This window comes from Thermobia domestica, chromosome 2, assembly GCF_964235325.1.
Source record: "Thermobia domestica chromosome 2, izTheDome1.hap1.1, whole genome shotgun sequence".
Lineage (NCBI taxonomy): Eukaryota > Metazoa > Arthropoda > Insecta > Zygentoma > Lepismatidae > Thermobia > Thermobia domestica.
In genome coordinates, this window is record NC_137455.1 from 304143642 (window position 1) to 304215730 (window position 72089).

Sequence of the window (72089 nt, forward strand, 5' to 3'; positions counted from 1 at the left end):
GGCTAGTTGGTACAATCTGGTGCTTACAACCCTCTACAGTCCTACATAACTGCAAAGCCTTCATGCGAAGTACCTTAACATATGGCCACACGGCTTGGGTCGCTGCATCTGATAAATATTATCAAAAATTGTGTATCATCGAAAGATATGCCTTACGGTAGTGTATAGAATCAGGCTACCAAGTCCAAGTAGGCTCATATACGATCTTATCGATTTAAAGTCCTTACTCCAACACTTGGAGCAGCTTCGAACCCAATACATCACTACTCGGGTTGAGTTACACTATGTAATGCTACAGGATATTATACGCTACGATACAGATAACGATGCACCACCACGATACATCGACTCTCCGCTGTAACACTGTATGACACTATATCACCTCCAACTGGACCCTGCCACTAGAGACCCAGAGATCTTTGCCATATATCATCCACGTAATCTATCACCTCATGTTTATCCATCATACGCACAGCGATTGCCAACTAATATGGGCCTCTCCTGTCTTCATCAGTTCCTGAGTGGCACCAGGAAAAGAAGATAACTGCATCTTTACATTAACAAAACCTCGTGTTGTGGCGTCTAGTGCAATTCATTCATTATCATTTCATCATGTCGTCCTTTCAGTTATATATTATGTTTTCTACTTGGTCACCGCTTTTTCCCTTTATTAGCCTATATGCATATATATAATATTGTTCTACTTTTCACTTATTTACTCATTGTGAACCTATCACCTTATATATTCGTTTTGTGCACCTATTACCATTTGTTATTATTGTTATTGTTTAGTTATCGTTCCCTTCATTAATCATTATCAGAATTGAATGTATGTATAAAGTATGTCATTATTAATGAATAAAGAAAAATCCCATAGACCACCTATAATATTATGGAGTCCAATATCTATGTGAATCACTTCCCCGAAGAAAGGGCAACACCCTTTAACCGGGTAAACAGCAAAAAAGCTTGGTGTTTCCATTTTTGTTGCACCATCTCGAACAGCTTCGTACTCCGTATGTTTGCAAGCGAATTGATCAGCAGTATCCCATGTTACATCCTACGGTATCCTACGGTATGATCGGGATCACGACGCAGTATCAACTTACGTTGATACTCCCCTACAGTACTTCATAACTCTTTATCATTTGCAACTGAATGATGCTGTAGTGGATCCAGAAATCTTTGATCTCTAAGAACCACGTGACATTTCATCATTCATATATCCAACATACGCACCGTAACTACCTATTAACATGGGCTTCCTCTGTCTTCATCAGTTCCTGAATCGCCCCAGGAACAGAAGATAACTTGTATTCGCAGGACTAACAAATACCTTGTGATGTGGCATTCAGAGCACTGCATTTCATCTTCATCTCCTTCTCTCCATACTGCCTCTTGTACAATATTCATTCCAGTTTTGCATTCGTCTTACCTCAGCACTACATGGTAATAAATGTATTATTTCATTTAAGCAAAGGATTAAAAAAATACAGTTTGTGGAAAATTAAGAATGGAACTGCCACAAAATTCTATATCTCAAAGAATACCATGCAATACGCATATACTGTATCTGTACGAAACATGCACGATCTTGAATGTACCTAACTGGTATCTTCATCGTAAATGTATGGGACTGTATGAACAAGATGAACCATGATTTTTCCCTCTTGTTCTCCCCCCCCATTATACGTGTACAGACATATGTATACATAGTGTCGTTATTCTGCATTGATCAACTACTATAGTCCATGAGTGTGTGCATGAACTATGGCTGGTAAGAAAGAGTTATTATTAAATGTTGAATGTGGTCTTAATTGAATGAAAACCAAATTATTTTTATTGGACTGGATAGTGATACATTTGAGCCAGTGATACGTATTAGTGAAGGAATTATTTTTGGGTGAATTTAAATTTTAGGAATTTACATTGGACACATTTTGTTTCGGACTACTTTAATTCTCAGGTGAAAATTACAGTTACAAATTCTCTTGGACGAAATAACGAACAGGTTGTGTGAAAACCAATGGATGAAATATTAGTGATGTTATAGAAGAAAGGAAAACTTAATGCTTATCGAAACACTGCGTACTTAAATTCAACTAATTGACTTCATGTCTCGGAGAGTTGACGTTCCATTGAACACGCTCCGAAAAACAGTAAAACTTGCAGTGTTGTTCTACGTGATTATTTTGACTTGTGTACAGATACTATTCGCATTCAATTACAATCGCAAGTCTTACATGTAGAGGACTTGCAGAAATTCACACATGTGTGGATGAACATATTATAAAGAATTCAATGAGCATCAGTTTTCCAAGTATGTCTCTTGATAATAATAAGAACGTTGTGAATATTGATGTTGAAAACTTAAAATTAGAAACGAAAGTATTTTGGAAACAAAAACTCATAGATTCCATTATGGTAGAATTATTTGGCAGTGTGAAAACACAGCCTTTTGTGGGAAAACCGATACTCAACCTTTGGAGGGTACCGATGAGTTGGAGTTTTGTTCATAAAGAAGAAGAAGAAAATTATACTTTTTCATTTATATTGAGGAGTGTAGTAATAAATTTAGTGTATTTTATAGTAAAAAAATATAGTGAAATTGAAATGTTTTATTTACAAATAAAAGTGTGGTTTTTGTTCATTTAATACACTTAAATATCATAGCATTAATTTTATTGTACTAATGTTGGTATCATTCCGATATTTGTTCTGTAGAAATGAGGACAATTCATTCAGAATGATTGAACTGAAAAGAAAGAAAGCTTTGTGAAATAAATCGTACGGACGTCTTTTCTTTCTCACTAAGGAGACGCTGTGGGCTCATCTCTGTTGCGGTGGTCCTTAGTTCAATCACATTGCAAATTACGTTTGTAGTAAACAATATTGTGTTCCTAGGTTTTCTCGGATAATTTTGTTTCCTTCCATATACTAATTTCATCAATTCTTCCAATATTATTATTATAAGAGTAGATGAGGATGGAGAACCTGTGCCTTTACTACTATTGGGAAGGTGTTTAGTTCGTAGTTTATCGTCCTATGATTGTGCCTTTTAGATAACGAATGATTAATTTAGTATTTAGGTTTGAGATTTCTTCGTTTTCGAGATATACGGTTAATTAGTTCGGCACATATTATTAATTAAGATATAAAAGAAATCGTGGTTTGTTTAATAGGTGGTGTAGGGGTCTCGACTAGTCTCGAAATTAATTCCTCGTCTCGATTTAGTTCGCAGATTCGTAATCAAAAATAAATTAGGGAGAAACTCGTGGATTCTTATCCAAGAAAGAAAGTTATAATTTCGTTTAATAAGTTTTGCAGAAATCACATGTCGATTTAATTTGTGAATTTTCCATCTTAGCTAAATTCATATTAAAAGTGAAGGAATACCTTGATAGTTTATTTCTCAACATTGGAACTTAAACGTAACACGGGAATTCGAATTTTCATTTTAAACTGTTTCAACATTTTGTTCGAAATTTTTGTTTCAAATTTTTTGGGAAATTTTTTGCGTATTTTTTTAATTTTTTCTTCGAAATTTTGATTTTGATTTTTTTTATTTTGAAATTATTGTTTGGAAAAGGTTTTGTTTTGAAAATTTTGCTATTTTTTTCTTAAATTTTTGCACTAATTGGTAAAGAACCGGAAATGTTAAATACAAAAACGTCTGGCAAAACCCTTTATCATGATGCAATAGTATACGTCAGAACAATGTAATGCAACGTCATCAATATTGCTTCATATATAAGTGTCGATCGAGATAATATTTATGATAATGTCATCATGGAACTTGTCTCCAATTTCTAAACACACATAATGTGATGAAATCGTTTGCCAAGATTCTCGATTTACAACAGAATATACTGCATAGAATCGTATCTAGGCAAATTATCCCTACAAAATTTCGATTAAGAATCGTAGTGAAGCTTGAAATTGATAAGAATATAATTTTGCCATTAAGAAATTTGCCCTTGGAAACGTGAAAACGAGAAGACCTGTTACGTTTGTTAAACACTTTATGTCTATCTTTATGCTACAAAGTATTCTAGGATCGAAGTCATCAATTTGAATATAGTACAAAGCATGATCTGTGATTTTTTTTTTGTTGTTGTTGTTAAATTTCGTGTCAGCAATTGTGAGGAAATCGTGAATTCAAACGTCAACGCTTTCCTTTTCAATGACGTGAGCAATAGGTTTGTGACTTGTTTTGAAATCATCAATTTCAACATCAGCCAATTCTGTGTCAGCCAGTAAGCTATAACCCTTGATATCATTCGAGGAAGTGAGTTTTAGGAGGAAAGAGGTGTACTTGTAACGATAGGAAATTTCTCCTCGCATGTTGTTATCCGATAAATATATTTAAAACAAAACATTCCATTCTTGTCTCAGTGATTCAGCGTTGAACGTGTTATTCGATTCAGTAACCAAAAACAATTTGCTGTATAACCTTTCGTTGAAGAATGGCAAATATTATATACACGTATCGACCAAATGAATGATTATTTTCATGATGAGTTAAATACGACCATAGTCAAATAATTCTTCTCAAATCATGACGTAGTTCTAGGTACGGTCCACGAGAAGGAGATAGAGCTGTTAACTAAAAAAGCGTAAGTTCCATATCCTCCCAACATGGTGTATCTAACGCAGACGAAATTGGACCAAATTCATCAGTGTATTTCAGTGTGTAAAACATTCAGGGGAGGTAGGCAACAAAACAAGTATATTTCACAAAAAGTACGTTTTTGAAAAATGTGTTATGCCTATCGTACAACATGTGTATAGATGATGCGATGGTTTCACCATCGTTCATCAGTACATACCGGTAATAATAGACAGTTCATATGTGATCATATTCACATTCAGTTTCCATCTATCGGTATTGCAGTAGACCTTCAAAGACTCCAATTGGATATAAAATTATATGTTAAAAAAACTAGTGCAAGAGAAAGTACAAAAGACATTGTATCGACAATATCCAGATCCTTAATCTTTTATGAATGTATGTGACTAAATAGTGCAGTGTAATAAAATAATCAATTTCATTGATTTCTGTTTTTCATTTCAAGTACAACCCCATCTTCTAACATGTACTATTGTATCATGATGAAAAGTGTTGACAGATGTTTTTGTTCTACACAGGTACCGTTCTTTCACCAACGAGTGCACAAAATTGAAAAAAAGATTCAAACCAAAATTTTGAAACGAAAATGTATGAAACAAAAAATATTCTAAATAAAAGTCCCAAAATAAAAATTTTCGAACAGAATTTTCAAAAACATTTATGAAATTTCAAGCAAAAAATTTCAAACAAATTCTGAAACAAAAATTTTACAAAATTTTGAAAGAAATTATTTTCAATTATCAAACAAATGTTAAAAACAAAGTTTTGAAAAATATTAAAACAGACAAATTTTAAACAAGATTTTGAAACGAAAATAAAATTCAAACTAGAAAATTCATTTTTAAAAAAATTCAAATGATACTTTGAAACGAAAAAGTATTTCGTTTTTCAAATAAAAAATTATCAAAAAGAAATTGAAATGGAAATAATTCCAAAACGAAAATTTCAACAAAAAATAATTTCACGTTTCACGGTTAACAGTCAAACTTTATCCGGTAGTTAACTATTTGATTAACACACAAAGAGTTTGATAATTTCAGTCAATCAGTGCAAAATGTTGAAAGAAAATGTTAAAACCAAGACTTTAGAACAGTAATCAATAAATGTTGAAAAAACTGAATGAGGCAAAGATTTGTAAAACATCAACCAATCAGATTGCATGAAAGATAGTGATCAGCAATCAAACTGCATCAAAAATAACTTTGCCAGTGAGCAGATTACAACACCTTAGAGAGTGAGTAGTGACTAAATTTCAAAGTGTTGTAGCATATCAAGTATCATGTATTGCCTTTAGACTACGAATCATTACAACTCTAAGACTCAATATGGTTACCTATCAGATTTCTAAAACTCAAGGTAAAAAATCAACCACCACCAGTGATTTCATACTATGATGTGTCACTAAAGTTCAAAGTATTATTTTATAATAATGAGGTATGGAACATTCAAACTGCACTACTCGTACTCAAATTTTATTGATCAGAATTCTCAAATTTAAAGAATGGTTCTGCGTACCTCTCTCGATTTACCTAATCCTTAGAATTAACCACATAATTTTATCTTTTGTAAACTCTGAATTAGGTGAATAAACTCCGTAAATTCTTTACCTTAGAAAGAAATAAGCAGGACCAACTGTTGTCTAGAAGTGTGTTATTTGATAACTATCAAACTTAAGAAGTAACACAACATATTTTGAACACAAAGTAAGACCTTACACTACTTCAAGGGCTATCATGGGGTAAAACGTATTGATTACCTTTATATTTTGGTCGATAAGCGGGAACAATCAAGACTAATGGTGTAATTTCATTTTGACAATTCTCAAATTATCCTACAAAGTTTAAGAGAAATATATCAATGTATCAATGTCCTGGAACCATAATTTTATCATAGGTTAATAAGCGACCATGTGATCATACTAATATTTGACAATGATTTACCCAAAGATTGGAATACCAACCAATTTAAGAACAGTTACCAATAATTAGTTGATTTTACAAAAGGAAATGTACCCCTCAAAAAATTTCAGATTGGTGCAAAAATACGCATGTGGCTGTTTTAACCTCCTGACACCCCGCGTAGAGCAGGCTCTAAAAAAAACGACGAAATTTTCACGTTCGTTTCTGCTGATATCTCGAGTTGAAACCTTTTGTAGGGTAATTTCTACTCTTCAGATTTTGCTTCAGCAGACAATCAAAAGCAGAAGCGCCTTATGTTGTGCAATTGGACAGCACTTAAGATTCCTCCTGCTTCATGTAGGCGATTTCCTCTGGGCGTCAGGAGGTTAAAAAAAGGAATAATCTTTTACTAATTCAATAATAAAGCTGCTTTAATAAGAGAAAATATGTCAATAACCTTCGGAATTTGAAAATTTTCCCATGAGACTTACACCAGCCATTCAAAAGTGTTCTAGAGAACGCTTACCGATTTTGTTATTTGATAATTCTCAAATTTAACTAATTGTCATATGTACCAAACATATTTGAAACACTGAACATCAAAGTATAATGGAAATGAATCCCTGTACATATCCATCATTATTAAAGTGGAAAATGTACAATTATTTGGAGAATGTACATTTTTCACATTTTTTGATCAATGAAAGGGAGCGTAATTTATAATGATATTTGTTAGGAGCAGGTAGAATTACGCCAAATTTGCCTATTTCTAAACTTTAAAAAGTTGAACCAATCTGCATCTGTCGACTATTAAAGTCAAAGCATCACTGTGTTCAATCGGTATAAAAGAAAATGGGCACATAAACACACTGATTGGTTCATATAAAATAATAAATATGTCATTAAAGAGAAAAACTTGGGTCAATAACCTCCTAAATTGAACTTTTTTCAATGATTTACCCATTTAAGGAAAAGAATGAACCACCCGCATTTATGCTGAAACATATTAGGGTTATATAGTACTATATTAAATGTTTAAATAGGGCAATATATAAACTATAATTTAATAAAACCTCATGACAGGCGGTAAATAACCTCGGAAGTTTATTTTTTGTAATTTTTACCCATGAAAAAGAATAAGGTGGAATAATATACTATTATAACAAATGTTTAAATTAGACAAATTTCAAAATTTCAGAGGTGGGCCAAGGTACCACTCCCAAATTTTACAAAGGGTGCATCAATGTACATATGTCTTATGTAAGAGAATGAACGTTTATACATGACCATACAACCATATAAGGTACTAGGACCTCATCACAGGGAATAAACTGGGCCTAAATCCGAATACCTGGCACAACGTATAAGTTAAATTTATATTTTGGAAACTTTTTTCCTATCGAACGGAAGGCGGTGGGCCACCTAAATTAATAGTGATACATATCAGGGTCCTATAATATTATACCAAATCTTTTAATTCTGCAATTTTCAAAATTTAGGTTAGGGGCCAATGTACCAATCTCCAATTTTTAAAGAGGAGCACCATCGTAACCATATCTTATGTAAGATAAGTGACTCATATACACGCCCATATAATTATATAAGCTAATATGACCTCATCAAAGGGGATAAATTGGACGTAAACCAAACACGTATTACAAAGTATTGCTTCAGTTTATATTTTGATCATATTTTACTCATGAAAGGGAACGAGGTGGACCACCGTAATTTGTAGTGATATATATTAGCGTCATATACTACTATACTAAATGTTTAAATTGTGCAATTTCCAAAACTTAAAGGGTTGGCCAAGGTACGCCGACCAACTTATTAAAATGGTGCATATAAGAAAAGCCGCCCCTGAATGTTGTGCTTGGAAGAATATCTTCAGGACGGCATTTATTATAAATCTAGAAGCAGAAAGATGGTTATAAAATCAACTTATATTGTTTAATATCGGAAAAGAAAAGTTAAATGTTCTTTTATTGTTTAAAAAAGAAATAAAAGTTAAAATCATTGCGATTAAAAAGAATTGTAAGAAAAGGGTAAAATGTGAATAGTATTTCCAGACGGCAACACTTTCCTTCCTGCTTGAAGCGAAGCGGATTCCCAGCCGGTGTGTTACGTACGGCTTGCCTTGGTGAGAGGATGTCTGCTTGGGACTTGTGACCATGAGGAAGCGTTTATTCGCTGCACGATCACAAGTTTTTTTCTTGTGGTGGGTTTAGTATCTCATTTAATATTTTCTTTAGTGCGTATAAAGGAGAAACATTATTAATATTTATCTGCTACAAATATAACGAGAAAAAATATGAAGTGAGAATTGGTAGATTCTTGCGAGTGTCAGAAACTGGGGCAGGAAAGTGGTTGTTAAATCACAAGATATTTACTTGAATACTAACACGAATAATCGATTCTAGTGAAAAAACGGCTTAAAAAAGTGAATGATTTTTGATTATCACACCAATTATCGGATCGTTTTTTTGTGAATCGATTGATGAAAATCGATCACTCCAATTTATTTCGACTTTCCTGATTACGTTGCTACTTCTTAGAAAGGATATCGTCTTGTCTTTCTAATTCTATTGTCATTTGTAGTTAATGGAATGGTTTAGTAGGAGTTAAACGAAGGTCACTATTGCGCCCAAAGCAGAGAGACGACTTGATACAATTTGGTAAAGGAATGTATTTGACCACCATTCTAAGGTAACAATCAATTTAATTTTTGTGTATTCTTGTGTCCTTTGTCAGTGTTAGGGAAAATAATTCTTAAATGTGTGGTCTTCTTGTAGTTCGCTTCCTATAATAAGGTATTGATTTCCGTGGTTCGTTAATTAAGACAACTATCTAGATCGCATTCAAATTATTCAGCTGTTTTTGACTAAATCTCAGGTCAACCCTTAAGAACGATTTTTGCAGCAGTCAAATGAAGCGGAGATCGTTTTTTGCCTGGAAATATATATATATATATATATATATATATATATATATATATATATATATATATATATATATATATATATATGCATGAGAATTGAAAAGACTGAAATTAATGTTTAAACTTTGACGGGATTAACACTAGAATGCCCAACGGAACATTTTTGTTCCACCATCATCTTCATTGCAGTCCTTATCTATTAATTACCGCACGATTTTTATTACATTCTGTGACTTTTAATCTTTTGAAAAGAGGATGTTATTGTGAGAAAATTACCTTCGTAGGAATTATAGATTTCTAGATATTACCACATACCCCTAGAATGCTCGCGGAACAATTTTGTTCCACCATGCTTAGGTATATGAGAGATACACTATAATGCACACTTTATTCTCCCTTTTTTACACTGAGGTTCATTATCCCTCTTCTGTTTGCATCTTTATCTCTCCCCTCAATGCGTTCTCCCCTCCCTCAACACTACCTATCCCTCGTTTACTTCCTCTCATCCGCCTACCATGGAAAACAAAGGCTTTATAGTGTTTCAAATTTTGCACTAGAGGCGCTGTGTGATTAGCTTCGTTTCACGGACCATAGTTGTGCAGCTAGTTATGACTTCTATTTGACTAAGTCGATGGGAATTACGCGTTGATTTTTGTTTGAAAATATCACGAAAGAAAGGACTAAGCACGGAAGAGATGCTTCAAGTATTTCGTGAGCTATCGGGGGGAGATTCGGGAGGTTTGTGAGACAGCAGCCTCAGCGGCGACGAGGACTTCATTCCTGTGTCGTCAAGTGATAGCAGTTTATCTAATGAATCATGCTGTTGCCACATCTCTCACTCCTGTTTCTCACATAAACGGGCCTGTGATGTACAAGGTGAGTTGCAACATAACAAAAAAGTAGCAAAAGTGAGTAAGGGAAAGTGAGTAAGGGAGTGTTCTGATGAGACACAAATGTCAGATTCTGTGGCAGGTGATGGGAGCGAATCCATGTCAGAAACTGTGCTTCAGATTCTGCTTGCGTGTAATGGAGGGAAACAGTCCATTTTACAAATTCGTACGATAATTATTGCTCCAAATGGTACCCATTGGGAGGTAGTACGTCCAGCTAATCCTGCAAGTGATAGGATTGCTAAGCAAAATGTACTGAAAGAAAAACAAGGTCCGACATCACACGCGATACGCCACATTGCTGATGACAGTGTTGCCAGTTCTTGGCGCCTAATAATTGATGATCCTATGTTGAATAGAATACGGACATACACAGAAGAGGAAGCACGCAGAAAAACTGGAGAGGAAAGTTGGTCGATGACACTTGATGAGTTAGAAGCATTTATTGCAATAATGTTCGTTCGTGGTGCTACAGGGACAAAAGGTTTCAAGGTACATTCCTTATGGTCCCAGAAATGGGGTGTACCCTTCTGCCAAAAGGCGATATCTAGGAGATACGATTCGACGACAAGTCTAGGAGACGCGGAAGATTGGAAACAAACAAATTTTGTCATATTTCAGAAATATGGTATAAGTTCGTGGAGAATTCACACATGTGCTATGTACCAGGCCAAGACATATCTGTGGATGAACAGTTTTTCCCGTCGAAAGCGCGATGTTCTTTCACGCATTATATGCCGTCCAAGCCCGATAAATATGAACAAAAGTTTTGGGTAGCTGTGGACAATGATACAAAATATGTCATAAACGCCTTCCCCTACCTGGGCAAGGATGAGTTTCGTCCGGCAGGGGAAAACTTTCAGAATATGTTGCGATGAAACTATTTCAGCCCTTCTTGAAGAAAAGAAGAAATGTCACATGTGACAATTACTTTACTTCAGTAGCACTTGCTAACAGACTACGTTCTGCTTCTGCTAGTCTAGTAGGAACTATGCATCGTTCACGCAGGGATATTCCAGTTTCTGTGAAAAAATCAAAGGCTCCTTTGCATTACACATAGGAGTTGCAACATGGACAAACTACCCTCGCGGCTTACAAGGCAAAAGCGAACAAAAGTGTCATGATACTGAGCACAATGCATCCACAAGTGGATCTGCAAGCAGATGGCAAGAAGAAACCTGAAACTGTTAAATCTTACAAAACAAAGAGTGGTGTACATACAGTCGACATGATGGCTCGCAAATATTCTGTGAAGCCTGCCAGCTGACGAGGTCTCTACACATTTTTTGTAAGTTACTGGGTGCTTTGATTTTTTCACAGAAACTGGAATATCCCTGCGTGAACGATGCATAGTTCCTACTAGTATTAATTCCTGGATGCATTGTGCTCAGTATCATGACACTTTTGTTCGCTTTTGCCTTGTAAGCCGCGAGGGTAGTTTGTCCATGTTGCAACTCCTATGTGTAATGCAAAGGAGCCTTTGATTTTTTCACAGAAACTGGAATATCCCTGCGTGAACGATGCATAGTTCCTACTAGTATTAATTCCTGGGTGCTGTTCAAAATAGTCACCGAAAAGGTCATTGAACGTCGCAAATTTATTTTGCAACTTGCAGAGGAACTGGCAGAAAGGTACATAATAGGAAGGAATAGAAAGGAGAGTCAGGCACCGGGAACATCAACATTTTCGAGCTCTACGGAAACTGCACGAAGGCGTTGTCAGGTACGCAAGAAGTATAAAGTGGGTTGTGGACGATCGTGCAATGTGTGTACGTCTTGCAGCAAGGTTGTGTGCAAACAGTGTACTGCGAAAGAAATGAAAACATTTGTATGTGTAACATATTATGAAAAATGATAATACTGTTTGCACCTTGAGGGCGGTGGTGTAGAAATTCAAATGAACACTTCCACAAAACATTTTTTTTTCAATTTCTGTTAGGTTTTCTTCGCATTTATTAGTTCAAAAATTATCATTCATAGCAAACACTTTTTGTAATATGAGCAGAAAACAAATAAATGCGCTGAAGCATATACTTCATATGTAACGTAAAAGTTTCATACAAAATAAAAGCACTTGAACTTAATTCCATATATTCTTCACTCTAGCCTGCTTCCCCCTCCCCCACCTCCCCTGCCTAACAACAATGCTAGAAAAATGTGATACGTCTCTGTTGAAGTTATTAGTGGATTAAGGTATATAATATTAAGATTTTGAAAAAATATATTTTATTTGCAATAGAATCGAAAGAAGTGGAACATTTCTGTTCCACTGGGCATTCTAGGTATGTGGGAAGTGCGGGCATTCTACTGTTAATCCCAGTGTGACATTAGTGTGAGTACGTGGCTTGACCACTTGTAACGTTTGAATTATATTGGCACTAATAAACGCTAGAATAAATTTTTAAATCTTAAAGAAAGAAAAAGAGGAAAAATTGCCTTAAGATTAAGGTTAGGAGGATATACCCTCCAGATTTCTTATATCAGTAAAATTTGAAGATTGTATACATAATTGTTACCTTAGATAGCATTGAAACTACAGAATGTTCGATAATAATTAGGGGATTATATACTTTAATTATTTGAGCTGAGGAGAGAGCTGAGATATCTTACACAAGAATTTTCACATTTCCCGCACCCAAAGCACCTCATTGATGAAGGCTGGTTCATTACTTTTTTTAACTGACCGGATTCTTCACGGGCGCGTTATAAGTTTGTGCCGTACGTAACTCCACTTCCTTCATTGAGTTATTCCACCGATTTATTCAGTGAATAAGAATACGGGTTAATTTAGAAATAGCATGAAATATTTTTTTAGTCCAATATGCAAAAATTCCTTTGTACACTCCCTTGCATTTTTGTTTAACCCTTTATAAGATTCAGTTTGCCTGTGGACTCTAATGTTATTTGAATATTATTCTTGGTTAATAGTCACTTTGTTTACAGTTTTGAATTACCAGAAGCCTAAAGTAGTATTTTAATAGTAATTATTATTACATAAATTACATGATATTTATATATAAGAATTCGAATCTATTTTGCCCCGTTGTTTATTATAAGAATTTTTTGGTTATGAAGGAAAAATTTTTGAGCTCTGTCGTGGTTGTTTTTTTAGCAGTTGATATTGAGTTGTGCTGTGGTGTAGTGGTATTATCCCAGTAGTGTTACCGTACCCTTAGTATTTTTAATTATTATATTATTTATTTATATTAGCATTTATGTATTAGTTATCTGTATTGTTAATTAAGTGTTGTTCACAGTTAAATGATTGTGTAATCGAAACTCCTGGAGAATTTTCCAAATAAGTAACGTTGATCGTACTGGCTTTTCAGATAATAGTAATTTTGGAGAAATTTCGATGTCTTACACCTCCAACAAAATATAAGGGGAATCGATAATTAGTCCAGGTTAGGAAGTGTTAGTTTAAATCTTAGTGATCATAACACAGGGAGTTCTAATTTGTAAAGAGCAAGTCGAGATGTTAATGCTTCCTCTGTAAGTAATGTTAATCCGTATTCTAGACAAGTTGAATTTGAAATGCCAAAGCAGAATAATACGGGAAGTCAGGTTGAAGATCATAGATATTTGAATATACGTAATTGTTATCAAAGAGTGACTCAAATTAGGAATTCGACGCCCAAAGGTATTGCTATTAACCCTGCATACTTTAACCCTTTAAAATCCAGATTTCCCGAGAGTAATAATGATCAGTTTTCACAAGTTAATAAATTAGTCAAATGAAGCGGGAGCTTCTAGACCGGATTCATATCAAGGTATTGAAGGAAACTTGATGTCAAAATATACGTTTAATAAAACTAGTCAATATCTTGGGGAAAGGTTCCGGGATATTAAAAATTTTAATGGTGAAGAAAGTTTGCAGACCTTTTAGGTTTAGTATAGAATTGAAGAATTGTTGAATTCCACGAGTTATTCAATACAAATGATTCTGACTATCCTCATATCGAAATGGCATGGAGCTTCTTTGAGAGAAATACAGTATGTCCTACAAAATCATTTAAATTTGGATCAAAGTTGTAGTAGATTTGCCACATTATTTATGACTCCTGTTTATCGGATTAATACTTTAATATCGGAAAAAGTATTTCGTAGGCAAACTTTTTCGGAATTAGTGGACCATTATGTTAGGTCAATTATACATTAAATTAAGGTCTTAGGATTTGTTGGATCTGAATTCGAAATAGTTGATTTAATATTAAACGACATGAGTCCTGTAATACGTTTTAGGATGTTAGACTATTATATTCCTAAGAGCAGATCAAAATTAATTAAAATCTGTGAAAAGTTTGTGTTAAGACAACGTAGTCAACTAGACTTTAAAAGAAGAATGACATCTGGTAAAAGTCAACCAAATAATATTCCTAGGTCATCTCGGAATTTTGATAATAGAAAGTTTTCAGGATAGAATATATTCTTCATAGTGATATTTAAGTTCAGGTAAACAAATTGTGAAACCTTAGAGACAAATATTCGAGTCTTATGTACCGGTTTTTCCAAGTCAAGAGATTATTCCTTCCGAGAGAAATGATACCATAGCTTCCTTTATTGACGGAATTATAAACGGACGAAGAGTTGACTTTGCTTTGATAACGGATCGTCTTTCAATTCAACAATATATACGTTGGTGAAAAGGTATTTTGCACAGCAGTACATTAGAAAAGATCCTTAACGATTTGTAGATGCAGAATCTGCTTTAAAATTGTCGACGAACGCTGGAATTACTTTCTTACTAATTTAGCCGCATATTTCAAAAAATAAATTTAAAGTGGTGAATGTTTTGCCGTGCGATTGTATATTGAAACACCATCCTTACCTGGAACTCAGTTGACCATAGACTATACATGGAATTGCTTATTGCCTAGGAATGGCAGTAACGACTTCAATTAGATTTTAAAGGATTTAATCGTGTGAATGGTCATAATATAGGATTCAGATCTGGACATAGGGTAGACCAGTTAAAGCCAAATTATTCAAATTGTAATTCCGGCAACTTCAAGGTCTGACAAAGACAATCTTCATCGGAGGCTAAATCTAGCAATCGGATCATCAGGAATTATTAGGAATCATCAGGATTTAAATTACGAGATGTGATAGGCCACTTTCGTGAAGATAAACACATCTTATGGAAGTTATGCAAACCTAAATCGAAAAAGGGAAATGCTTCAAGATTACCACCGAGTGATCGTGGTGGCCAGTGCTCTGATGAACGAGACTCACTAATAATAGATAATGGAGATTGTCAAAATGATTATGGACATTTATCGACGAGTGGAGTGATGGCCATTTATACCCACATCCAAGTGTATATTATAGTAGTGAAGATCATATGTTTTCTTTATATCTTCGTTCGGAGAGGAACCTCATTCGTTTCCAAAATATTGGGGTGCAATGCGAAATAGGCTTAGAAGACGTTGAAAGGAAATGATTGCATATTAGTGAACCAAGTGCTTCCAGTTTGAATGAATTGAGAGATCTGGTTAATAATATGGAAGAGAACTCTGTACGGGATCGAAGTTCATGCTAATTATGGGATTGAAGCAGATGTTTGTAATATTTCAACGAACACGTTGCATTATGAATTAGCTTAAGTAGTCCCAGATAGGATGTAAGATCAAGTTGAAACCAAGGTGTGTAGTGAATGTCAATGAAGGTGTTGGGAACCAGGCACTCCTAAATGATTTATCACCTGTTGAAAATATAACTATTCAAGACTAAAATGACTCTTATGTGGATAAGAAGAAAACGAAAAGAAAGAAAAGGAAATTAAAAGAGAGCGAGGATTTCACCTGTAACCATATGGTATCTAAAGAGAATCATTTAATGCAGATAGACGTTTCTTCGGTTGTCAATCATGATAATATAGAGAGTGACTCACAAGTTTGGAGCATTGACCAAGAACAAACTAGTAAATTTTATAAATGTTTACGTTCGAAATTAAAAAAAGTTTTTTGATCCGGAATTAACTAACAAGGGGAGGACCCAATCTGAATTAACCACACCGGTGAATAAACCCACTGAAGATGAGGATAAACTTAAGACTTGGGAATATTCAGGTTCGGATATTAAGGAATTTGCGTCTGAGGTTAAAGCATCCTATAATGATATAATAAATAAAATAGTAGGGTGTATTAAATACTTCGTTGGTCAATTATCTTCACAAGAACAAAAATCTTTTAAAGAAACACCATTTGCAATACCTCGACATGAGGAACAAATATTTGATTCTCAAATTTTGGAATCGATAGACCAAGGAATTTTAGTTGAAATCAATCACTCAATTTATGCCAGTGCTTGCTTTTTTGGAAAAATAAAGATGGTACACATCATGTTGTCGGGGAATTCTGTAAGGCTAACTCATTGATTGTTAATGACGTACATCCTTCGCCTAATCTCGGGGAGTGTTTGACTGCCTTGCCGGGTAATACAGTGTATTCCAGATTAGATCTCAAGAAACCTTATTTACAAATATACCTCCAGCAAAAAACTAGAAAAATATCTACATAGTAACACAGAAAGTTAGTTATCAGTTTACTCGAATTCCGGTTCGAATTAAAACAGAAGGAAACATAACACGCCAGAGCAATCGAAAAGATTCTCGAAGATTTGGTAAGTGAGGGTGTACGCATATACGTTGGTGATGTCCTTTTAGCTACCAAAACTATATAAGAACACAAGAAATTTTTGATAAAAGTACTTGATCGTTTTCGTAAATATAGCAATTTACCCAGAGCAGATTTTGATCATTTAGAGGAAAATTAAATACCTTGCTTATATTATGGACGGTAACACTATGGAAATAGATCCTTCAAGAGTGTGTTATATAAGAAATCTACCTCCAGACAGGAATAGAACTGGTTTAATGAAGATAATATGACTTTTTTCATACTATTCTAAAATTATTCCTCAATTGCAGGAAAGTACGGGTCCTTTAAGTAAACTTAGGTCTGTTAACAAAATATTACTTGTACAAGTGAATAACAAAAAATTCTGGATAGGTTGAAAGATGTGTTAATTGACAATGCAGTTCTTAAATCTCCAGATTTAAATAAAAGTTTCATAGTCCACGTTGGCGGGGAGAACGTGCGATTGGAGGGGTCCTTTCACAGAAAAACGATGAAGGTATAGCAGTTCCCGCAGCTTTTTATAAAAACAGACTCTCTTCAGGCACATAAACGTTGAAGCATTTATGACATTCAGTTTATCATTCTCGTAAAAACTATTTCAAGATAAAAACATCATCTGGTTCCGGAATTTAACCTATATGCTGATAATAGGGCCTTGAGGTGGATCTTAAACAACTCAATGAGATGTTGAAATATCGCCCTTTAGTAAAAACCTTGAGTCAATTTAATTTTGATTTTAACTATATTCGATCAAGGGATAATATTGTAGCAGATTTTTTTAAAGCGTATGCATGATCCTTTTGAGTTCAATCTTGGTGAAAGTTCTGTTGCTTTGCCTTCATTTGAGAATAATATGAAAATATCAAATACTTCGTTTTTGAAATTAGTTAGAGAACCAATAGATTATTTACAAAAGAAAGATCCGAAATTATCAAAATTAATATAAAGTTTAGAAGCCGGTGAACAAGTAACATGTTTTCTTTGAATAATAAGATTTTGATAAAAAGGATGAACTCCGTTGTAAATCCACTCAAGATAGTTATTCCAAAAGGACTACAACGTATTATCATTGAATATTTTCATGATGATCGACTAACAGACTCTGATTCTTGACCTCATCTTGTTGGACCTTGAGAAAAATCATCAAAAGATTTACGTGGAATAATGTATTGAATGATGTTAAGGGATATGTAAGAACTTGTGATATTTGTCATCGTATAAAAGAATCGAATCAAAAGAATATGGGCCATTTGGAATCAAAAAAGCATAGAGAAAAGCTCTTGTTGGGCTTACGATATTATTGGTTTCTTCCATTCTCACAAGGCTACAAATTTATTTCAATCGGAATCGATTATGCAAAAAGGTTCGTGTGCATTGAGAAAATGAAACAAAATACTTCTATCTTGTTAGGTAAGGTATTTATGGATATTTTAAGTCGTTTGAGTTATCCGGAGATCCTAGCAACTGATAAGTTTTTTTTTTTATATCGGAATGTTGTTCTAAATGTCTCCTTGGATTGGGAATTAAACATATAAGAATTGCCCTAAACCAACTAGAGGCGAATCAAGTGGAAAGATTCATGAAAAATCTGAAATTTTCGATGAGAGCTTATTCGACAAATACGCAAACACAATTGTCAAATCTTATTCCAGAAATCCAACATTAATTTTAACATCTGCGAACATTCATAATTGAAAGGTGTTCCAATGGAACTTTATTCCCGTCGTCCGAGTATTACACATTTAGAAAACCGTTGGCACATTTCAGATCTTGATCTTTTGATTAAATTAGGGACGGAGATATGGCAGAATGCAAGATGGGAAAGGCTTGGAATAAAACTAAAAAACTTATGATTAAACGCAGAAGACCAGTTGTGGTTCAAATTAATGACAGAGTTTTAGTTAGAATTCATGCAAAATCGTCCATAAGAGAAATGATATCTAAGTCACTGAGTGACAATGGGTCGTACCTTTTGTGATCAGGAGATTCCTTACAGATAATACTATTTGACTATTCAATGAAGGAGACCAAGAGTCGTACAGAGGGGCTCATGATTGAGAAGTAAAGAAATATTTTCAAAGACCAAAGCAGAATGATAATAATACATAATAAGGAAACTTTGCTCAATATTAACTGAAAAATAGTGTTTTGCATATTTTTGGCCAAAGATAAACTTTCTAAAAAGAATTTATATAAATAAGTTGATATATATATTTCAATCCAATATTTTAGAAAGTCTTTATAAATAGAACTGTTGTTGATATTTTATAAAAAAGAGATAAGTTAACATGTTATTTATAATTACTAATTGACTAGTAAAAATAATAATCTGAAAATTTGTAAAGATAATACATTTTAGTGTATGTGTCTAGATTTTAAGAGAAATTACTAATATATGTAAATACTAATGATAATTTTATATTCGTAGTTATGACTGTGTATCCTGAATCTATCATGATGCTCCCGGAAATGTCTTTTTCCGCAGAAGGCGAGGCAAAATCTAACAAAAATTGCCCCTGAATCTTGGATTTGGAAGAAGATCGTCAGGACGATTTTTATTACAAATATAGAAGCAGAAAAGAGTTATAAAATCAACTTATATTCTTTAATATCAGAAAAGTAAAGATAAATATAACATTTTTTTTATTTTTTTGAAAAAGAAGTAAAAGGTAAAGTTATAACGATTAAAAGGAATTGCAACAAAAGGGTAAAAATGTGAATAGTATTTCCAGACGACAACAACGTTTCCTTTTTGCTTAGAGCGAAACGGATTCTCAGCCGGAGAGTTACGTACAGCATGCCCCAGTGTAAGGATGTCTACTTGGGACTTGTGGGACCATGAGGAAGCGTGGATTTGCTGCATGATCACGAGTTTTTTTATTGTGGTGTGTATAGTATTTCATTTAATCTTTCGTTAGTGCGTATAAAGGAGAAACATATTAATTGTTATCTGTTACAGGTATAACGGGAAAAAATATAAAGTGTAATTTGGTAAATTCTGACGAGTGTCAGAAATTAGGACAGGAAAGTGCAGTCGTTAAATGGCAAGATATTTAGTTGAATACTAACACGAATAATCGAATCTGGTGAAGAAAAGTGTTAAAAAAGTGAATGTTTTTTATTATCACTCCCATTATCGGATCGTTTGTGAATCGATTAATGAAAAATCTATCACTCCACTTTATTTCGTGTTGTAACCCTCGTCAGCATTACATTGTGATTACTGCGGACGTACTGTAACCCTCGTTTACATTACATTGTAATTCCGAAAGGAACTCCTTGTTAGATAATTTACTTTTATTTCGCTCCTTCGTATCTTTCATCTTCGAAATATTAAATCATTCGGAAGCAAATGTCGCATTTCCCTCTCTCTCCTTCTTTCATTCTAGTACGATAGAGGTTCCCGGTGGACCACTAGTAGAGCGTTCAATTTACGTGCATGGGGTCCTTCACTAATTCCCAGCTCATGAAAAGTGAACTATGTGGAGAATACACATTGTGTGCGTCAGTTTTCTCGACGTTAACATTTTCTTTCCACTTTCTTCATTCCACTAATTCTTCAATAGCAACGACCAATATGTCATGTTTCATCTTGTTTATACAGGTGTAAGGGGAATAGACCCAAGTCTAAATTCCGATGCTGCTGCAGGAGATCTTCAAATAAGAACTTTCACCTTGAAACCAAGACCACTTTAATGCCTATCGGTGGATTTCAGTGTACGAATTCTAATCATATATTTTCAAAAAATCATGAAATGCGAATTCGCAATAGCAACTAAATCAAATTCCATCAAAGGAGACATTTCATACAGTCTGCTATAAAAACCCTGTTCTCATGGACGTTTACGTTCATCTACGGTGGCGTGGAGTACAAGTGTCCCAGCACTTATCAACGCTAGTTTAGACCCCGACTACGGGTCAAAGGTCACACTTTGATCCAGTCAATTTCTTCTTGTTCTATGTGCATCTTAGTAAACTTTCATTTATTCATTCGGGAACAAATATTTAAAACAATAATTTATATGTTTAAAATCCGAGTCTTTAGGGCGGGAGCACCCACTTCGTTTTCCGATCAAAACCCCTGTTGTCTTGGTACCCGCATCGTTCAGATATCCGTGCTGTAGGTTCGCATCTCATATAACCTTGGTGCGGAAAGGGATTCTCAATTCTAGTGCATTGCAATAATATTATATCATGCCACTGTTCAGCTTGTCATCAAAAATCAGAACAAAAACGTCAGATATCGTATCGAAGTATTTTAAATTTATTTAGCGTCTCCAGATAAAATTCAGTCTCATCTTGTAACCCTCTATACAAAAAGCAAGTTGCAGAATCTAAGATTTGATTTCAACGTTTATTACTATTATCAAACACTGTAACGGAAAGCAACCTTCCAATTTGCTTAATTAACTCAGCATCTCAAGAAAAATATCAACTTCACCCGAATCTCTCTAACAAAATACAAATAGTAGAAATTTTGTACGACAGTACTTAAGTCTCAATATTGATTTCATAGATCAAAGGCGCTAAAGAATATCGCCAATTGCTAGTTTTTCGATCCCAACATGTTATCCAATCACTTTGAACTTGAAACCAGAAAAAGTAGAATTTTACCTGTTTAGGTTTATTTTTTGTTGCAGTACAACAAATATAGTATCAAAGAGCGCCATTCGGTTCCCTGTAATCCATTCATCGTATTAAGAAAATATATTATATTAATGTTTACTGAAACTGAAAGTAGTAGAATTTTACTTATATTTCCGGTTTCAATACTTAGTGACGAAAAGCGAAAATGGTGGAGCAGAGCTAGGAATGTTTGTGTTGTGTGGCTTTGGAATTCCAAATTGCATTTCTTCTAAAAGTTCAATTTAACACAATCTCTGTTCTGGGTTGTTAGAGGCTAGAGTCACATTGTATTCCCTCGCTGTATTAATATCCTGAAAAGATATTTGATCCCAGTTATTTTGTTGACATTTCAGGTGACTGTTGAATGACAAATGGTGTAACGTTAGAATTGAAGTCTTCCTTGAGACTACTTTAACTCCAAAATCTCATGTAAATCGCATGAAAGGAATGGGTTCACTATCAAGATTAGAAAAGAAATTCCATAACTATATTTTTAAAGGCAAACATAAAATACTCTCTAATTTTTCACAAGATATTGATCCTCAAAGTTCCTTTCTGAAATATTTCCACTTTGGAGTTATAGCACCTAGCATCCAAGTACATTAACAATTGTAATTTTCGTCCTTCTCTAATGACACAGTATTTTGATCATGCGTCAGTTAAAATAGTACACTTTTTCAATAGTTTTCGGCACATCAAGCTAAATTTCTAAACTTCTCCTTGCTCATTCCTTAAAATCTTCCCCAAAACTTGATTTTTCTGAGTATATTATATCAGTTTAGAACAACGAGTAGAGATCATATTCCTTCCTTCATCATCGTTTATCCAATTCAGTACAACACTGCATGGAGATTCATTCACTACTTTTATTATACAATGATTGAGCTATTATACAATGTTTGAGCCAAGTATTTTCTCAAACAATACGAGACGTGTTACATGATAATGACTATATAACTGCAAATTAGTAACTTAACTGAAACTATTTTATTTTATTTTTTTAACAAAAAACAAGCGTATAATTATTTTACTTACCTCAGTTCCGCTGGGCACAAACGGCGCATAGAGTTTCACCTGTACGTCACTACTTTCGTAGGTCTCCAGTTTTATTTCCTGCTCTGAATTTGATAGATCATCGCTGAAAAGTTTGGATCTTGAGAGATTAATTGTTTCGAAGAGTAAGTTATATTATAGAGTGGTGCTTCTAGTTATTAGTGTTCATTTTTAGCATTTACTGAGGAGTTGCATTTCTATATTATTATTCATCATATAATAATTGCATTTTACAATATTGTATAATTCAATCATTCAGGATAAGAGCTTATCAGTTTATACCAAGCTTTGTTTTTACATAACTTTACGTAGCATATGTTTGCCAAACCTTGAATCTTTAAACTACTGTGTATGAAGTTAAATAAATAATTTATGAGGAGTCGCTGCTGCCTTAAAAGAAAGACAGAGCATCTTCATGGTTTAACCGTTACGGTACGCAAATTTGGCGTAGGATACCCAGGTTTTATTCCCGGCGGAAGCCCATGTAGTTCGAAACCCAAGTTAAACAGTAGGTGTACGTCTAATATAGCCTAATTGCAGGAAGAGACCCTGAACTGAAATCACGTCAAGTTAAGGATCAAGAATTGATCTGTTATATTTAAAGGTTCATTATACACAATTTGAAAGAACATTTATCATTAGAGATACATTTCCATAATCTAACAAAGCATGAAACAAATTTCAGTTAAGTAAAGCCTCATAAATATCCTCTAGAGTCCCGAAAGTCATGAGGCAGCTATCAAATAAGATTGTAATCGTGGAATATTCCATCTTTGTGAGGTACAAGATGTCCATAACGCGTCGGACATGATCACCAAGAAATGGACATAAAAAAGACCACTGGTTACCTGGTTCAAGTGACATATGGTACCCAAAGCATGTCGCAGAAACAAGCATCAAACCATTAAGCAACGATTAACAACTTGAAGAATGTCTAATCGACAATTTTGTCCATTCTCTCATAATGTCTGATTGAGAAACTACCATGCACCTAACAACACTTCACGTTACTAGTCTTCTCAGGTTCAATGTACGTAATTCCGAGCATGAATTGCTGTTGCTGTTAATAATCAGAAGCTAGTACCTACACTCATGTCATAGCTATAATATCCCATGTAGGTCACATTGAGCTGCACTAATTTATGTAAGTTCTGTACAACTGTAATACACGTTGTTATACATCCTGCATTAATCGATGTTGTCAGTTCTTGTAATGCTATTTTTCTTATCTAATCTGTCCAGTCGTCGGTGTCCGTTATTATCAAGCATATGTCAGTGGCTCATGTCTTGTTCCTGTTGGTCTGTAATGTATCCAATGCTTTAGTCGGTTCTAATGTCTCCAAACTTTGAACTGTGGGGAAAGTAAGCTTCAATGACCAGAGGAACTCCCAAATTTTATTTCCGATTGGTATAGCACCAACTACAATTTTTTGCAAAAATGTCGACAATTTCCATCGGTTTACGCGTCCTACGGCACCTGATATCACAGAACCTTATTCACGTCGTTCCACCAGTTTCTGATGTATTGCCGCGACATAAACCAGTAAACACTGCTTTAATTTGATTTCTGGCTGGTTATTCTATATTTATGTCTTTGGCTTATCGTTGTTGTACAAAAGTATATGAATTTTACATTAATCTACATTTGGAGTTTGTATTCTACAGCACTATTATATTCGTTTCATGCAATTGAATTTCAATTATACATCTAGTTAGTGAGAACAACCTTCTCTAATTCAACCAAAGGTTGGATACTAGTCTTTGTACAGGGTAATAAACATTGTATATTGTAAAATTCTCTCTATATAGAGTAGAGTAATTATCGTTCACGGGAAATTGGATGTCCTCATCACCTTTTATTATAAAATATCCTTCTTAATACAGAAATATATTACAATAAGAAGTTTCTTCTGCTATTTTCAGATAAGAAAGAAGGAACACAATGACCAAGCGTCTTAGTGCTTTTGTAGGTGAAGTTACTCTCTTTAACCAGGTGTCGAGAGAGAGAATGAGTTTTTGTGATTAGGAGTCTCTCGGTGACCGGGCGTCGTGAGAGAGGAAGGGGAACCCAATGACCAAGCGCCGTAGGGCAGTTTAGAAAGATATCGCTCAATTGACTAAGCGTTGTGAGAGGGCAAGGTGTTCCCAGTGGCCATGCGACTTAGGTCTTTTGCTGGTTTTGGAAAGATTGATGATTCTTGAGATGTGTTGCTGGCTTTTATCCTAAAATGTCGGTTACATTCGTTGATATTCGTCTTGCCGACTGTTGACGATGGTGGGGAATTCATATTCGGTACTGTGGTCTAAGCTGCATTTATTTACTGCAAACACGTGTAATAAACACATGGCTACAGCCTGGTATGAAGACATGCGGAACCTTACACCTCCGTGGCGTAGAAACATATAAGTCACAGGATTATTTTTGCCATTATTGGGAATCTGCATATTGGTCGCAGTATACACGAGAAATGTACTGAAACACTTGAATACAAATTCAAAGTTAAAAGCAAGGGTTACTTATATAACAGTGTATATAAAATTTTCCTTGTGGCTTGCTCGGGGATTTCCTCTGCGCTGTTGTAATTTTAAACGCTAAGTATGACTTCCTGTTTGGCATGCAGTATTTATTGAGAACGGTCTTGTATATCTTCGAAAAACCAAAATGGGGTACTGATGGTTTTTTGTGAAGAGAATCGAATCATTGTCCTGCCAAACGTTTCGAGATACTCAAAAGTTCTAGATGTTTTTGTGTACGGTAAAGTAGGTTCTCTTTCGGTAACTGGGCGTCATGAGAGAAAGGGAACTCAATGACCAAGAATCGTAGGGCTTTTTAGGAAAGGTATCTCTCAATAGACCAAGCATCCTGAGAGGGCAAGGTGTTTCCAATTGCCAGGTGTTGATAATTTATTGTAAAAATGGACTACACAGTTGGAGTTCCCTGAAACCTTCTGTATATCTAGTCCTAGAAAATAACAACAGTGCATTCGAGCCAAGAGTGTTAAACAAAAGCGCCGTACATTTTTTGAGTGCGTGATATTAACCAATATAGAAGAATGAGCCACATAACTACTCAGCAACACCATGTTCCGGTAAGACTCTTGGGTACGTCGTGCAATCCGACCCGTGGAAATGTTGGTGACTTTCCAGATTTGTTAGCCCGGCACTTTGCACTTGTCGTTATAAGCCTTTGAAAATATGAAAACCTTTACCCTTAGATGCCATATATGTTGGCACTAGTCAAAAAAGGCAGTCGCCCAATATATCCTGTTCCTTGAGTATATGGAACAGCAAGGAAGGGCCCCTTTGTTGCTTGATATGCAACATTTATCTGCCACATTAGTTGTAAAAAAGTGTTTTTAACGTTATAAACATCGAGAATGATTCCCAAAATTACACACTCATCCATAATTGTTGTTTATGATATGACAGTCTATCACATGGATAATCTATCATGTCTTTCTCTGTTGATACAAAGGTGTCACTGGTACTCGCTACATTACTGAATACATAAAATGCATCCAATATTTGTCCGTTAGCATCCAACAGTTGTCACCGTTCATATTGTATTAATATTCCATGAAAAAAATATTCAGGTAGAACAAATAACAGTGCATACTTATCACCTATAAAATAAGGCCCTACTTCACTTATTCTTCTGATTTCACTGATACCACGTACCACCGCTTCTGGCATCACAATCACTTCTAAGTATCTCATGCTGGTTGATCTATAGCAAATTTTAAATTCAAATGTAAGGCTTCTTTGACAATTCAGGTATCGTAGTTTACATTTTTTTCTGTTTAATTGCGATCACAGGATTGCGATCTTATTCTCTCATCAATTTCTCAAAGAATGGCTGTTAAGCAGATGAGTTGTCTAGGCTGTAATTATTCCCCTTGCAAATGCACTTCAAAAATACTGTGTCCTATTGCTCGTGTCATTTCCTTCGAGTAAACTTAAAGCATAGCGTGTGTTGTTGTACAAGAAGTTAAAATTATTCTCTACAAGGATGTATCATGGAAACTGTTTAATCAAAGACGTAAGATATATTACGGAACTGATCCGAATTAAATTGTCACAAGCTTCCCGAAAATGTCTAGTGCGTATGATAGCATGTAAAACATCATTGTTTTTCTTCAAATGTAATTAGCACTGTGTGAAACCATTCCGATAAATTGCGTTCTATAACATGTGGTAATCAGCGAATAGTTTTCTGCTGGTTATATTATTCATAAATATATGTTAACATTTTATTTCAATGATAGCTTATATTACAAGGAAATTTTTTATGACAAGTACGCAACACTTAATCTCTATGATAACTAATTGTTTCTGCTAAATTTCATTCATGAAATATTTTCTGTAAAATGAAAACAACTTCCTTTACATTCTAAAATTCCTACAAGTAATAGATGAACGGTCTGACTCTATCAAAGGGGAAATCGCATAATGTAAGCCTAAAATGCAACATTACATGCATTTGAGGCCTAGAAAGATTTATAGATTGACAACTCACAATTACATTCTTTCATGATTCTTGATTTTCAGTACTATAATGTATAACATAGTATTAGTTCATAAATATATTACCTTTTCAATTCAAATGTTTAAGAGATGAATTTTAATATCTCATTTGAAAGTAATCATATATCCATACAAATGGTACATAATATCTCAATTTGAATTGAAATCACAAGATTTCAAATTTTCTCGACTCAAAGAAGACTATTTAACGTATTGGTGCTATAATTGTTTGGGAAGGTATTCAAGCTTCGGAAATGTAAAGAAAACGACTGCAAAAAGAAAATTACAAACAAACGATAAATACAGCGGATTGACGACTCTTTATTTATTGATCTTTGCTTTCTGATGAGGTGCTCTCCTCGTTGGTTTAAAGACTATAGCATGCAGTTTCCCTTATTGTCCTATGTTGAATTCCAAGTGTGGAGACCTAAAAATATATACATATTCCAATGGTTTGGATCTTAATCTAAACCACAGTTCCACGTATCATATTTCCACGATACTGCCAAGGATAGTAAATTTCAATAAAAAGCAACAAGTGAAGAGAAAAACGTTCATATGAACCGCATTCTCTCAGTGGTAGATGGCTTACCTCTGGCGCATGGAAACTCTGGATAGATCATGGTTCCAACACGTTGGATTTGCAGTGAGGAAATATTGTATTTGTACTGCTTCAGTGTTGTTAAATTTACTCCCGCTTCTGACATGCATCATTTTAAATTAATCTTATCATACTTGCTTGAATTAGCCGAGATACATAATCGTAAGACGTGAAAATTGTATATATATATATATATATATATATATATATATATATATATTACTTGTAGAATTTTCTCGAATTACTTCTTCGCAATAATTTAAGAGTGTTATACGTCAATATTGACGATAACAAGTGCCACTAAGCTCAAGGTTACTCAAAATAACCATTGTGTTCCGAATTGCAATAGACTTACCTTGTCACTGAAGGTAATGCAGAGTTGTAGGTAAGGCATAAACCAAATTCAGTATGTATAAAATGTCCTTCGTATCTGATAGACCGATTTGCACTATGTGTTAGAGACATTTTTGGTGTCAATCGTATCTAGAATAAACAATCCATTATTCAGCACAACATAAATAAAACTTCAGGTTTCACATTTTAACTAAATACTCTAATGATGTCACTTCAACGTACTTTTTACTAGGAAAATCATTAGAGATGTGGACGTTAAACGTAGTATGAGAATGTGATCAATTTTTATGTAACTACTGCAAGGACCATGTAACTACTACGACTTTGCACATTGGTACAATGAAATAAAAACTGTAACGAGTATCTATACATGTATACTGCGCACGGAAATACTGTATAAGGTCTGTATAATTTTGACTTGTGACGTGACAATAGTGAATACAAATAATACTGGAACCTAGTCCCAACGCACTCTCCTCCTATAGTAAATATTTATTTTTTATGCTACGTCATGGAAATTTATGGCAATAACATTGTGTCGGTATCTTTTACTGAATTTCTCTTGTTTCCTTTTGCATTCTCATCTCCGCAGGATCTTTGGTAGTATTTCTCTTTCGTTAATCATCTGTCTCCTTTAGTCTGAATGAGTGTTGAACTGAAATATTTTATTCTTCATTTAGGATTGTTGGATTATGTAAGATTTATTTATTACAGTTTGTGTATGTTAATATTGATTTTATCCATTACTTAGTTTGTATATTTTTTTCACTTTTTTGAAGTTCTATCTTCCTAATTTTTAATGAACAAACTTCATTTAAACCTATATATTTAAACCTCTTACAATCAATTATACCGGTTAAGCAAGATATCCTGCATACCGTTTTACAAAGTTCTATTTTTTTTTAAATTTAGAAATTAATGTTCCCGTTTTAAAACTGGTACTTTAAGAACATGGTGGAATTTCAATTGACACTAATTCGCTTTTCTTTATTATACCTAGGTACATTGCCGTTTTCTATATTAAGCTTCAGTGTGCGTACAGGTTCGTGTATATATAAAACTTTCATGAATGCCATACAATCAATCATGTGTGTAAAAGTGAATGAGAATAACGACAGCAATAATTGCAACCATTCCACTGTGACTCAGTGAGGAGGGATCACATATGTTTGCTGGTGTCTTGATTTCAATTTGAGTTCAGATTAAGTGGGGTTTCGTCTGTGCAGGATAGTAACAAGCCAAACAGCCAAGCGAAAAGTGGCACGAATGAAACAAAACCTTGCAGTAAGTGGGCCAGAATCAAAAGGGCCCGGTGATTTAAAAAATGGTCAAAAAGATCAGGGTCAAAACAGAATTCACGTCAGAAAGTCTGACTCCATATTACAAAAAATCTTAATGTGAAAGAGAACACAGGTTTTATTTGTGTTCAATGAACATGTATCTTGAAATGTATACAGTTAAGTCACAATATTCAGGTAGGCAATTAATATATTTTCATAAATTGTTTGATTATTACTGCACTAGCTTGTAGTGACCTTAAAGAAAAGTATTAAAAGCAGTCTTTATTATTCGAAAACGTGAACTACTAATTTCACTCCGCAGAATGAATTTTCCTTATCTCCGAACTAAAAGAAAACACTATTGAAACTAAGAACATCGTACATTCATCTATACAGAACATACAAAACAATATCTACCGAGTGTAATTTGAGCAATTTCCTCTTCCATCACTTTCGGCTACCCAGGTAAGAGAGTGATACATAATGCTTAAATTTTGTTAAATTATATCGGGCACCAGACCACTATAGCGACTTTAAATACGCGTTTGCTGTATTTGGGACCTTAATAATTTAACGTCAAATAATTGTATGTACATGTATAGAACAAATTGATTATGGATGTGTTGATATCATATTTTTGTCACTTTTAAATAAGACTTGTAACAGTCTCTATATACCTATATTTGGATGGGGCGTCATTTAGGGAATAAGAGTTTAATTGACTCACATTAATGAACTGCTGGAGTAAGGAGGAGAATTTGGAACTGTTTTGTGCTCATAAGAGCATAGATCTGAATTCTCAGTCCTTAGACTGAAGACCATCGCTTTAAATTTCGAAAATGTGTAGGGTAGATAACCCCCAAAAATTTCTGAAGATGTGTGTTGATTCATCCTGAAATTTTCGAAATTTTCAAATTTAAAAAATGGTATGGTAATGTAGCACTATGGATTATAGAAAAGGTTGCTTCATTTATATATGTTCAATCTTTACGCATCACCTACTTTTCAGAAAATCATGGGATCACAACCAGTTGCTCTCGATACAAGTTTCCAATATATTGCTAATAACCCTGTCCGCAACTTTCATATAGAAGGTTCCGTTACTTTACAGGAATGGAAATCTGGAGCCAGTCCTTTTGATAGGATTTCCAGAGGCCACTTGCAGTAATGAGAGGACAAAATGCAAGTGTTTCTTAGCTAAAACATCAATAAAATGAAGTACTTCACAACGTTTGTGAAATTTTTCGCTTTTGGCATCACTAAAATGTGTTTTATAAGAACGAAACAACTCTCATGATCGGAAGATTTAGTATTTTTGTAAAGAAAAATTAATTTCGAAATGTTCCTTAAAAAACAAAACCAGTGATATTTTAATTAATTTTCTAAACTTGAATTTCTTTTGACAAGTTTTTGTTACACGCCTTTTGTTGAACATTGTCAATTGTAAAACTTTTCTCTAAAAGCCCATCTTTTGCGAACGAAGTTGTATTTTCCGAAATTTTTGTTTCTGAAAGTGCTCACGTTATAAGCAAACACATTCATCCTGTAATTTACAATGAAAACCTATATGTACTAATGTCATATAATAAAGAAAAGATCCATCCAAAGAATAAAAGCTGATAGAGAAACCTCACAAATTTATTTGTTTATTATATCTTTTACCCCTAGAAGATAGCAAGACGGACCTACCAAAGCTACAAAGAGACAATCATATACTACTATAGCAAATTTTAAATTTGGTAGTTGACAAATTCAAAAGTGAATCAAAACTTCCTTCCTTTCTTTCTACAGCTTAAACTAACTTACCCTTTGCCAAATTTATCCCGAGACCAAGGTTACCAGAACCAGAAATCTAGAAGCACAATGCTTTTAACTGACCCACTTAATACTACAACCATATAGTATGTAATAAAAAACTCGTAGTTTCAATGAATGTTTTGATAGAATATATATTCTAAAGAAACAAGATCACACTTAAAGGTTTGGGTACTGAGGGACTCAAGGATTAGGTTTTGAGCAAGTATGTATTATTTTGAATGAATAAACCAATCCGATGGGGTTGTCTGTTATGAAGCTCTAAATAGTACTGTGGGAAAAGGTCTATATTGTGAGGATCGGACTTCAAATCCTCGAACTATAAAGAAGTATGATCATGGCCTTGGTTGGAAGTGAATGTTAACCATAGGAACACCAAGCGGGTGTCAATTTTTCCCCCGAGTTCTTTATGTACTTTATATTAATTAACATGTATTCAGGAGTCATGTTTGTTATTGCTCCTTTTGATGAAAGGTTCGTTTTCACTTATTTCAATTGGAATATTGTTTCATGTTTTTTTTCTTGTTTGAGTTAAAATTAACTCATGTTGTGCGGGCATATTGTTCCCCTTGCTTATAGGAGATACTAATCTTTGTTCTTTGCTCATCTTTTATTTGTCTTTTTTATTTCTAAAACTTGTATTAGATCCTGAAAAGTTACTTTTCTTCTTTCTGTAAGCACTTTGCTTTCATAGAACTTATCGAGTGTTAGTTATACTACCAGTTTTCTGTATAGTGTTATAAAAAAATGGTATAATATATGAAGTGGTATGCACTGTATTTAGCACGTTTTTACACATAAAAAGCATAACTCCTTGAAAATTTTCTTTTTTTTAAATCTAGGTGAACATGCGTTTTGAAATTTAGTTGAGCACGTTAACTCAAATGAACAAATATACTTGAAAGTTACTTAAAAGCAGCGCGGGCATTTTTTTTGCCTTTGTTCCTTTATGTAGCAGATGCAAGCACAGACGTTTTATTGTTAATAGTAGTCCCATCCATCATAATCTCGTTGTAGGATAAGGTGCTAGAAACTAAAACTCAAAACTCACTTAGCAAAGCACGGTAAACCTAGCCAGTGAAATTTGAAGCTTGACAGGAGAAGATTTTTTTCAGAACTGTTACTTTATTTATTGCTTGTGCACTTATGAAGGATGGATAAATGTTCAGATAATTGCACAATATACTTCTCTACAAACAATTTGTAAAAAAATGAAAATGAATTGAATTTACAGTGAATCATGGTAAGTTAAAGATAAAAATTTTGAGATTTTTAAAGCTTGATTTAAGATATTTCACTAAAATGGAATGAAGTATTTAATTTAACTTTCCCTATAATAAAATATAATTGAATTAATGTTAATGATTCTGAAGTAAACCGAAAAAGAATGTGAGTGAAAACCGCAGATGTGAAATGTATTTCAAAGCTGCTTATTGAAATATAACACTACAATGTAAACAATTAAAGATATATATCAACGATTGTACAACCATTGGGAACCGGTCTAAACCCACACAGCCAAAACCCCAGACTCAAGACATGTCAAAACGCCCACAAAAACGGTCATAACCCCCACACAAATGGACAAGTCTCCCAAATACACGAACGGTCATAACCCCACAGCCAAAACCCCCACAATAAAGAAATGTCAAAACGCCCACACGATCGGTCATAACCCCCACACAAATGGACAAATCTCCCAAATACACGAACGGTCATAACCCCCACAGCCAAAACCAACACACTGGTAGTCGGTCATAAACTCCAACGGTCATAACTCGCAGACAAATGGACAAAACAGAAACACATAGCAGCGGTCACAATCCCCATATAAATGGACAAAACTCCCACATAAATGGACAAAACTCCTACATGTAGAAATTGTCACAACTGTCACACAAATGGACAAAACCCCCACACAATCGGACAAATCTCCCACACTCTAAAATGATCCTGGTTGCATGTCTTGCCCTTGTACTTTTTAATAACATTTTTTATTCCACTTAAACTGATGTTGCAACTATTCTTCTTGGGCGTCATAAAGAGCCGCAACAAAGACGTGAAATGACGATCATTTCAGAGTATGGGGGATTTGTCCGATTTTGTGGGGTTTTGTCCATTTGTGTGGCAGTTGTGACAATTTCGCTTGTGGGAGTTTTGACCATTTGTGTGGGAGTTTTACCATTTATGTGGGGATTATGACCGTTGCTATGTGTAGCTGTTTTGTCCACTTGTGTGGGAGTTATGACCGATTGTGTGGTCGTTTTGATATTTCTTGAGTGTGGGGTTTTGGCTGTGGGGGTTTGACCGTTCGTGCGTTTGGGAGATTTGTCCATTTGTGTGGGGGTTATGACCGATCGTGTGGGCGTTTTGACATTTCTTGAGTATGGGGGGTTTTGGCTGTGGGTGTCTTGACGGTTCGTGCGTTTGGGAGATTTGTCCATTTGTGTGGGGAATATGACCGTTTGTGTGGGCGTTTTGACATTTCTTGAGTGTGGGGGGTTCTGGCTGTGGGGATTTTGACCTAGACCCCAATCATTCCTCAAAGTAGTGCCGTTGTGATAAATTAACATAGTTAATCGATGTCTGAACAAAACGAGAAGAATGCTTATTATAGTACATGTTGCTCCCACGTCGTGAACATTTACGGGGATTGTGACATTTACAACCTGACTCAGAAATAATTTCCTTCCTTCTTCCCATAAAGAAGGCACTCATACTATTATGTAGTAGTTACATAAATAGAAATATTTGCTAGCAGCAGCAATATTTACACAAACATTTCCAAATTATACAAAGCCCAAATACATGAAGCGCTGAATGGGTTACTTTTTTGAAACTTTGAATTCTGGCGGTTCTTGCACGTGTTATATGTTAATCATGTTACGTAACACATTGTTTAGGGAGTCCTCGTTTGAGTGCAGATATTTAGAAACGATGAAGCCGGTATGTTAAAGGACAAAGTTGTGAAAGTTAAATTTCATGTTCCAGTTTTCCATAACACCTTTATCCTTTAAGCGTTTCAATTGTAAACACAGCTGTCGTTCGAGTTTTACTCGTTAGAGAAAGCATCGGATAAATGTCACCTCGGCCTAAAAATAAATACTAATAAAACTTTAATTGAAGCCGAGACTTCCATAACCACAAAAGTTCAGGTGAAAATATATTGAGAAACTCAATAAAAACTTAATATTTGTTGAAAAGGTGAACTTGGAAATCAGATTTTTTCATACTTACGGATATTTGTTATTCAGCAAAGTGTAAGTACGGAAAGGTCTGATTTCCTAGCTCATATTTCCAGCAAGTATTCAGGTTTTATTGTGTTTCTCAATGTCTCTTCAGCTGGATTGTGCGTGACGGAAGTCACGGCTTGAATTGCTAGTGAAACTATGTTTTCTGTACTTACTACGCTTACTAATCTCTAAAATTTTTCATTGTTGTATTATATATAAAAATAGGTATATACTAGTATTTATCAGATGCCTTTTACACTTAGTGAAATATTTAGATTACACTGTTAGTGAAAAAAATAATTTTTACATATTATCGTTTGTCTTGCATATGCAAGTCATTCTTGTAATGGCTCTAAGTTATATGAAGGTTATCGGTTTAAATATTAAACAATTTCTAGTCATACAAACCTTACTCTGCAAGTCATTCACATTTAGAGAAGAAAGTCTTTCATCTTCTTCATACTGGATCATATCCTTAATATTCGTGGAATTTAAATGAACAACTGAACTCAGAAAATTCTTGTAATATGTCTGTTCCTTTTTGTTAACGACTCCAAACGTCCTTCAAATAAGCAAGGAAATTATGTTTTAATTTTGTTTTGATAATATTTGTATAGTGCTAACTTTATCGACGAGGAAAACAAAAATGAATAAGTAAAATAATTTATATCTTTTCCAAATACATATCCAGTTTTTTTCAGATTTGCTATTCAAATATAGCTTCTAATTTTCTATGGAGCTTACTAAGATCTTAAGAGAAGACAATAAAATAATACGCTCACTCGATATAGATTTGTTCATATCATCTTCAAGTACCTTTCTTTCTTCAAGTTAATATTGAAATGTTTTCAAGGACGTTAACGTTATAATTCATACCAAGGCATTTCATTCAGACGTAATTATACTATATTCTGGAAACCAATATCCCTCCAGATTATTATGTTACCAAAACATGCTCTAAATTTTTCGTCAAGATACATTTTGAGATAACGCATTTTCGATAATGATATTTCGTGTTTCCAAAAACGTTATTGGAAACATCCAAGCGAAACTGCTAAACGTTTCAGAGGACTATATATTGCGTTGGTGTTAATAGTAATATAACTCATGTAAAACAATTTATCAAAATACCAGAATTGATAGTGTATGGTAGTATTATGATCGAATAACTAATTTTGAATTGAATTTGCTACTTTGAAAACCATTAAGAGCCCTCACTACTTCTCGAGCATGTCAGATTTCAGTGTTCTGGGAGCGGGGAGAAGGGTAGTGTAGGTGTGGCCATTCGTCTGTCAGTCGAACTCGTCCTGTAGTGTTTCCACTTTGCATTAAATATCGTTATCGGTACTTAAACATTTTCCTCTTGTTTTGTCATTTGTTAGGAAAATTCTACCACATTCTCATAGGTGACGTATTCACACAAAAGATACTACAAATTTCTTACTGTTCTTCTTGCAGATTTCGTACAGAACGTTAACTTTCTTGTCGAATTATTTTTTTCCTTTAGACAATTCTTTCACATCAGATATGGTAACCTTGAAATTCCGCCCAAAATAGTTCTCATCAATAAAACGTGTAAATTTCGGTTATAAGTTTTCTTTAAAACTTTTCACTGTCTTTAAAACTTTTCACTGCTTGAAAACAATCATAGTGAACCTTCCTGACATCCCTACAGACACTGATCTCAGCATAAACGATGAATCCTATACTTCTGGGACAGTTTACTGCAATACTTCCGCGATGCTTGAATGACAATGAAGTTGCATTGTAGTCGACTTCGAAACTACCCTGTACTCTGCAACAGCGCTAGAGATATGAATAAGCGACATACCACACACACACAAATACACACACACACTCACAACGTATGAACACAGGTTCTTCTTAGAAACGCGCGCGCAGACTTTTGATACCTGCCGGACAGATAGTAAAATTATTCCCGCACTCCACAGTCCATTGACACGGCTTCCAGCTGTGGAGGAGACCTTTCAGTTTGTCAAAAAGATGAAGGGACTTCATAATGAGAACTGCTATGTTGCGTTTCCTGAAGATTTGTTTTTTAGTCTCCCATTGTAAGAAAGCATATGCCCTATGCAATTTCAGAAACGTATATCACAATACTTCACACGCAAAAAATGCTAATACAGTGGCGTCACTAAAATATTTTGTTTGGGGGGCTGAAGATCTTTTGAGGGGCATACTCCCCAACAACCCAAAAACTCTGTTTAGTATTTTAGAATCATCTTCAATCAAGGACACAATGAAATTCGCTTTTGGGCGAGGGAAGGGGGGAGGAGAATATTGTTGCTGCTCTACGCTTTCATATTTTTGTTATCATAGTCATGTTTATTTGTTTCACTTTTATCGTTGCGGAAATGCACATTCTTGTACTTCATCGATTCATTCAGATAAGAGGGTCACTACGAAAGGTTTGAGATACGCATTGTTGTGGCACAGTATTTGAATTCCAACAATTGCGTTCGGTAGTGGTATCCAGAGCGAAGAAGCGAAGCAAGTTTCAACTCGCCTCGCTTATCGGCATGGCCGTATCGCCTTCACTTGTTTGTTGATGTGAGCAGTATTCGGCTGTCTAGAATGGAGCTCGAAAGGGATTATTTTCGGGCAATGATCCTTTACGATTTTAAAAGTGGTTTGAACGAGACACAAAGCCTTGCCCGTTTGCAGGGGAAATTTGGGTACCTTGCTCCTTCCCGTGCTACAATTTTTCGGTGGTTTGGTGAAATCAGAAGAGGCCGGACATCGTTTAAAGATGAAGAGAGAGCTGGATGTCCGGCAACAGCTGTGTCAGATGAAAACATTGCCGGTGGGAACAAATGATTCGAGAAAATCCTCGAACAACTTTCAAGAATATTGAATCTACAGTGAACACTGGATCGCCAGCAGTAACAAAAATTCTTCATGATCATCTTCGGCTCAGGAAGGTTTCATCTCGTTGGGTGCCTCACACTTTGACTGAACACAAGAAGCGCATGCGTGTGGAATGGTGTGAAGAAATGCTTGCAAGATTTGATGGAGGCAATTCTCGACGCGTCTCTGACATTGTTATTGGTGATGAGACTTGGATCTATCAATTGACCCTGAAAATAAACGCCAGTCTACAGTTTGGATCTTTCCAGACAAAAATTCACCCACAAAAGTGAAGCGACCGCGAAGTGTGGGAAAGAAGATGGTTGCAACTTTCTTTTCCAAATCTGGCCATGTTGCAACTGTTCCACTTGAAGAACAAATGACCGTTAATGCTCAGTGGTACACCACTGTTTGCCTAACAAAAGTGTTCCAGAAGCTTCGGGAACGGCGTCCAAGAACTGGATTTCGTGGGATTCTGCTTCATCATGACAACGCGTCCGCACACACGGCCAACATCACAATTCAGTTTTTAGAATCTACGGAGGTCAAACTTATGACTCATCCACCGTATAGCCCTGACTTGGCCCCGTGTGATTTTTTTCTATTCCCCAGGATCAAAGATCGCATGCGTGGGAAGAGATTTTGCAGCCCTGAAGAAGCTGTAGTGGCTTACGGGAATGAACTTTCAACATTTGAAGAAAAAGACTGGCAACACTGCTTCCAAAAGTGGTTTTCGAGAATGCAAAAGTGTGTACAGTGTAATGGTGAATACTTCGAGAAAATGTAAGTGTTAAATTGATTTTAAGTATGTAAGTTATTTCACATCTCAAAACTTTCGTAGTGACCCTCGTATAATCACGCAATTTTTTTCTTTCTTCATTTCCTTCTTTCCTTGATAGTTATTTTTCTTAAAAATACTTCATGAAAAACTTCTTTCTCAGCAATCTTATTTTTATATTCGACTTCTGACCTGCCTGAAATAGTAATACAATAAGATAAAAATAGGCAATAATAAATAACATATAAAATTTCTTAAAAGTTATCCATCTAAAATTTGCCGCATGAGATAGTTTATAGTTGAGACCTCACCTTGCGGAAACTAAGAAGTAAAGGAATGAGAAGTTCAGTTCACATAGTATTTCCAAGTGAGAAATACGATAGAAAAGCATAATTACGTCCAGTGGCGTATTTACGATTTTGTTTCGGAAGGGGCTTTCCTAACTTTCGGGTGGGGGAGCTTTGCCTGGAAATGTGAAAATTCTGCAAGATATTTCAGTTAATTTATTATAGTAATATTTCAGGGGGGGAGGTTAAGCCCAGAAATCCCCCTAAATACGCCACTGATTACGTCATAATCATAATAGCTATCGCTTTTCTCAGCTAAATCTAACACATCAACAAGTATCTGTAGTCGCTCGCCGAAGTCTGAACTTCGCATTGAGAACTCTATACAGAACGCGTTGCTGTTTGTTGAAGCAAAAATAAGACAACCCAATATATCATGAGTCTACTGATGGCGTGTTAGAATCTTACTTTTGAAATAAATTTCTCAGTATATAACGTATTTTCAGTGTGAGATTTGGGAGGGGAGCTTGGAAGAAATTTCCGGGCTTTAACCCCCCAAATAAGGCCTAGTGACGCCACTGTACATATAGTCGTCTTCTGAAAATCAAAACGAAATTGGGTAAGTAAATATGTATATTTTTAAATAAAGTGCTTACATACTGAACTTGCATATAATAAAAAGTCTCATATCACAGAAACAGACACTTTGTATTGGGTCCACTACATAGTAAACAACAAGATGAAAAAAAAGACACATGCTCAAATTGGTTATATTTACATATTATTCATACACTGAATAACTTACGTTTCGATTCTGTTCCTTTTCCCATCCCCTCTCTCTTTTGCAGGTACCGTAAGACACGGTTACTTTGCACACGATTTAAGGAATTTTAAAGAAAATCGCATGCAACTTAGAAACGTAATGATTTAGAACACTGTATTTTAAACATATTATAGCTAGATATGTGTGGAAAACATTCGTATAAGTTCATTAGTAAACATTCAGTATGACCATAGTTACTGAAATATAAACTTTAGTGAAAAGTAACCCCATAGTTGGGGTCACTTTGCACAACATACAAAAAAAAAAAGTATGTTAACATACGAATATAACGTTTCTGTGCAATGTTTTCCCTTTAGTATTTATACATTTTACTTTCTACACAAAAGTGCATACAGTTTACAACTATTGATATTAGAACGAGGGTACTGGTATCGATACTAAGTATGAATTACCAATATTTGTGAAGAAAATTATGTATTTGGTCTAGGAATTAATTCGTGCGGTTGGTACGCACACATTGAAGCTGTAGTACAAACACAAAATACATAAATACCTTAAGAAAAATATTGTCCATCGCTAGCCACCACTTTCGCCCATCTGTCAGGCAATGTACGGATTCCGTGGCGAAAGAAGTCCTCATCCTTGGAAGCGATCCAGTCAGAGACCCATGTTTCGATATCTTCTGAAGAAGTAAACCGCTGTCCAATCAAATCGTTGTTCATGCAATCGAACAAGTAGTAGTCCGAAGGAGCAACGTCTGGTGAATACGGCGGGTGGGGTAAAACTTCCCATCCGACATTTTCTAAATAGGTTTTGACCGGTTTTGCGACATGTGGGCGAGCGTTATCATGTTGAACAATAAGTTTGTCATGTCTGTTCTCCCATTTTGGTCGTGTTCTGGCCAGAGCTTGCTTCAAACGCATTAATTGTCGTCGATAACGTTCTCCATTCATAGTTTCACCCGGTTGCAGCAGCTCATAGTACACCACACCTTTCATATCCCACTATATGCACAGCATAACCTTTGCACAGTGAATATCTCGTTTTGGTTGTGATGGACCTGGTTCACCTGGTTTCACCCAGGCCTTTTTTCGTTTAGGATTCTCGTAATGGATCCACTTCTCTTGACCCGTAATAATTCGATGCAGAAACCCCTTTCTGCTCTGTCGTTGAAGCAGCAATTCGCAAATGGTTTTTCGTCTTTCAACGTCTCTGTCTTTCAATTCATGTGGAACCCAATGTGACATCTTTTGAATCATTCCCATGGCTTTCAAGCGTTTGGAGACTGTTGTTTGATCAACGCCTAATGCTGCTGCAAGTTGTTCCTGCGTTTGACACGAATCCTGCTCGAGCAATGCTGTCAATTCTTCGTCTTGAAATTTTTTTGGCTGTCCAGCTCGCTCTTGGTCTGCCAAGCCGAAATCACCACTTCTAAACCATGCAAACCACTTCTGACACGTTCGCTCAGCTAGAGCATGGTCACCATACACTTCCACCAAAATACGATGACTTTCAGTTGCACTTTTCTGCATGTTAAAGTAATGCAGCAGGACACCCCGCAAAAACACTTTATCAGGCACAAATTGCGCCATGTTCACTTAACTACAAACTGGTGTTGTTGACGCTTTAATCCACTGCCCTATACTACGAACGATACGCGATGACAGGGGTTTGCAACACATGTGTGGATACACGGAACTGTGGGACGCTCCGTTCGTTGCGCCATCTCTTGTCCACCCGCACGAATTAATTCCTAGACCAAATATTTTCTGGTAGCGGCACAGGGACTACATTCTAATAGTTCAGCATATGTCCCACATAAATGCCAACTCAGGAACAGAAAAAAATCCCCGTGAACTGATTTGCCTGGGTTATTCCTTATACCCAAGAATATCATCCCAACCGTAATTAGTGGAAGATTTACGGAGTTTGAGACTTTCAGGCTGAAGTCCACCCAAATTGCATGATTTCTTTTTCAAAAAATCTAATGCTAATCATCGAGCCGTTGACAACCCTAAACTCGGGCCGATCAGCTATGAACATGTTTGGCCGACGTTCTATGAGTTTTAACAACTTTTGGCTCAAGCCCGGAACTCAAACCCAGAACCTCGTAACCGATGTCCTTCCCTCCTGAAGACTCCTCGAAGACCGAGATCGACAGTCAACTAGTTTTAAGTATTTCAGTCCAAACCGCCGACCTTTCATGGTTATACACAATGTTATAATAATAATAATAATAATAATAATAATAATAATAATAATAATAATAATAATAATAATAATAATAATAATAATAATAATAATAATAATTAGTAGTAGTAGTTGTAGTAGTATAATCATCATCATCATCATTGATAATTATACTGTCTATGTAGGATATTTGAAGAGAGTACTTGGAACTACACAGGGTTTAGCTCAAATTGGCTCGTTTTGGCTCGACTCGACTCGAAACTTGACCCAAATTCGAGTCGAGTTGGAAGAAATTTTTCGAGCCGAGTTTTCGAGTTGACCTCAAAGATATCTGTTTCAAGTTGAGTCGAGTTTCAAAGAAAACTCGCTCGTGCCCATCCCTGAGTATTACAGTCTTCATTGATAAATCAGTGGCCACCCCTAGAAACCTGGAACGGTGAAACGGATGTCAAATCAGGGAGTTTCTGGGGCAAACTTCTAATCTCCATACGTTGTTATTTATCATTATACCCATTATTACAATTTTGGCCTATTATGATTTGAAGCTAATTGAACTTTCATTCTCATTTGTGAAAATTGTATTATATGGAATATGATTACTTATCATCATTAACAGGAGATGGGCAAATATGGTTTTTCAGAGAGAAATGGAAAGTTTCGCCAGTAGGGACTGTTGCTGCCCTGATATTTCTGCTTTACTCTAGCAGAATTATAATCATTGATAATATTACCTCTGTCTTATATTAGCATGTTTCATAGTAAAATATATAATACTAAAAATATGCAAAATACAAGTCAATTACATATTATCTAAGAAGGAGCTCTTGCGACATCTTAATATTCAGACTCCTGAAGTACGCAGAATTATCTCTGACCTGAAATATCTACATAAAATAGTTAATGGAACCTTAAGATCGGAAATATTACTTCAGGAACTATCCTTACGTGTCCCTTCCCGCATCACTCGGAATACCCACCTATTCCATCTTGCCCGTCCTAGGTTGGCTGTTATACAGAGGTCTCTTTTTTATAGAATACCAAACTGTTATAATCAAGTAACAACTGATGTGGACATTTTTTCGAGCTACCCAGTGTTTGAAAGAGCAATTAAACGAGCTTTGAAGGAATAGTTTTACTTTTACACTCTTTTTTTTCTATGTTGTTGTTATTGTTGTCTTGTTTTTTTTTTCTTTTGTTAGCATGTCCCTGTGTAAAATGGCAAAGTTATGCTGTATCTGGGAAATTGTTCAATAAATAAATAAATAAATAAATACTATACAGTGACCCTGGTGGAATGAGTGGTTACGCTCGTCACATTCTAATCAGTGCTTGGGTTCAATTCCCTGTGGGACACAAGTGGCTCGTGTCTCACGTTAAACTATAGATCCCGTCCTTTGGACGTCATCATAATCCCATAGAAGATAATGGCAAACCACCATGGGCTTACCTTGCCAAGAGATATTCGGGTTAAAGATCTACTTTCGGGTTAAAGAACACTCATCATCACATAATGTACATCGTTAGTTGTCTTCATTTTTTAAGTTCCGTTTTCTTTCTACATCACTTTATGTGCAAGACTTTTTTTTTTTTGCGCTAGTAACCTCACCTTACGATACGTACAAGTAAAGTGAGACATTCATGAAAAACAAACAAACAAAAAGAAGAAAGAAAGAAAAGAAAAGAAATAAATAGTTGCAGGCACGTGTAATGTTAGATGCGTGGTATTCGCAAAAAAAAAAAAAAAGTTTTTAGTATTTGTTGCCAGGGTAACTCTATTATCACTGGCATGGTACTGTAACTTATCATTTAATATTAGCAATGTCCGTTGACTAAATACTAGCTCGGTTTCTGAAATGATGTTCGGGAAGAGAAACCGAAGTCAAATAGCAGTAATAGGTGAGACAATACCAAGAATGTATCTGCAGCACACCAACAAAATGAACTCAAAATTATAGCCTATTTGTGAGGTCCTAGAAAGGATAATGACTCCAGCTTTCTGAATTTCTCGTAACCTTCATTAGACCACCTGATTTTCTAGTCAGTAAAGTGTTTTTCCTTTGATTTTCCCTCAGTGATTTCGGTTGCTACTTTGCCACAGAACCGAGAATATTCAGGGCCGGCGAGAGGGGAGGGCAGGAGGGTCCAGAGCCCTGAGACCCGAGGCCCCAAAGGGGGCTCGGCGGCCGAGGATAAAGAATTACTAAATGTTGTATATTTTTACTCAGTTCGCTTCCAATCAGTGCGCTCTTTGTGTAACAATTTTTGTGTACTGTGGTCTTGCAAAGAAATGACAGGTGACCAGATCCAAGAACAAGCAGCTGCACTAGTCCAGCGATACCCAAAAGATTTAGGAGATGATCTTTCTGATGAACTACCTAGCCTGAAATTGATATATTCGGCCAATTTTGGTGAGAAAACGCTTTCACCATGGGATCTCCTAAATAACATCAGAACTTTGAATCTAGAAACTTTATTTCCAAATCTGACAGTGGCCCTTCGTAAATTCGCCACAATCCTTGCTACCGTTGCTAGTGCAGAGCGCTCTTTCTCTTCGTTAAATAGAGTAAAAAATGTTTTACTCCCTACAATGTGTCAAGACAGATTATCAAGCTAAGGCTTGTTGGCATTGGAGACAGAACTTATCAAGTGTACCAAACTGGATGCTCTCATTGATGAATTCGCCATGAAAAAGGCCAAAAAGGGAATTTTGTTGTAACTATACGTAGAAAAGGATAAATTGTAACTGTAACAGTTGTCTAGTAGTAATACATATAATAAATTTCTCATACAGACAATTACTATTAATATCACATTATTAATCACACTATAGTTAATTTGAGCAATATTTCATTGAAGTAACTAAATTAGGCCTAATGCCTCATATCTCTAGTTAAGGAAGACTAACTGCATAGCTTACTTCTATATAATTATTTATAGCAACAATTTGTGCAAAGATATACATAGTACAGGGTAGGTTGGATGGTTGAGAACATTTACTTTCTCAACTTTTATTAACTATTTAATACTTTTTTTTTTTTTTTGTATTTCCTTCACAAATTAGTTTGTTTTGAGCATTTGATTGAGCATTAGGGAGAACTTTTGCTATTACAAATAGATAAGTTACTTTTTTTCTATATTTTGGTACCATTGTATTTAAATATATAATTTTTTTATTCATTTTAGTTTTCAAGCCTTCAAAAATCTTAGAACCAACAAGTATAGGGTCTAACCAAAATCATAAATAGTGAATTAATTAGTTTTTTTTTTTTTTTTTTTTTTTATTAACGAACAGTGAACATAGGCTAGGTTCAGAGTTCTTATTATTCACTTATTTGGAGATATAGCAATCCTGTTTAACATGTAAATTAAACGCATTAATGGTCTAATAAAGAGTTCAAAATAAGTCTTAATGTTCATTTTAGTTTACCTCCGTCCAAAGTGGTAAGTACGTAAAAAGTCATTTAAGGGGCCCGGGATTACTCAGCCTCGGGGCCCGCGACCGCTCTCGCCGGCCCTGAGAATATTTATAAAACAAGAATGCCCTTCTGATAAGGATTGTGAACAGGGACGTACTCAGGGGGTGGGTCCTGGGGGTCCGGATCCCCCTGAAATTTCGACTTTTGTATAAATTTAGCCTAAGTTTAGGGGCAATTTTAGGAATTTTGATATAAAATACCCTCCTTTTGAGTTTGGACCTCCCCCCCCCGAAATAAATTCCTACGTACGGTACGCTACTGATTGTGAATTATGCCACCACCCCCGCCTACTTTACAATTTGCTTTCAAGCTCTTTACTTCTTCTTTCGCATAGGCAAAGTATCAAAATACTTATAGTCTTTACTGATGAGTGATAAACATAACAGTGATATACTTGATAAAAGAAAGACAGAATTTTTATGCTGAAGACGTCCAGTTGATAGAAAAGCCATCAACATTTAGGGTATTCGGTGCACTAAATTACAAATCAAAATCTTAAACTAACAACTTATCTAAAAATTTACTTAAAAATCTACCCAAGTAATGAATGAAAAATTAAGAAGAAAATTTTGTCAATAGTTTCAAAATTTACAAATGACATTTAACTTTGTTCGTTCCCTACAGGCAGCTAAATTTTCGCCTCGATTTTTCTTCCTTCTTGCAGAAAGATAAAGGCCGCTCTTCTTCCTTTTCTGAGATGGCATTTTCCTAACGATTACTTTCTTCAAAGCTGCACACAGTGCGGAAGCAAAACAAAAACACACTATGCGTTCGCCCTGGAATTCGGAGATTACAAACCTACCAACAGAGGAAAGGATTCCCGAACGTGACATAAGCAAGCAGCCGATTTCGAACGAACTGAACTCGTATTTCGCGCCTCCAAGAAGTTGAGTGAGGCAGACTGCAAGGAATAGTATCACTCCGCGCTGACGTCAGAAAGTGGGTGGGTCTATGCTTGCAGCAAACGCCGCCTATGCTGGCTAGATTTTTTTTTACGTACCATTTTCTTTTTTACGTAATAGTTTTGCTAATATGCATTCAAAATAGATTTTGATTTTAGGAACGTTTAGCAAAAGGTACAATCTACAAATCCCTGTTTTTACTTTTTCTTTTACGCAACAATTTGTTTCTCTGTTGAAGAGTAATTGATAGACAAGCTGTCAATTCGATATTTTATTAATACTTTTATTAATTAAAATTATTTTACCATGCTTATTGGAGGAAAGAACTACAGACAACTGTTACATACAATTTAATCTATCTAACAAAAAAAAGAGCACAACGATATCTCACATGATAAGAGAATTAGAGCGAAAATAGATTACCATGGATTTAAATGGCAATAGCGAACTTGGACAGAATGCAATAACTCCTCTTAAAAGAAAATTATGTAGAAATTAAACTAAGGGTAATAAAAAAAACAGAATCCATGCTACAAATACAAGCTGGCCCAGTGAAATGGGACTATTTCAATTGACTTAGAATGAACTAATGACAGCAAATAAGATACATGTGATAATACAAAAGCATGTAGAAATTATAGCATTAACAATGGCACACACATGTTACTTCATCTATTGAAGAAATATGAGAAAAAAATGTTCAAACTCCCGTACTCTAATTCCTGGTATCCTCAGTGTCAAAACTGCCATGACCAGTCCTAACCCCATAGTGAGAAAGGGGAATGGCCCCCTGCTTTGTTCTCTGGTCGCATGAATTGTGGTGCCTGGGCAACGTGAAGGAGGAGATCGGGATGTCTCTTTATGCCGCATGTCTTTTATTATTGTGACATGTATAACAGGGAGACAACATACCGGCGGACGTGAGCCATCGTATATCCTCCGAAATGGGCGACTAACTCGTGCCATTGGATCTGGGAGAGTACGTGTGATCTCGTCAGGTCATCAGCGAGGTAGGTGATGTTTGGCTGCCGCCCCTACCGGCTGTGGTGATCCCTTGGGTATACCCCGAAATCGGCAACTAAGCCGTGTCCTTGGGTTCGGGAGATAAAGCTGCGTGGTACCACAACACGCTAGAAAGAGTGGGTAGCTGGCGTGTCCAAGATTTTGGGTGAATCCAGCGCACTATCGGGTATTTTCCTCAAAGAGAGTGTAATGCGTTATCTTGGGTCCGGGATGGGATACCTAGTATCCAAAGGAGCGCTGAGGAAGTGGGTTCCTTCTTCGTCCCAGTTTTGCATCTTGGCTAGTTGCAAGAGACACGGCTCTACCAGGGGAGCCGCTGCTCCCAAATGGCCATTGTCTTTAAAGGTAGACAGTCTACATCAGTCATTCGGACTGTTAATATACGGTTAAAATCTCACGTAAGAAGAGGTAGTTCCGTATTGTTTGAACTACCCTACCGAAGGAAGTGTGTGGGTGTCCCGTCTAATGGTGGTTTACACAGACCATTGGTATTCGGACAAGTAGCTTAGCTACAACGTGTACGTTAAAGATAGGTAGCTCCGTATTGTTTGGGCGGGCCTACAAGGGGAATCACGACTCCCAAAAGACAATGTCTGCCTTGTGCAAACGATCTACATCAGTCATTCGCTCTGGTAATGTACGGTGTACCTCTACAGAAATTACAGGTAGTTCCGTATTGCTACCGGGAGGGGTGTCGGATTCCTGCCTGCTGGGGACCAAACGGAGGTCGGGGAAGTTCCAATTCCGGAAATTTGGGGAACGGTTCTCATCCCGATGAAGGAAGGAACCTCTGTAGAATTTTGCGCCGGCACCAAATTGTGAATTAACACATAGCATTGGGTCCGGGATGAGATATGGGAGTATCTCGACATGTGCGTGGTACCTCTACACGATAAGGCGGTTGCCAGTTGGACGGTAGAGGTAGGCAGGGCCGGGGTTGAACAAGCCTCCTCGGGCATTGCCTGGTGCCCCGGATTTGGGTTGGACTCTGCCGGGCTATGATCATACCGTGGGATTCGGTAGCTCGTGCGAGCCAGTCTCCGGAATCTGGGTAACGGTGAACACGGGCGCTAGATGAACTTGCTTTATAACGCTCGGGGGCGTGATTGCAAAGCATGGTAGGACTGGCTCGCTAGCTGTCTGCATCAACCAGTAGGTTAACTGGTAGGTACTAAGGACTTCGGTCGTACCACGTAGAAACCGTATCCCACGCCCTCAGAAAATTGGGGTTGCATCGCTCAGGCGAGTCAGAGTTAGGGGACAAATCCTGACGGTGCACCACGTGGGCGAGGAAGTAATTATTATGCAAATATAGTTGTTGCCTAACACCTTAAATTTTCTGTAATTTAAGAATGAGAAGTCCTACATGATTTGACTACGGGCCAGGGGGCAATGTGAGCAGACACCTTACATTCTTTGATGTCTCGTCTGAGGATAGAGCCATTTCTGGACAGAATGTTGACAGTGATTAGAAATTGGTCCTGTACGAAGCTCAACGGCGCTGTCATCATTGGTTAGAATTCCGTTAAACGGTTTTAAAACAGCCAAAACCTGTCCTGCCCCATAAGAAGGTCATTCTGTATGTTTGTTGGATTGCTCACGGTATTTTGCACCAGGAACTGCTACCAACTATTCAGAGCATCAACGCAGTTGTGTACTGTCATCAGATGTTCAATATCCCAGAAAAACTCAAAACTCTGGAGGCACCACTTCTGAATCGCAAAGGGGTCCTCCTGTTACAGTATAACGCTAAGCCCCATGTAGGTAGGATGTCCAGTGAGACCGTTCTACGCCTTGGTTGGGAACACTATTGCATCCAGCATACTTCCTGGACATTGCGCCGTCCGATCATTACGTATTCCATGCCTTGGATAATCACCTTAGAGGAAGCCTGTTCAAACCCGTAATACAGGTGCGAAATGGATTTGATACCTTCTTCGCTTAACAACCATCAACTTCTACCGAAATGGAATCCATGTCCTCCCAGTACTTTGGCAGAAGATCGTCGTTGCTGTTTGGGCTATTTTTGATCTTCCCGGCACGTCTTAGTAGACATATTATTTGAAAAAGCGATAGAACTATCTTGATTACCTTATAGTTGTACATTAAAATGATATCGGGAATCTTGAAATAAAAGTTAATTTAAAAAGAAATAGGAAGAGAAATTTAGCCAACTCTTACTCAGAAATCGCTAATATCAAAAGTATCATTCAATATTGCATTATTTTATATATTCGTTTTCTTTATAGGTGAGGAAAAGGAAGTTAACTATCTTTTTTTCATTTAAATATGATCATCAATTCTGGAAATAAAAGGCTAAGAACAATAATATTTCCCAAGTTTGTTATCAGCTTAATCCCAATCATGAAGGCAAGTTTGATCCAGAGACAATGAGTTAGTTAAAGATTTAGTTTATTTTTAGATCATTGTTTGGTTTGTATTTGGATATATGAAATATTTACTTTGTTTCTTGATAATCTGGTAACCAAAAGAATGCACACTATATTTGTTTATATTCATACTTGCTCGTTCTTTGAACGAGAATTATAATTTTATGTAATGTATTTCAATACCTTCCCCTTAGGATAGTGTTACAATCAAAGTTTAATCATAAGAGAATATAATATGTTATGTTTTTCGCATAATATCTGAACTATCTTTTCCATAAGTATATGCACCTTAAGGAATGTGACACGATACCTTTTATATACTTACTTTTAGCTATTCTAAAATTAATTTGAAAGTTGTATGAGATTTGTATAATACGATAATGTAATACGGAGAACGTTGACTCCAATCTTTCAATATAATGCTCGAGGTAGGTACGAAGTATATTCTAAAATTAATGTAACGATGTATGTTTTCAGTCAAATTTAGATGATACAATGGCAAACAGATAATGTCACGCTCAAGTGGAGAAGACAAGTAGAAAATACCCTGTATATTTTTAAGTTAATGTGTTCTACAGTATATTTCTCGTATAATTTAAAGTCAGTGTGATCTTCAATTCGTATACACATACGAATATCTCATCTTTAGATATTTTTATTACACTCTAATGATCATGTAATATTGTAATACACTTACTCCTTAATAAAGCTTTTAACTTTACGAGTGAGTAGCTTTGGTATTTGAAACGTAGTAGCAGGTAAAGCAAACTTCCACTCATTGTAATGTCTTTCAATCGTTACTACAACAGGGCTTTCCTGGAATTTTGTCCATGACTCATAAATGAGAAAACATGTTATTCCCACGCCTGCCAAGAAGAGGCTAAGCCAAATCAATCTGAAACACAGTAAGAATTGAGATATATGAAATAGGGTATATTTTTTTTTATGAAACAATAAAAAATTATTCCCTAATTTACATTTCAAGCATAGGGCCTGGAGTATATAAAATATTCTGCATAATGAACTAGAACATAAGTCATATTCACCATCAAATACTAGGTACCAGGAAACTCAGAATTCGCTCCACTTAAATCTATAAACTTTTACTCTTCAGCATTACTTGTGCAACAATTAAACAAGAATGTAGTTGAACCTGAACGCACAAAGTGGGGGTGATGTATATACTTTCTAAAAGCTTGGGTCAAGGTAAGATCCAAACCGCTTACCAAAATTTGGGAGGCCTCAAGCATTCCGCTTGAAGGCAGCACGTTACTAATTTTTATTAACACCTTTAAGCGTGTCTTGAAGTCCATTGCAACCCCGAATAATATGAAACGGTGGGACAGATATGAAAACAGAAAAATATGTCTTTCGTCATTTCAAATGTATAACGTATCAAAGTAAAATAAATTCTCCCGGGTCCCCCGCAGGGTCCCAGACGGGGTCAACTCAAAATTTTTAAATAGGAAAGGGGATCATATCGTATGAAAGTAGGTGTTAAATAAAATAAGATAAATCAAATCGCGACTCTCTACTATAAGCTTGTGCAAAATAGCGGTTGGTCAAAATATCAACACAGTCTTCATTCCAAAGTCTAGGGCCACTCGTGTGCACCTGAAATGGTCGAATAGATTTGAAAAGTATAAAGATTCAAAGTAAAAAAAATGTATTGCAGGGTCCCTCGCTCGATCCCAGACGGAGTCCAACTCAAAATGTTGACATGGAAAGTGGTTCAAGTTGAGTATCGTATGAAAGCTTATGTTTTGTGAAAGAAGAGACAAGTCTCGACTCTCGATGAAAAAGTCTATTGCCACTCCTATTAATCTGAAGCGGTGACACAGGTACAAAAGCAAACCAAAAGAAAACAAAAACTAGAATGTATCAAAGGAAATGACTCGTGCCATTTTGCAACGTTTTTCAAAAGTCGAGAATTATACAGTTGGCGTTTCAGCATTTTGGCTGGAAAAAAAGGAATGTTCATTAGACACAGTTGGCGCCTGTTGCTCCGAAAGTGGTTTAGATTGCGTGCGGAGAGCAATACTAGGTTCATCAGACATAGAAGAGTCAAGCACTTTTTGAACTTTAGGAGCTTTACTATCAAAGAGAGGGTGTTTCCTTTTCTTGGAAGGATCCAAAGATACCATATTAACATTCATCACACTATACAAATTTGCGGTTGGAATAACAGAAACACTAGGAGAGGTAAGAAGTTCCGGACTAGATACTGCAGCGTATTATTCATGTACAGGGTGCTCACTGAAAAGGTCTCTGAAGGCATCGAAATAGACGAGTCCACTACTGACGATATCGCAGTAGCATTCTTTAAAGTATCATCCGAACTTACCTGATTCAATCCAGGAGAAATAGAAGGTAGTATCGCAGCTGTGCTGGAAACATCAGTAGAAAAAATAGTTAAAGAAGATTTCTCTAAAGAAGGAGTTCCTGGGACACTAAGAGAGGGATGGTTATTTTCCACATGAAAATCAGCACTAGTACTCTTGACTAGGAAAGAAGTAGAAAGTGCAGGAAAACACTGAAGTTAGAAATATCTGGAACAGTTTAAGTTACAATGGAGGCGGAACCAAGCGTGAATTTGACTCGGGTATTAGTCTAGTACCTCCAAGAACTGGAACAGTCACAGGAACACTTTTAGACAGTCGTTTATCACATTGCGAAATCAAATGCTGATCACTATCACATCACGCACAAGTATTAATTTGTCCAGAATATATCACGCACAAACGAAATGACGCAGTGCTCTTTTTGAGGACGATGTTAAGTAACTCCCACAGGGTAAAAGTGTTCTGTAGAGTAGAGTTTATCGGTAAGACTTAGAATTTCCCCATAGGAAAGAAAAAAATCTTTAAAATGTAATTCGGAATGTTCCATTGGAACCGCATGAATGCTGACCAATTTAATCAAATATGAAGCCAAATAAATAGGTAGGTTAAACGAACCTACCGCATCAGAATATGTAACCTTATCTGTAAATGCATTTAAAATGCGTTCACAATCTTCCTGAGTTTTTCAATTTAATATATGGTAGCTTACGTGGAAAGTCCATCTCTATGCTGAACACGGCTTCAAAGGGTAACCCAAAGGTATTCCTAATCCACTCATGTAAAATAATAGAAGTCGGCACATTACCACACTTTGAAAACTGATACGAAGTGTATTGAGGCGAATCCTGTTTATATCGAACTTAAGTCACAACACTCAATTCAAAAAAAAAAAAAAAAAAAAAAAAAAAACTAGATAATAATATCAAGAACAGGTGAAAATACAATCAAATTCAGTCAGATAACACACACACAAGGAAGAGGAACCAACACAGTACACTAGCAGTACTACCTGCTCGAAAGAAACACGCCGAGAACTTCTACCACTGAGCTGCCGCACCCCCAAGACAGTTAAAGACTTATTAAGTTACAAAATAGTCACTTTCAGTCTTATATAAATTGATAGAAGTAACCCAACCCTCAGTTCTATCATCAAGGTCAATAGCCTACAACCAATCCAGTCTTGAAACTCATTCTATAGTAAAAATTTGATCGAGATCGGTGGGGCGATTCAGGTGATTTACAGTCACAAAGATTGTGATTTTGAATTGTATATATATATATATAGATTGGTAGTTTCGAATTTAGATATATTACCATGGGGACAACGTAAAATTTTATGGCACTTTCCACCAGCCCCATTCCAAAAGAACGGCAGATGCATCGATTTTACCACTAGCAATCCTCAACATTGAGTCTTTTCCCAAACAGGCAGTCCTGGTTTCGATAGAAGGAAAAAAATTGAAGGGCCGGACCGGGGCAGTGAAGAGAAGAGTAATCTATTTTTAGCTACGACTAGTCGACGTGACGGCCACCATGGTCTCGCATTAGGTAGTTCATTATTTTTAAAATTTTCAATGGGGACAGGCCTACGTATTTTCAATTGCAGAGGAAGGTACGTTGTATCCATTAACATTACAAATGTATGAGCATACTGGTATTGAAACGTGGAAGACGTTTACTCCAAATTTAATTTAATAAGTGATTGTATTTCCTTTTTAGGAGCTTTCACTTTTTACTTTTCATCTTTTACTTTTTACCCTGCCAACCCCTAAACTGCCGCTCGGAGCGTTTATCCCTTTCCCATAGATCTGGCACTGATTATTGGAGATGACTGTGATCTGCACAGAAGATCATGGCTTAGTTACAAACAATAATACAGTAAGAAACTAAAACGTGGATATTGTGATAATAATAACTATTCGCCGATTGTGCAAGCAGTTTTCCATTTTTTCACTCAGCTGATCTAATAGTGACTGTGCCGCACTCAGAACACATAAAGGAGTATTGGCCACGCCACACGCGAACCCGCCTGAAGCAAATACAAGCTGAAACTTCCAACCTACATTCAAGGTTTCCTTATAATGACAAAAAAAATATTCTATATTTTACGTTGAACTTCGCTTTCAATATTTTGTTTTTCTCTCCAAGATTTTAAGTTCAATGCCTTTTCTTTCTCTTAGTTGATAAAAATTAACAACCTTTTATTACTTATTCGTGGCATGTTTTTTTCACAAAGGTACCGAACTTTGAATTTAGCGCTTGAGAGTACCAGAAATATACGAGTTGATATTCCTCCGCGAGAGTAACATTGACTCATCACTGAGTTGCTCGCAACTAGATGGGAAAATAAGATAAAGTTACGAAAAACGAGCAATTAACGATTTGAATTTCACTAATTTCAATTACAAATGTTAAACTATTGCGTTACTAGTGTATCATACTGTTTCGAAGTGCTTGAAGGACATGACGAATTGGAACCACACATTGTGTAGGGACAACACGCAAAAAATAAACGAATACGGATTTTTTATTTTGAGCTGTGAAACGGTTTCACGTGGCAAAAGCCAGAACCCAAAATTTTGAAATTAGAGGTCTAAAAGGCAAGAACAAGTGCACTGAATTGAACGACATTGTGCACAGATATTGTAGACGTAAAATGATATAATTGGGTTTCGTATTTTCCTGCAAAAAAAAAAAAATGCTTGAGTAAGGCACGGACATTGTAAACGCATGATTACGAAATATTGAAAGTCCAAAAAGCATACGTCAGAAGCCCGTAAAGAATATGGAGAATTGCAACGAAACATCGTAGAGGGACCCTTTGCAAAACAATAAATGAAACGTATATGTTTGCAAAACATTATATGTTTGCAAAAAAACAACAGTGCTGGGGTCTATGCCCCATTCGAAACAAATAAATTATTATCGTAATAAAGCAGGAAGGACTAGAACGAAGCAAATGAAAGTGTTTGTAGATATTATAAAGATCCTAAGTAAAATAAGGTATTTTGTCTTTCTTTAGTGACCCTATCCGTTCTGCTTCAAACTTGGCAGATCAACAGAAAATTGGGAAATAAATCGATACGTTTTTGTTTACGGGAAAAACAATGTAAGGGATAAAGGTGCCTCCTGAAATACTATAAAATACGATATACTATAAAAGCACAAAATTATGCTGCAATTCTCCATGCCTTTTACACACTTCTGACATACTGTTTCTAGTACTTTTGGTATTTCATAGTCAAATGCTTGGATAGGTCTGTACCCCACTCAACCCTTTTTCCAGGAGAATACGTAATACCAAAATTGCCTTTTCTACGTTAACTTTCAAAATTTTGGAGGTGAGCTTTTGCCCCTAAGACCATTTCTCTTCTGTAAATAAAAACCGGTATTCATTTAGTTTTTGGTTAGTGTCCATATACAAAATTTTATTGCAATTCTTATGTACATTACACACTTCTGACATGCTGTTACTAGCAGTTTTGATTTTTTGTGATCAAAGGTTTGGAGGGGTCGATGCCCCACGCAACCGTTCTCTGCAAGAAAATACGAAACCGGTACCCTCATTTTACGTCTCCTATATAACTGGACTAACACTGGTGCAAATCAAAATTAAATTAAATATTTAGTTTTATGTCCCAAGATTATGCCGGTGAGGCTAATGGTGACGGTGACGATGAGAAATGAATGAATTGGTAGAACGAAAGTGTGGGAGAAGACTGGAGTATCCCGAGCATAATGTTGCCCACCACAAAACTACTTTCGCGGGGTTACAACCAGGGGCACCATACAGCAGAGGTGAACGCTCTACCACTGAGTCATCGCGCCCCTACTGGTACGAATGAATTAGAGGTATTTGGTTTGAGCTAATGAGTTCATTTGACGTAACTGAACTGGGATTTTTAGCTTGGAGATTATGATGGATTATTTCGTTTCCTTTGGTGGTTATAAAATTACTAAAGCAAGGTCTTAGATTTCTTTCTTAATGATCTATTATATTATGAAATAGTAGACCTCAGTAATAGTATGATGTATGATATGAGATGTGTGTAAAGGACATGAAAAATTCATGATGATATGAAAATGTCCGGTTATGGCTGGCGAACTAGCTCATCACGTTGACATTGATATTAAACAAATAAAAGGATACAGTTCATTACTTAACGTCGTCTCAAAATTTATTCTCAAATATTTCTCCGAGACAATTCAAATTTTAAAATCAGTAAACGACTATGGTTATGCCTTATGAAATGAGTTATGACCAAACGGATCATTTACATGTTTCTTTTGAATTTTATGAGGTTTTCTCCTAGTCTGAAATGGTGAGCTTTCATGACTATAATACTTGAATACAGGGTAGTTATTGATGTAAAAGTTACCTTTCCCCAAAATTGGTGAATCTCTACCTCTAACTTCTAGTTCTACCTTGAAATCCATTAATTAATTTTATACTTTCATTTTAAGATTATAAATGTAGTCAACAACGTTCATTTGTTGAAAACCGATTATTTCTAAGGTGTGCTTAAGTGCTTAATTTTTGAAAATATATGTTTGAAACTTTAAAATGGCCGAATTTTGTTTTAAAATTTAAGTTCAAAAATTTTGGTTTAAAAACTTTAGGTTCAAAAATTTGATTTCAAAATTTCAAGCTATAAAATTTTTGTTTGACACAGGTTGAAACTTTGAATTAGAAATTTCAGTTTGATACTTTTCTTTTGAAAAATCTTGATTAAATTTCTTTTGCTTCAAAACTTTTAGTTTCAACTTTCTAGTTCCTCTTTAATTTTGAATTCTTTTGGTTTGAAAAGTTTAATTTCATGTTTCGAAAATCTCAGTGTGAAATTGTTTGATTTGAAAAAAATTGAAACCGATTTTTTATTTCTTGTTAGAAAATTTTTTATTTTGAAAATTTGTTTCGAAAAATTTTAATGCGAAACTTTCAGTTTGAATTTTTTGGTTTGAAAATTCAAATTCGAAACTTTTGATCGAAATGTTTAGTTCGGTTTTTTTAATTCAAAAATTTCAGTTTGAATATTTTTGATTTCAAACTCTTGAGTTCGACAAAATTTTAGTTTCAAATTTTTACTTCAACTTTTGTAATAACTGAAAATTAGTGAATACTGAAAATTTAATCGAACAGTTAAAATCCGTTTATGTGTTAATTGAATAGTTAAAAGCCGGGTAAGGTCTGACGGTTAACTATGAAACAATTTCCTCTTTGCATTCACTGGAAATTGTTTGGCATGTACTAAAATATTTTGTGGTTATAATTTAAACTTAACCATCAAGATTATTTAAGATATAAATCACACGAGCTAACACCAGAACCAAAAGGTGACCTTAAAGTATCATATAGCTTCGATGGTTCTCTCTTATCAGAAGCTTAAGAGTAGTGCAATAAGGTACGCATTTCGTCATATTTAAATAAAGTGAGAGCAAACTCTAATTTGAGGGGCTGAACACAATGTCTATGTAGAGCATAAATCCTAAATACCACAGGAATTTAAATTAATATCAAACTCATATGTAAGATCTCTTCACGATTCAAGTTCATGACCTTGGGACACTAAATGTAGACCGTGCAGGCCTATAACGTAATGAAGAGAAACCTTCCCAAATTATACCTTCAGCAATTTTAGGTGATCAAATACTAAAATTAGTTCTGGACACCATGAGTTTGGTTTTGCCAAACTAACTTACAAAAAATTGGTACCAATCATGTTCGTTCATGTACCCTTGCTCTATAAAAGCCCCGTCTCCTTTGGCCTAACTGGCATAATCGTTTGACGTAAAAACAAAAAGATTTCATTTCATTTTCTATAGAAACCTATACTTATGCATATACTGTAATAACGAACATATCAAGCTTGCAAATAATACCCAATATTGGGAACATTTTATTCACGAACCTAAACGACATATAACAAGCATACAACAAGTGCTGTTGGAACAGTTTTCCATCAGCTAAGCTCTTACTAATTAAACAAAACATTGAAACGCTGAACGTTTAATTCGCTCAAACCAATAACAATGTTTCGTACTCATTTTTATCTCATTAGAATAGATATTACTATGTACCAATCAGTTTTAAGCAAAGCCTTACTTCTTTATTTTAATCCATAATCAAAAACGAAAAGTACTATTTCCAATATCTCCTCATCCCAATCCTTTTTCCATTCTCAAAGAATGAATAGGCCTATATCTTTTCAAAGTAAACCATTACACACTATTTGACTATTAAACACCTTATTTATTCAAACAAATAATGCCAACGGTAATGACAACGAATACGTAAGCATATGTAACACGATATAGATGACGTTCCCCTTCAAACATATGATTTTAAGTCAATACACAAAGAAGCTCTTTTAAGTTTTTTCTAACAGTTTTATTAAATGCACAAACGAATACGATATAAATTATTATTGTTATTTAAGAGGAATTTGCCAGGTCCGGGAGCATCCCTTCCCCTTCTTTTATGCATCTCAAATAAATGTATGCTTTCCTTTACACACTTTTTGACAATTTAGTATCGTGGTTCGAGTCCCATAAGTCCCGTGAATGAAACCTAAAACTTAACCAAAATTCAAGTACTCGTCCCAAAGTTTTCGAGTTGAATTAAGTAGATTTTGAGTTTCACGTCCCGTTTAGAAGCAAGGATAGAACCTACTAATTAACGTGAAATCCGAACCACATGAGTTCCCGCCGGGAATCGAACTCTTGTCTTCCACGCCGAAGACATATATACTAACCTCTTACCCACGGAGGAGCTCCAAAGTTTTCGAGTTTCATATTAATACTAATTCATACTATTACTCTGGTTTAGTAATTCATAATGTAATAGATCATCTAGAAAGGAATCTAAGACCTTGCTTTAGTAATTGCATACCCACAAAAGGAAACGAAACAAACCATCATAACCTTCAAGCTAAACATCCCAGTTCAGTTACGTCAAATGAACACATTAGGTCCAACCAATTACCTCTAATTCATTCGTACCAGCAGGGGCGCGGTGGCTCAGTGGTAGAGCGTTCACCTCTGCTGTATGGGGTCCCTGGTTCACACCCCGCGAAAGTAGTTTTGCGGTGGGTATTATGCTCGGCATAATCCAGTTTTCTTCCACACTTTCATTCATTTCTCATCACCATCTCATCATCTCCTTTAGCCTAACCGGCATAAGCGTGGCACGTAAAACTAAAGATTTCATTTGCACCAGTCCATCTCATCAAAGGGATAACAATCTCAGAATTTTATATCATAAATGGGAACGAAAATAAAAAAAAACATTCATAAATGTGTACTAATCCATAATGCAATAAATCATCAAGAAAGAGATGAAAGACCATATTTTTAGTAATGTTATACCCATGAAAGAACATAAATAAATCATGAAAACCTCTGATTCAAAACTTCCAAGTCAATGACGTCATTCAAACGCATTAGCCGGGACAAGGTACCTCTGAATCATTCGCACCAGCGTTCCTGAGTAAGCATAAGCAAAATTTCAATAGGTAACGCAATCCCGGGCTAAAGCATTCCTGACGAATTCGCATTAACGATATGGTCCATGGGGCCCCAAATTGGATAATGAATAGTAAGATAGAGTGGAATGCAGAAAGTGGGAGGAAACTGGAGAAGCCCGAGGAAAACCATGCGAACTCTATTGTCCATCACAACGTTCACTTGGCGCTAGCTGGGATAGCACCATGGACTTCATGCGCCAGAGATGAAAGGTCTACCACTGAGCCACGCGGCTCCGTCTGTTCTTATAATCATTGAAATCAAATAAACACTGGAGTGGCGGCGCGGATTCGAGTCCTTGTTGCTAATTATCCCCAACAGGGTCTTCTGGTGTGTTTCTCACTGCCAGGGTGATCCCTGGCAAATACACTCTGGTCTTTATACGAATTTGGAAAACTATTACCAATAACATTACTTTGTGGCTATAAACACTTAATTACTTTGTGGCTTTATAGGTAAGTTATTCTTATATGCATTCATTTCAAACGACACACTTGAATGCAGGAGTTGTGATCACTGAACCATTGTTTCCTACTGAAACAGTATGGATTTGCCAACAATACTAAATTTGATTAAAATGAAACACATGATTCTAATAATATTGAGTGGTAGCAATGAGAACGTTAAAGGAATGGGTGGTAGAGCTAGGATTTGCAACTTAAATTTAGAACAGTCTCACCCTAATATGAAGTTGAAGGCGTAGACTTGTAGATCGAGGCGTCTTGAAGATCTCCATGATGACTTGTCCGACAATCGACCAAGGCATCGAATGTCGGACCGAAGGTACGGTCACGAAATACCAAGTAACGAAGGTCCCAATGAGCAATGACCAAATGACCAAGATCGAGCTTTCTCAAGTGTATTTGTCTCGACTGTCTCTCTGACGTCATGAAGGAAGCAATGGTACTGACACTCTCTCGATGACATGTACATTCAATTCCCCAAATTGACACAGCCAAAGTACATATCGATGACACAACATAAAGCAGCTATACTTCCTACTAGGCTGCTAACGTCGTCAGAATCACATAGACTAAAAGCAGGAAGAGAAAGACTTTCGAGAGTCGAAGTACTTACTACTCATCAACAATATTTCCTTATTGTGTCAATGTTTACCAGGTCGATGGTCGAAGCGAGCATTGATTCGTCGTAGGTGCATGACAATGAGAGTCCAGTAGAAACAAACACATTGAGAAAGCATCTGATCTAAACAAAAATGAATTCCAGTTAACGCGTGTGAGACTGTTTGGTAGGCAAAAGGTAATAGGAAGTTACTACCAGTGTTTATTACATATCATTTACAAATACAAGGGCTTCCTTGTAGTAGAGCAGACATAACGTAATCAATTAATTATTTCCTTATTGAAAATCTGTCGTCAGCTGATGTCGATATCGGGTGTGAATAACATCTAACAGGCGATGAACTTCCTCTAAACAACACACGTTCGTTTATAATGGATGGATGACAGGTTCCAAACTCTAATAAATAATATGGTCCTTGGTTCGAGCCATGCAACACTACTGTAGGCCGTTAATTGACTTCATACGTGGACGCCTTATCTTTCGACAACGAAGAGGAATCTGCTTCATATTTAGAAACGTTTTGATATCAGCAGTCATACGCTGTTGTGTGATGGTCAAGCTCTATTTAAAAACTTAATATTTTGTACCAGGTTCGCAACACTGATAAGGCAATAACCTTAAATTTTGATTAGTTTCATTTCCTATGTGAGTGTAAATGTATTTTACAGACAGAATTCCACTGAATTGTACTATTCTTGTAATAATAAACATTAACATTTGCTTTTCCATACTTAGACATTGGAGTGACTCAATGTCTGGGGTGACAAATTGTTCATCGTAATGCAGCTACATGTGTTCACAATTGTGGGATATTTTGCTTACAATTTTTCGAAAGCTACAAAACCATGTGATTTGTCTGCTCTCCACACAAGCGAACACATAAAATATTTTAATATTACAGAATCTTGTTTTGAATGAACTGAAAAGGCTGGACATTGAAAGGGAAGCTAATCTTCAAATCAATAAATTTGATGAAAATATTCTCCGCTATCTTTGCTGATGGGTCTTAGTACTGAATTGTTTGAGGAAATGTACAAGTAACAATTACACTAAACTCTTAATCCCATATCGAATCCTGTGTTTAGTGCATTCTGTCGGTGTCTCCATGGCTCTTTCTTTATGTAAGTTGTATTATCTTCTGGTGTTTCCCTAATTTCGGTAACTATCTGTATATTGCAATAATATATAATAATATTCATCACATTAAAATACATAAAAGTTCTTTAGAATTATGAATAATCAATGTTGCATGTCTTAATTCCTTTGCAGTTTTTAAAATCATTGCAGATCGTCCAATGTTAGCCCATATACAAACTTATTTCACAAAGCGAAGACAAAAGAGCTGCAACGCTGTTTGCAATTCAAGTTATCAGTATTAAACACAATTATGACATTTTTTCAATGAAGAATAAAGATAGTGACTCTTAACATATTTATTACGGAATATGAACTTTATCAGGCAGAAAGAACATTACGCAAACGGTGTGACTAAACATAGAATACTTTCAAAAGTTATGATATAGAAAAAAAGGAAAGAATAACATAGGTTCAAAGGCAACGAATGAGTTGTTAATAATATAAAAGTAATCAAGAAAGTTTTGTCGCTTTTCTGAAGGTCTGTGTCCCATTGGCCCGGACACCGAGAGTTCAATACGAATAGATATAAGGTGAAGGTCAGTAGTTGGTGTAGGTACATCAAAGTAAGATCATGGTTGTGACAATTTAGTTACATCGTAAACATAACTGTATTTTTTAAACTCATTGCTGATGGATCTTACGTGAGGACAGAGTGAGCGGCAGACCTGCACAGAGCGTCATAAAGGCGTGTATACTGTACGAATTCAAACTGGGGTCAAACGTCGCTTCAGCGGGCAGAAGATACGTCAGACTTCTAGTGAGGTTGTCGTGATTACGTTGACAGTGCCTTGGTGATTTAACAAATTTAAATACGGTGACGAAACACTCGAGGACGCACCACGTGCCTAAAGACCAACACATGTACAAAATGAAGATCTTCAAGCAGCAATTGAAGTGAGAAGTGGCGAGATATGTGAGGAACTGGGACTACATTTAAGTGTGAGTGGAGAAACCATTCGGAAGCACCTCCATTGATTTGGGAAGCAGTAGAAAATGGGTCGATGTGTACCACGTCATTTCACTCCGGGCCAGACACCTGTTTCTTTGCTGTCTCGTCGGAAGAAGGAGCCATTACCGGACACGGTGTTGACTTTGATGAGAAGTACGTTCTGTGGGAAGCTCCATTGGTTTGCATCGCATGTACCGGTTCCAAAACAGTCGAAACAAGCACTTCACCAGAAGAAGGTCCTTCTGTGTATTTGATGTACTGCTCGCCACATCGTGCATCTGGAAATTCTACCAGCAGGTCAGAGCATCAATGCAACTGTGTACTGTCAGCAGTAAAGTCGTGATCAAAAAACACTCAACACTCTGGAGCTTGCACTTCTGAATCGCAAAGCTGTCATCCAGTTACTGGACAACGCTAAGTAGATAGGATCACCAGAGACACCATTCTACGCCTTCAATGAGAAACACCATTGTCTCCGCAGTACTTTCCGGGCATTCCACTCCAATTATTACATTTTTCATTCCTTATGCAAACACTTTAGAGGACGCCAGTTCAAATCACTAGTGGAGGTGCAAAATACACTTGATACCTTGTTCGCTTCACGGCTGCTCACGTTATATCGCGATGGAATGCATAGCCTTCCACAAGTAATGGCCACTACCACGTACAGCGCACACGATTAAGGGTAAAACAGCCATGTGTATTCGTCCCTTGTCAGTCTGAAAGCTCAGATAACTTGTTAATTATTTGTGTAATTGAGGATGTCAGAACTGACAAGTTGTGCTCAGGGTCTTGTAAACATTGAATTTGGTAGAGCGTAAAGTACAGGATCTGACATGGGTTACCTACAAATAAAGTCGAGCATATACAAAAGAAACAGATTGTGATATAACCGCTACCATGTTATAGAAGTATTTTTTGTGGACGCCCTGTATATTTCGTGAAGACAGTGATTATTATTTTCGATTTATACTTTATTCTGCAACGCACATAAGTTCTTTCTTTGGTGGGAATTGCTTCTTTCCCACACAATTGGACAAAGAAGTCTTTCATGGTTTTTTCATATATATATTTAAAACGTTGCTTTTGCTGAGAACATTTCAGTTAGTGACTAACCATTTCAGTGTTTCTCCCTGACTTATTATATGCACAGTATATATTCTATAGTTATTGGGAACTGAATTAAGTGCTTTCTTTAATCGCTTATGGAAACATTACAATAGATTAGAGAAATACGGGCTGACCAGATGTCCCAGTAGCCAAAGTGGCACCAGCCTCACAGTTTTCGTAGTTCGTTATCTGTACTTTCTCACGCCAGTGTTATCGCCGCGTCTAGTGCATTATAGGCAGTTGACTAAAATTAACATAAATTGTTTTCCGTATTCTGTTTGTATGTGCATACAGGTGAGTTAACCGAGTGATTTTTGAAATGAACTGCCAACACTTTTCCGTTGACCATTGCAACCCGTAGCTTGAGCTTGGATGCTCGAGGAGTTTGACTCCAGGTCTGGAAGATGCAACCACGCATCTCGCGTTGAACTTCAAACATAAGTTGTGTTAAGGGGCACAAGCTATTTAGCCGGTGAAGGACGATTTCTTACGGCTAGCCCCAATCAGTGAAATCCCAGGTCCTCAGACCTTGTGCGTTTAAAATGTTACGTACGCGCCCTCCAATATCTGTATTCCATTGTGGAGATCTTTTTTTGTGTGTTTGCTGAAGATTCACCTTTACGCTGCAGGACTGTTCAGCGTAACAACTGGATTCATCGTGGGACGATCCAGACAACTTTTCCCCAGTGCGAATCCCCCAAGTGTGTTAACGGTGTGAGCAAAGTATTTATAGTGATACCTGAATTATAATCATATATATAGAAAGGGCTCTATTTCCCGAAAAGGGCAAAACGTAATTTCAGCGGCAAAATTTATTAGTGTCCAGTGTTGTGTTCATTTCTCTTCGTTATTTATTTTTTTTCAAAATAGTGTTCTAATAAATAAGTATAGTGTCAATTAATCCAGTGTGTTTTCGTTGTTTGCATGAGTGATGTTTGTGTGCGTTATGGTCTGGATGACCGTCTGATCGTCCGTCAGGTTTTCGAGACGAGACACCCGAACCTCTCGGCGCCTAATGCTCATCTCATTATTGAGACCGAGAGCTTTTTGGGAAACAGTTTGTAACCTTTCTTGGAGAGGTCTTCGTCGTCCTGTCCAGGTAAGTTAAAGTATCAGGAGTATACTCACTGGTAATACCACGAGCCAAGGACAGCGAACGAACACCTGGCGGTTACAGATAAATGGCCGCCCAAACAGCGACACGAACTCTAGTTGGTTACAAATAAATGACAGCCCGAACATGGACCCAGACCTCAGGGTGGTTACAAATAAATGGCGCCCGAACTACCGGCCCCAAATCGAGACCGTTGGTGCTCGAATATACATATAAGATTAATATTTTAATATATCATTTCTCTTTCAGCTTAGTACCAGTAATCTGAAAAAAAATCTCTTTCAGGTGATTTTAATAATGTTTTGTGATAGCATATTTTATTCTAATTGTATGTTTTAAGCTTTATTTTGTTCAAGATGGCACACCAGAGAATGCGATTGCTAGGGTGATTTCACTTCTTGAAGAATTATTGAAGCAAAGTAAAGAAAGCCGTGCTGAGTTTAAAGAGAATGTCGATAGATATATAAAGCAAAGTAAAGAGTCCCGTGCTGAAAATAAAGAAAACCTAGATAGATTAGGAAAAGAGCTAAAGAGTGATTTAGGTCAAAAGATAGACGCTTTACGGGACGTGTTTCGTGAAAATAGCCAAGAAACAGAGAGCGCTGAAAATAAAACACCGGAATGTGAACCCCAGTTACAGTCAGATGTTAGTACTGGATACGAAACACCGGAATTTGAACCTCAATTAGTGACTGATATTCCTAGTGTAAACAAAACATTGGAATTGAAACCTGAGCAAGAGATTAACATTGCTAATGAAAAGGAAACGCAGGAATCTGAACTCCAACCAGAGACAGGTAGTCTAAACCAACCTCGTAACAAATCCGATAATGATTTTATTCATTCAGATTCTAATAACATCCCTAATAGTAGTAGTAGTGAAAATTACGAACATACCATTGTAGACGACAGAGGTCGTAAGCGCACAAGAATAACTACCATTAACCAAAGAGTGAAAAAGCTAAACGAGATTACAGTAATAGCAGTAGGCAAAGATACGAAGACCAGATGTTAAACAATACGAAATTTAAAGGGAATCAGAACCAAGACCGCACTCGAAAAGACAGTAACAGAAAGAGAAGGAGTTGTAAATCACGGCCACGTAGCCTCAGTTATCACAAACGACATAGGAAACGCAACTTGAGTGAGAACATTAAGAGTATTTTTGTACGTAGTAGTGATCATTGTAGGAATAGACGAACACACCGTAATTATCAAAGCAGAAACAGTAATCACAGAAAAAAAAGTAACCAAGACTTTGTGTGATGATACAAATTTTTCTCCTAGGAGAGCGACGCATTTCTAAGCGATAAACATGTATTCATTTTCTTCCTTTTTGCTTTTAGTCTTTGATCGGAACACCTGGATACGAAAAGAAGAACTACGCATTTCTCTCAAACTTATTTTTGCTTCTAGCTTTTAACTGTTCGGCAATGAGCAGATAACACGTTTTTCTTTATTTATTTTGATAAGATAGTCGCTGCATTCTCGACCACCTGTGCTTATGGTTACGAATGACGAACGACACACAGCTGATTCTTTTCCGCTTTTGGTCTTTACTCCGTGTCGCGCCTCACAATTGAATACTAATGTTGCAAACCTTATCACTGACTTACTATTAGTTTAATGTCATTAATTTTTTCTTGTTTTCATTTCAGATGTTTGAATTTAGATCTTTTAGTAAATAATTAACGTATCACATAAGTAGGGAAATTGCATTATCCAAAAGCAATTAGAACTAGTGGCGCAGTTCCGTATTCCTAGCTAGTGGGAAGATGTTTTGGCGTTATAATATATATATTTTTATTGTTTTCAAATTTAAAAAATAATAATAATAATAATATTTTTTTTTAGAATCCCTTCCCACTTTCCAAATCCTTAAACATGTTATCATACGTATGACTCACAATTAATGTTTGATTTTCTTTTCAAAAAAAATATCGGGATGCTTAGAATGAGAAAATTTTTAGTTGTTAGTTATGTATATATTTCTGTATTTGTAAATGAAACTTAGTATGTAATCTCATGCGTAGAATATGAAACTTTACATTTATAAACAAATTTTAAATTTATTTTTCAGTGTTAATCTTAGATTTTCGTTTTCATTTTGAAGTGTTTACTGTAATTTTATTGAACCTCATTTACGTCATTTACCCGATTTTGACTTATTTGAATTTCCAGGATGTGACATGATATATTTTGTTCGAAGAGAAAAGTTTAGAACGGAAAGTAGGCTAAGCCTTAAACAAGTGATAACAGACATTTCCTTGTTGGTAATAGGATGTGCAGGAATGTCGTGTGAATAGTATATTCTTCGAACGAAAGCAGTAATCTTTTTATTGTAGAAGGAACTATATGAACAGATATTCTGATGGTGAACGGTCGTTTTTCCCCTCATATTAATATATATGCGGAAATATGTTTAACTTCTATATATTTTCTTGTAATTTCTAATTAACATTTTTTTTCGTCTTCTCTAGACCACTGAACGACCGTAGGGAAACTTCTTCGGGTAGGATATTTTATGGGGATAAATATAAATATTTTTTTTCCAGGGAGGCAATTTTTCCTGGAATTGCAGATCTGTTGCAAAAATGGATGTGGCTAATCCATTGGATATTCCATAGCTAACTGTATTTTCGCCATGAATCGCAAAATATAGTTTTTCATTTCCCTTCTTCTTTTATGGTAACCCGTAACTAACCATGTGTATTCTTAGGTTAGATTTTTTTAGTGTATGTTATTGTCTAGTAACATTTCAGCGAATATTTTAACGTTTATAAATCGTAATTTTATTATGTGCATTTGTATGCTAATATGTTATAATGTTTAGTTTTACATTAATTTTGAGAAAAGTATATTTTAGTTCCAGTATGTCCTAGAAACTATTCGAATTCGATATAGATCCCGAATAATAAACTTATTTTCCTTCCAACAGCGTGAAGCCGTAACGATTTTTGAAAATTATTTTGTTAATTATTTCATATGCTCGATGACTTTGAATTTTAATGTGTCAATAAGAACATTTAGAATATTTTGTAGCGAGGATGCCTAAGAAAGTTTAACTGTCGTGAAATTATATAACCGTTTTGTAGGGAATTTTATCTTGATGTTTCAGACCGACCAGAGAGTTGTAATGTCGTTGACTATATTCTTGTTTGTATCTCATGTTTTTCTTTTAATAGGTCTCATGTATTTTGTCTTATAGAGACATATCTTTACGATGCTAGGAGAGCATTTGTATTTTGTGTGTTTACACATCTTTCTCCAGGTGGATGATGTACGTTATGTTCCAGGGAACATACGTGTATTTTACTGAATATTAGTGTTGATATTTCAGTTATGTATAGAAACATTTTGTAAGTGCCTATGGTTGCAGGCCTTTCCACGTTTCTAGTTTTTTGCCTCGCAGGTGTCGATCGCATATTGTGTGTGTAAGTACGTGTAGTATTATACATTGTTCCCACCTATGGTTTTGGTCAATTCATGGTGTAATGACCATTTATTTTCAGGAATGTTTGGACTAGTGAGTCAACTTCCTTGATTCAGACCTTTGAAAAACTTGGATCAATATTGAATAGTTTTTAACACTTTAATTAATAAATTTTTTGCAGATAATACCCATTTATTTTGGTAACCCTACAATGTTTACGTTTATGGAAGTGAACAACAACCATTATTCTAGGCCTAAGCTAATAATAACTTTGTTTCAGAATGAAACCATTTGTTGTATTGAGCATTATTGAATTAAAGTCTCGATTTTCACGACGAGCAGATGGCATTTGATCTTACGGCGTGCCAACTTTTCTTCATACATGTCAACGAAATCACGATCTTTTCTTTGATATGCAGAATCATGCTTATTTCTTGGAATTACTATGAACGTCAATTTTGACACTTAAGTTTATTTTTTTTTATTTTTGAAAAACGATTTTTCGTTTTCTTTTGCCAAACAACACGAGACACAGTTAAAAAAAAAGGACATACAGGTGAAAATCTTATTTCGTTTACATATTGTCAGTTTATCATGTTTACATTTCCATTCATTTTACTTTTTCAATGATTTTGATATTTTTCAAATATATTATAGTGATATCGAAACTTTAATAATAATTTTAATATTTTAGTACCTTTAACATGTTTTGCTATTTGCTTATTCATTCACATTTTGATATTTTAAATACAGATATCAGTATATTTACTAATTTTTATTGAGATATTTGATAATTCTTCAAGTCGATGTTTTCATGAATAGTTATCGTGTGTGTATATTTATTTCATATTACACAAAATAAAGTGATCGAAACGGAACACTTAAACATTTTATGAAAAGAATTTATTAGTGTTTAAAAAAAAGCATTTAAATAGCCCTATAACGTATTTACTTCATATTATATCAAATAAAGTGATCGCAACGGAACACTTAAACATTTTACGAGAAGTATTTGTGTGTTTAAAAAAAAAAGTAAGAATTTTAATAGCCCTAGAAACGCTTTCTGCGAACTTAAAAAAAAGTTATCGTACAGGTGTTTAAACCATACCACGTTTCTCACACCAGTGTTTAAAAAAAACATCTCCCCTTCACCCCTCATCAACTCATCGTTGGAGAATCATGGAGGATTGGAGGATACTCACACAGGAAGACAGCATGGTTTCAACATGTGAAGAAACGGAAGATAAGGAAACCCAACTGCACCAATTGTTCAAGAGGATCTTATTACTTTATGGAACATTTGGATTGGACATTGCTCATGCAGGAACCTCATCATGTTGTAGTTAGTGAACAAGATCTTTAACTATTTTAATAGCCATTTTTCAGGTGAAAAACCATTCATCGTTTATACACGTAAGTCTCACACCATATGACAGTGTTGCCAACTAACTTATTTTAAATTTTCAGGTGAAAAATCTAATTTTATTTATATTTCATCATACGGCCAAGGGTTCTCAACCTGTCTACGTGTGCACTTGACAGGTCGTTCCACGTTTCAGACGTCATATATAACCGCTACCAGGTTATAGAAGTATTTTTGTGGACGCCCTGTATATTTCGTGAAGACAGTGATTATTATTTTCGATTTATACTTTATTCTGCAACGCACATAAGTTCTTTCTTTGGTGGGAATTGCTTCTTTCCCACACAATTGGACAAAGAAATCTTTCATGGTTTTTTCATATATATATTTAAAACGTTGCTTTTGCTGAGAACATTTCAGTTAGTGACTAACCATTTCAGTGTTTCTCCCTGACTTATTATATGCACAGTATATATTCTATAGTTATTGGGAACTGAATTAAGTGCTTTCTTTAATCGCTTATGGAAACATTACAATAGATTAGAGAAATACGGGCTGACCAGATGTCCCAGTAGCCAAAGTGGCACCAGCCTCACAGTTTTCGTAGTTCGTTATCTGTACTTTCTCACGCCAGTGTTATCGCCGCGTCTAGTGCATTATAGGCAGTTGACTAAAATTAACATAAATTGTTTTCCGTATTCTGTTTGTATGTGCATACAGGTGAGTTAACCGAGTGATTTTTGAAATGAACTGCCAACACTTTTCCGTTGACCATTGCAACCCGTAGCTTGAGCTTGGATGCTCGAGGAGTTTGACTCCAGGTCTGGAAGATGCAACCACGCATCTCGCGTTGCACTTCAAACATAAGTTGTGTTAAGGGGCACAAGCTATTTAGCCGGTGAAGGACGATTTCTTACGGCTAGTCCCAATCAGTGAAATCCCAGGTTCTCAGACTTTGTGCGTTTAAAATGTTACGTACGCGCACTCCAATATCTGTATTCCATTGTGGAGATCTTCTTTTGTGTGTTTGCTGAAGATTCACCTTTACGCTGCAGGACTGTTCAGCGTAACAACTGGATTCATCGTGGGACGATCCAGACAACTTTTCCCCAGTGCGAATCCCCCAAGTGTGTTAACGGTGTGAGCAAAGTATTTATAGTGATACCTGAATTATAATCATATATATAGAAAGGGCTCTATTTCCCGAAAAGGGCAAAACGTAATTTCAGCGGCAAAATTTATTAGTGTCCAGTGTTGTGTTCATTTCTCTTCGTTATTTATTTTTTTTTCAAAATAGTGTTCTAATAAATAAGTTTAGTGTCAATTAATCCAGTGTGTTTTCGTTGTTTGTATGAGTGATGTTTGTGTGCGTTATGGTCTGGATGACCGTCTGATCGTCCGTGAGGTTTTCGAGACGAGACACCCGAACCTCTCGGCGCCTAATGCTCATCTCATTATTGAGACCGAGAGCTTTTTGGGAAACAGTTTGTAACCTTTCTTGGAGAGGTCTTCGTCGTCCTGTCCAGGTAAGTTAAAGTATCAGGAGTATACTCACTGGTAATACCACGAGCCAAGGACAGCGAACGAACACCTGGTGGTTACAGATAAATGGCCGCCCAAACAGCGACACGAACTCTAGTTGGTTACAAATAAATGACAGCCCGAACATGGACCCAGACCTCAGGGTGGTTACAGTGATGTCAAAGAGGTTGAAGATGGTGAGAAGGTAATAACTTTTAGGATTGGTTAATCTACTGGCACTTACTTGCAAATCTCGGTGTCTCTTCCTCGACTATTCTTCCAGTGGGTTGATTTCAATCCATCTTATCTCTCTGGTCTACTGAGCGTCGAAGTAGTCGTGAATTAAGGGTCAACGATATCCGGACAGGAAAACTAGCGTTGCGATGATAGTGAATTCAATGAACATCGAAATTGCTCTTTAGGGAACTATCCATTTTAATCAACAGCTACGACGTTAGCTAAGACGAAGTATTCTCTAGTCTCTCTCAATGTCTCTCAATTGTTTTTGTTCGATGTCCCTTCCAGGTTTATATCCTGAGTCGTTGACTGTTCCTTTAGTCTCGATTAAAAGTGTGTAGACATAGATTAACCAAAGCTGAGGTGATGATAAGAATGCCGACAGGGTAATAATTTGTCTTTTTTATTGATTAAGAAAATACATGTGCAGAACGAATAGGGAGACATCAATAAAATGTCCTTTGTAGAAAAGTAAAGGAACCTAGACAAAAATCGAAAAGCGATTCAACATTAAATAAACGATGATGCTTTTCACTGCATAGAATTTTAAAATATCATTTCCCAAAATCTGAAATAAAATGCTTGATTATATGTCCAAATACCCATATCGTCACAGTACTATGAAGATGAGAATGGGCTGTGTGAAGGGGTGAGACATAATCACAGTTCCTCAGCACGACTTGTATCTCTATCTGTTGTAAGAAAGTTCTTAATATTAAGTTTCATGTAACTTGCAGAGCTCTTATAATCTTGTTTGTTATAATCAGATATTTTCCAAAGACTTCAGTTGCTCTATTAAAATACTGAAGTGTTTTGATCATATTGGTTTTTGACTAGGTAACTATTAAACATTTGATGACTGTACACAGTTTTAGGAAATATCTTGACGGCCATATGGGGTACTTTGCATTATAGAAGAGATTTCTTCAGTTGATTGTTGTCAAATATTTAATTCTATAGTATAATGTGTAAAGCCAAATCCCCAGTTGAATGTATCTTCAATATACTAAGGAAGAACAAGGCATTTCCAAGCATAAAAATTACACGTTCTCGCCAAAATTCTAGCATCTTGAAATGTTTTTTACTATGTTGTACGTTAAGA